At 43.9% G+C, this 72,089-nt stretch overlaps 1 protein-coding gene across 1 annotated transcript; it reads right to left on the bottom strand.

Moving 5' to 3' along the window:
* Positions 1 to 34,884: 34,884 nt before the first annotated feature.
* LY96 (lymphocyte antigen 96) lies at positions 34,885 to 48,919 on the bottom strand. Its single transcript, XM_066579042.1, has 5 exons — positions 48,846 to 48,919; positions 47,974 to 48,060; positions 42,000 to 42,128; positions 36,617 to 36,672; positions 34,885 to 35,177 (listed from the first exon to the last, which is right to left on the bottom strand). Exons 1-5 carry the CDS (start codon positions 48,850 to 48,852, stop codon positions 35,079 to 35,081), a joined length of 378 nt encoding a protein of 125 aa, XP_066435139.1. The 5' UTR covers positions 48,853 to 48,919; the 3' UTR covers positions 34,885 to 35,078.
* Positions 48,920 to 72,089: the final 23,170 nt, after the last annotated feature.

The following is a 72,089-nucleotide window of genomic DNA, read 5'->3' as shown; positions in this document are numbered from 1 at the left end:
TACTTAGCAGGGACATTATACCGGTAATTATTCTGTATCTCCAGTTACTAGAGATGAACGAGCACACTCGCTAAGGGCAATTACTCGAGCGAGCATTGTCCTTAGCGAGTACCTGCCCGCTTGGAAGAAAAGGTTCGGGTGCCGGCGCAGGTGTACGGTGAGCAGAGGGGAGCGGGGGGGGGGGGGGGGGGGGGGAGAGGGAGAGAGACATATCCCCTCCGTTCCGCTCTGCTCCCCCCCCCACCGCTCCCCACCCCCCGCCGGCACCCGAACCTTTTCTTCCGAGCGGGCAGGTACTAGCTAAGGACAATGCTCGCTCGAGCAATTGTCCTTAGCGAGTATGCTCGCTCATCTCTACTAGTTTCCATGAAGGTTATAGGTTTTTGATGTACATTGTTATTTGTGCCTGCATGAGCGTAAATTAGATGTCCTAAAAAGACCAACTCTTGCAGCGGTGCAGGGCTTATACTTATGCAAGCCTGCATGAGCACCAATATTATGTCCAAACAGGATGGTAAATTACCAGGAATGGAAACATGACGAACACGGATATGTAAATTATATTAATACAAACAGGGCTAACAGAACATGGCATAATGTGAACAACAAGGAATCTGTCTGTGGTCTTCACAGGAACAGAGAGTCCAGCCTACAAGCGGAGTATTCTCCCTGATAGAGGTGGCCCCACATCTGGAACTTAGGGTGACCCTGTCTCTCCCTAGGTGGCAGCAGGGAGCAGTAGCAAATATGTTACACATTATAAAACTCCAAAACAGCAAGCAAGTTATTACAACAGCTAATAGTAATTCACAGACTGAGTTATATAGGTAGATAAGCAAGATAGCAACAAGACCTCAAACACCTTAAGACAGGAGTCTATAGACAGCAAAACACAAGAGTTCAGACCAGACATCAGATAGCAGACAGACAAGATAAGATACAGGCATCCGACAATCCTTCAGGTAAAGTTGAGACAGGATAAAGTACAGGCTTCCAATAACCCACTGGACTGATTTCAGACAAGACAGGCTTTAGGACACAATTTGGACATGGTATAAACTTAACCAATGAGAGGTATGGATAGAAGTGGATCCAGGCAAGAGACAGAGAGAGGTCTAAACAGCATGCATGTTCAAATCCAAATTATATCAGGACAATAACTGGTGCCCCCTGAGAGGAGGGGCTGGAATATACATGCACAGACCCATGGTGATTGGCTGGCTAGACTAATCCACCCACAGCCAACCAAATTAACCAACACTTACAGAGTTGTGTTCCTGTCAACTTCTGTTTAAATCATCCTGTATTACATAAATGCTGCAAACAGGTTTCTTTGAGCACTGGAGCAGGGACACATTGCTTGCAAGAAGTAATGCCATTGCATGACAAAAATTGTTTTCCATAAGATGCTTCAGTGTTGTAGGCAACTCTTACTCAATATGACAAAAAAGAGAGCTTAAGAACAGGTGAAGCTAAGGTGAGACTCAGCCATGACTTATTTGGGAAAATGAAGCTTAGACAGGAAAAGATCAAGAGGATGGAGAAAAGTGCCTTGATGGATATAGGGTAGTCCCAATTTGCCCACCAGTATACAAATTGATACCAGCAGTCCGCCGTAATTATGACTGCTTAGTATGATAATGCTCAGGCTGGGCTAGGGACCTGGGAAACAACTTTTGAAGACATTTTCCAGGGCTACACTAATGATGACCCATCTTCAGCGTAGCTAATTGATAGTTTATGGGCAGGAGTTACAGCTTCACTTGAATGGGATTGAGCTGCCCTCAAGCCATGTGACCGATGAACGTGATGATACATGCATGAGATAATGCCACAGTGCTCACCCAATGCTATGATCTCTTCAATCAGCTGATCAGTGGGGATCCTGGGTAGCAGAACCCAACCATTAAATATTGATGACCAATGCTGAAGTTGGGCCAGCAATGTGTAGTCCCAGAAAACCCCTTTAAAATGTTTAACACAATCATATGTCATCCCTGAGTGGGGACAGTTTAGTTGGGAACATTTAGGGTGGATAATGACTATATAAATAGCTTCAATGACCTCTTTTGTTAGATTCTGGATTCTCCTGATGTGGTTTTGCATGCTGATCATATGTTTAATGGTGGTTAATAAAGAATGTTAATATGTAATGGTGTATAGCGAAAATATTACTGTTTGTATTTATACATTTACTAAAGGGGCTACTACAGCCCTCATTTTTGTCACGTCCATTCAGACCTGTCAGCAGCAACAAATATAAAAATAAAGTGTAGGAGCAGGCTGCAGGACTTGGAAAGCAGAGGGGACAACAGAGTTGTTAGACATGCAAAACTATATAAAGGGTAGTGAAGTAATCAGAAAGACGTCCTATGTTCTTCCCCTGGAACTGTCCTGACATAAGAATGGAGCACCCGCCTCAAAAGTGGCAACCCCACGTCTGGAACCTGACCAGATTCCCTATTCATTCCTACATGTAATATAGAGGCAAGGGAAAGAACAAGGGTATGGCAAGAGAGAAAAGGACTAATGAAACCAAGGATGGAGTATGTAAGAAGCCAAGAAGTCAAAAGTACACTACCGTTCAAAAGTTTGGGGTCACCCAAACAATTTTGTGTTTTCCATGAAAAGTCACACTTATTCACCACCATGCGTTGTGAAATGAATAGAAAATAGAGTCAAGACATTGACAAGGTTAGAAATAATGATTTGTATTTGAAATAACATTGTTTTTACATCAAACTTTGCTTTCGTCAAAGAATCCTCCTTTTGCAGCAATTACAGCATTGCACACCTTTGACATTCTAGCTGTTAATTTGTTGAGGTAAGCTTGAGAAATTGCACCCCATGCTTCTAGAAGCATCTCCCACAAGTTGGATTGGTTGGATGGGCACTTCTGGCGTACCATACGGTCAAGCTGCTCCCACAACAGCTCAATGGGGTTCAGATCTGGTGACTGCGCTGGCCACTCCATTACCGATAGAATACCAGCTGCCTGCTTCTGCTGTAAATAGTACTTGCACAATTTGGAGGTGTATTTAGGGTCATTGTCCTGTTGTAGGATGAAATTGGTTCCAATCAAGCGCTGTCCACTGGGTATGGCATGGCGTTGCAAAATGGAGTGATAGCCTTCCTTATTCAGAATCCCTTTTACCCTGTACAAATCTCCCACCTTACCAGCACCAAAGCAACCCCAGACCATCACATTACCTCCACCATGCTTAACAGATGGCGTCAGGCATTCTTCCAGCATCTTTTCATTTGTTCTGCGTCTCACAAACGTTCTTCTTTGTGATCCAAACACCTCAAACTTGGATTCATCCGTCCACAACACTTTTTTCCAGTCTTCCTCTGTCCAATGTCTGTGTTCTTTTGCCCATCTTAATCTTTTTCTTTTATTGGCCAGTCTTAGATATGGCTTTTTCTTTGCCACTCTGCCCTGAAGCCCAAAATCCCGCAGCCGCCTCTTCACTGTAGATGTTGACACTGGTGTTTTGCGGGTACTATTTAATGAAGATGGCAGTTGGGTACCTGTGAGGCGTCTGTTTCTCAAACTAGAGACTCTAATGTGCTTATCTTCTTGCTTAGTTGTGCAACGCGGCCTCCCACTTCTTTTTCTACTCTGGTTAGAGTCTGTTTGTGCTGTCCTCTGAAGGGAGTAGTACACACCGTTGTAGGAAATCTTCAATTTCTTAGCAATTTCTCGCATGGAATAGCCTTCATTTCTAAGAACAAGAATAGACTGTCGAGTTTCAGATGAAAGTTCTCTTTTTCTGGCCATTTTGAGCGTTTAATTGACCCCACAAATGTGATGCTCCAGAAACTCAATCTGCTCACAGGAAGGTCAGTTTTGTAGCTTCTGTAACGAGCTAGACTGTTTTCAGATGTGTGAACATGATTGCACAAGGGTTTTCTAATCATCAATTAGCCTTCTGAGCCAATGAGCAAACACATTGTACCATTAGAACACTGGAGTGATAGTTGCTGGAAATGGGCCTCTATACACCTTTGTAGATATTGCACAAAAAAACAGACATTTGCAGCTAGAATAGTCATTTACCACATTAGCAATGTATAGAGTGCATTTGTTTAAAGTTAGGACTAGTTTAAAGTTATCTTCATTGAAAAGTGCAGTGCTTTTCCTTCAAAAATAAGGACATTTCAATGTGACCCCAAACTTTTGAACGGTAGTGTACATTATCAGAAGTATAACAAAGTTCATAGCAAAGTCACACTAACGCATGCAAGACTAGAATAGAAGTGTAAAACAAGAGAACACAAGAGTATAATCGGCATCCTCTGTTAAGAAGAACTGGAATAAATGCCCTTAAGAAGTTACTGATAGGCTAGGTGAGACAATAGACAGCCCAGCCAGCCAATCAGTTCAAGTATAAAAGGGAGATGTTTCTGCCTCGATGTCCAACACAAAATGACACATGGGCTGGCAGGTGCATCAAGTGGTCCGGCGCTGACGTTGTGACGTCACACTGGATCCGTGCCTCAACCCAGAAGCTGGCAGTGCCGTCACAATTTTCCATGTCTTGCAGTGTGCCATGTGAATATTTGGCAAAAAGAAGGGGACATAGTGTATAAAGGAGCTATCCGTCTCACGGAAATCAAGCAGAAGGGGCTCTGTGTTCAATACTGTAACATTATGCTGTTAAGACGTCAACAAGATTCATCCAAGTTGTGATATAAGGAGCTTTTCAGTAAATAAGTCTGAGACGGAATGGCCGGAGGTTGAACTTTGAAGTGATAGATCTCTTTTCTACTGAACAAGAGCACATCAGTTTGGGGCCACAAAGGACTATAATGCATAAATGCTTCTTGAGTTGGCCAAAGTTTAAATAAAAATGACTTCTAAAGATTTTCACATGCTTCACAGTGAGAGACAATCGGAAGGCGCCTTCACACTTGCAAGAAAATTGCACATTTTTCGAGCGAGAGTGAGTGAAAACTGGAATTATGAAACCAGTGATTTTCATTGGTCTCATTCCCATTTGCAATGTTTTCACTTATACAATATGCTGTGAAAAAAAAAAACGCACCATGCGCTATCTTTCTGCGCTTTGTGATTTTTTCTTTCTTTTTATCTCCCATGTTTCCCTATGGAAATTCCTTTTTATCACATCGCAAAAGGAAAAAGAGGAAAAAGCATTGCTGATGCTCAAAAGTTGCGGACGCTCCGCGGTATTCCGCATGCATTAGCAAGAACAGAACATTCTCATGTCCGCTCACATGAGCGGACAGCAATTGCGATTTTCACTTGCGGAAAAAAAAAATCGCAGCATGTTCTATTTTTGCACGGATTCTGTACGGACGACTTCCATTGAAGTCAATGGAAGCCGTCTAACTTGCGGCCCTTCCATAATTAACATTGCGGAAAGGTTGCAGATTCCGTGTCATCGCCTAGATGCAGGAAAAGCTGGGACTTAAAAAAAAGAAAACTGTATTGCGCAAGTCCGACAGTGAGCAGCCGGGACCATCCGCAATACAGAGAAATACAGGCACGTGTGGTCGCCAGCTGGGCATGGCATCAGATTTCGTGGCGGGCATCCGCATACAGAATTTGACCCATTCGTGTGCAGCCGGCCTTACAGGGATATAGAACAGATAAAATATTACGTACAACATAAGCAGTGATTTAATATCCTTCCCAATGTATCATTGGGGAACCGCGAAGATCTCATAGGCATAAAACATAACAACAAGCCGACAATTTTGAGCTTTAAATATTGGTCCACCGCACAGAAACAACTCCCATCATTGTGCATAGTGGGTGGATACATGATGTCACAGTGGGGACGGGGTGAGCGCTACAAATGTATATTCAGTATTACATAACCATGAGGCATTATTGCTATTATTAGCCACAGCAACATATTTCCATTGCCGGTTACATGATAGCAATAAGTGGAGAAGTAAGGAGAGGAGAACAGAGATATTAATCTTGTATTCCCGCAGAGGAATGGCTAGCGCAGCGGCTGACGTCAGCCGGGAGTCCAGTGTCAGCCGTATCCTGCCAGTTCTGTCTCAGCACATTTTCTTCCCCGCCCTTTCACCTGCACATTCTGCCATGCTTTTAAAAGTGCTTTAATTAACCCTTCCTGAATCTCTCGCGGCAGTAGAAATAGACTAATACTCAACTCAGGGAGCAGGCTCAACTTTCCAAGGTTAAGCAATGCTGCAATCATCTGCTCCCATCTGTCAGGATAAATCTGCTGAGTGCTGAGTGGCCGCCTCTATAAGCCATCTAAAGAGTCAGGTATGCAGCTGTACGGCAAAGTGCGAGCTCCACCGAGGATCTACTGTACAGATTGGAAATGCACACAGATACTGTTACTTGGTGAAAAATGTTTTCCTGTGAACGTCCCATTTCATTTCTGCCTAGACTATACAGTGCAGATAAATCACCGCTGCATGTGCTGATGCCATTGGATGCACAAGCAAAACACAGACGTAGGCTTTTATTAATGGAGCCAGCAATATTTCATATCAGACGTGGTGCTGAAAATGGAGTGGGCCATGTAAATATAATGATACCTGGACATAATGAGAGGATTTTACTCTATGACACGAGCATAGCGATCTTTGGTTGGCCGTGTCACAGTGTTTGACCGAAAATCGCGTGAATGGGCATGCAAATCTGCCGTCTGTGTGCCCGTTCAGATGGCCAGTCAAGTATACACGGAGCCTGGAATGCCATCAGGCGGAGGAGAACAGTTCAGTTCTGCCTGCCCTTCAAGTCCCCTCGCCGGCTTTCGGCAAGAAGAGGGGGCGGGACAGGGCGGGAGCTAGTGTGCTAAGCTCCCACCCCCTCTCCACCGCTTGTCAGCTGTTAGCAATGGGAGGGGGCAGGAAAGGGCTGGGGCTTAGCAACTAGCTCCCGCCCCCTCCCATTGCAAACAGCCGGCAAAGGGCGTAGAGAAGGAAGGAAGGTGGTGGGAGTTTAGCATTTTTTTTTTAATCTCCAGAGGGGACAACAACTTGCGATGCTTTGATCGCTCTTGCAGTATGATGTAATGCCATAGCATTGCATCATACTGTGATTGGGCAGGCTGTCTATCAAGCCACCCATGGGCTGCCCTGACATTTGCACACCTTCCTGCGATCTTATCGTGGGGGGCCATATGGGACATTAGTGGGATTTAAATGCCACTGTCAGAACTAAGGGTTAACAGCTCCGATGAGTGGTGCGGCTTATTGGAGCTGTTGCCGCCGCCTGTCGGCTGTAATAAACAGCCAACACCCGCGATGTATGAAGGGAGACCGTCGCGTAATCTCTTTTCATACATACCCCTAAGCTGGAGGACGTAAATGTATGCCCTGCATCGTTAAGGGGTTAAAAGAATATCCCAATCCTTATAATGCAGGAGTTTTTTTAAAACAGTTGTCAATGTGGCACCAGGTGGTGGTGATTTAGCAAGAACTCAACTTTCTTTGCTGTGGAAAGAGCTCATAAAGAATCTTCTCAAACAGTTGATCTCAGTCATCCTTCAAAAAATTATCTCAGAAACATGTATCCTTACACCTTTTCTGGAACCCCCACCAGTCGCAAATTATTTCTCTTAAGTCTATTTTCCAGAACCTGCATAGGAACAATTTTTTTCTTCCAATTCATTGATGTGTGTCTCTGCTTTATACAATCTTTCAATAACTTTCTGAAAATCATGTTATGAATCCAACATCTTCTTTCGGGCTACCAACCTGAGGAGAAAGGGAAGCTGAAATAAACTGCTTGATAGTTTTCGCAGAGGCAGCTAAAGCAGATGAAGCGTATGCAATAAGGCCATGCTTACCTTTCTCAATTACAAAATGAGATAATGTATTGAAAATCCCATCAGAAGAGGAAAATACATCTATAGATGTTTCATGAGAATTTCTTACAAAGGTTAATGGAGAAATTGAATGAGCAAATTCCACTAACCCGTTGAGCGCATTGTGACATTTCTCAGTAAAGTGATCAGAATGATCAAAATGTTCTGTGCATTACCTATTGCTCAATATTCAATATCGCCTTTAATGCCGCACAGGCAGCATCACGGAACAAAGTATTCATAGTAGCATTTACAGATGTCTGCGCTTGAGCGCCATTATGAAGCGCACGTGTACTGACCTCTTTTTTCCTGCTCATCATCCCAACTCTGTTTAAATAACGGGCAGGCCTCACAACAAATTCGCCTCAGCTATCACTTTTCATCTGCTACTCTACTCTTCTGCTCTCCTGGTGTGTCTCCACTGCTCTTCTTCTTGAAGTCAACTGGTTGCGCAAGTTGCTGCGATCACAATTCACAGATTGCAAAAAACGTAACTTTGGTAGATTTTTAGTGATCTGCAGGTCACGGCAAACTGAGATCCAATGTAACTCCACTGACTTCAATGAGAGTGCAAGTTCACAGAGTTGCACAGTCATCTTTGCATCCCATGTAGCCTTAGCATTAATGAGAACCACATAATCAAAATCGATGTACGTTATTTTGAAGGAAATGTCCTCAAATACAGAGTAATGCAAAATGTTAGGCATAGATTGTCAAATAATTTCGTTCTGATAACTTATGAAGGGAGAAGAAGCTAATAAGACCTCCGTAGGGAATAACATTCCAATGATATACTACTGCAAATGCACAATTACTGTTCATTTACTGAATGTATCACAGTGGAAAGAGAAACGTAAAATTTGGCATGTGCAAAAGCTTGAGCGCTCAATCAGTTAATACTTAATAACGATCTGTTTAGGGAAAAATAATCACAGCTTCCAAATGCTTCTTGCAGTTAGTTAAAGCCTCATTCACATGGCTTTGTATGACAGCACACGGTTCTGTATTACTCAGCCACAAGCACTTAGTGTAATTCTAATTACCAAAAGCAAAAATCCCCATAGGTAATATATCCCCTAAAATCTAATATAAACACTTTATTATTCAAAGAAGACAAAGTCAACATCGAATGATATTTAAAATAAAGGGGCAAATGGTGGTAGCAATGAAATGTGACCGGCAGTCATCAACCAGTATCATGTGTGTAATTGTGCATATACACACTACAACATAAACCTGGATGGCCAACGTCCAAAAGCCTATGTGGAAATTAATACGTCAGCAGCACCAAAACCCTATGAAAATCTAACCTATCGCCACCCTGCCATTTTTCGCCTTGCGGCATCCTCAGGGGAAGAAAACAACCAGGGCTATAGTGAGCCGAGTGCTGCACTGATAACTCTGATAGCCGCACCTGCTCTGCACTGCAAATAAAGGAAATGGAACAATACCTCTACAGTGCCACCTATTGGAAAGCAGCATTCTTTCTAGTCCAAGTTAGACTCTATATACAAGCCTTGTAACAATGACCGGGAATTAAACAAGGCTTATATAGTCTAACTTTGACTAGAAGGAATGCTGCCTTCCAATAGGTGGCACTGTTGAGGTATTATTCCATCTCCCTTATTTGCATATTACCCAGAGGAGCATGAATGGCCTTTTGAGTCTCCTCACTCACCGTCTAAGGAGAAAAGATATTACTCTGGCAATTAGAATTGAGTTTATATAACTCAGAGTATTGCTAATATATACACTTAGTGTGCTGATGTATCTTACCTCTATACACCTGTATTTTCAATTTTAATGGTTTTAGCCTTTAGGTCCAGTGCAGCATTTTCCAAGTGTCTTATGCCATTAGCACTGCATTTTTTTAATCCCGTATAGAACATATACGCAGGTATAGATGAAAATACATTGTAACTGTAAGAATATTATACAGTTCAATCAGATCATCACAACCATCATAAGGTCTACAATAATTCATGGAGTGGAATTTTGTGGACTGTGTGAGATCGCAAAGTCTGGCGCCAGTTATATACATTGGTTTGGAGCCAAAGTATGAAAGTTCAGCAATAATCACTCTTTGTTTAGTCTTCAGTTCAAGAGTCTTTCATCTTTATTAACACTAGAGTGTAAATATACAATGCAGATGTTTGAGACTGTGTTAACCCGTGTCCCGGAAATAGACTGATAACTGGAAGATTTGAGTCTTGTGGGATGATTTTTGGAGGTAAAAATATTAAGATGAATGAATACTGTCCCAAGATATAAGATTTTGTTCTTGGAAATACACTACCATACCAAAAAATGTCATCATTGGACGGTTGAGCGATGGAAGAACATCCAATAGAGTGACGAATCAGGCTGCTCCATCTCCAAATCATCTGGTTTTGGTAGATGCCGGGGAAATGCCTTTTGCCTGAGTGTTTTGTGCCAACAGTTATGTACGGCGGAGGCAGAGGCGTAACTTGAAGCTCCTGGGCGCCAATGCAAAATCTGTAACAGGGCCCCCAACTAGAATGCTTTATTCATAGTACTGGGCTCCCTATATGGAAGAAGAGAGGTCCTATGGGCCCCCTAAGGCTCCTGGGCCCGGGTGCAACCGCATCCCCTGCATCCCCTATAGTTTTGCCAGTGGGCGGAGGTATCGATTTGGTCTGGGGATGTTTTACCTGGCTTGGTCGCAATCCATTGGTTGGTTGTTGTGGCAAGAACATGACCACAGAGGTGTACCTTGAAATTCTAGAAAATAATGTGATGCTGACAATGTGGCAAAACTCTGCAAATGGTCAGCAATACTTCTAACGAGACAACATGCTTGGTCACAAATCCAACACTGTTTTACGTTAGTTTGAGGATATGATGCTCTACGGTTAGTCTATCCTGACCTGAACCCTACTGAACATTTTTAGGACGAACTGGAACATCGGGTCAGGGAATACGAACAGCGTCCATGTTCTGTGAGAGATATGCAGGATGAATGGAGAGAAAAAACAGATGAAGTGTATCAGAAGTTAGTATAAAGTACGCCCCCTATGTCATTAGGGCCGAAGGAGCCTCCACTTAGCATTAATATATTGAAATAAATGCTGCTTTTGATTCTTGCTCAGGTGCCCTTTGGTAGAATAGTGTATTGTCCGGTATGGCTTATGAGAAATGGTGTCCAAGATGGTGGCATCTAGGAGATTATAACATATCTTTAATATCATGACCACAAGAACCAGGATTGCCAACCGTCCAGAAATTCCTGAATAGTCTTTAAAAATAAGGCATTTTTTCCAGTATCAATTACAAAAGAAACAGATGTGTCTGTGATTACTTGGACAGATTATATAATTATAACTGTAATTATCATCATTTTACAGTCTAGAGTAAATGCTGGTAATGAGTTCATATCAGTATCTGAATTATAGAAAGTAAGATTGTTACTTTATACTGCTCTGTCTGGTCATCCCACAAAACGACCATCAAAAGTAAAATATAGGGAGAAGTCCAGGGCACCAGAGGTTTTCAAAAATAAAATACAGTTTTTGTTAATCTCGTCCTTTAAAAATGCACATCAAGGCTCTCTACAGCTGCTCAGGGCCTCTGTTAAGCAGGCCTAAGGTCAATAGAAGTCTGGTACCTTGGCCTTTTCTCTATATTTTAGTAGCTGACCTGTAATTATGTATAACTTACAACTAGAGATGAGCGAGCACGCTCGGTAAGGTCAGTTGCTCGAGCGAGCATCGCTCATCTCAAGTAACTGCCTCTCCTCCGAGCGTGCTCGGGGATGCAGCGGGTGGTGGCGGGGGGGGGGGGGGGGGGGGGTGAGTGAAAGAGCTCTCTCTCAAAATTTGCTAAAAAGGTGTCTTTTTTGTCCAGCTGTGTTCTTCATACCCCGTTCCGCTGTATAAAAGCCGGGCCCTTGGAGCGGGGAACAGCTGGATGCAGAAGACAAGTGGGAACACCTTGCTTGACTTCTGCATCCTCCGATCGCAGCGCTCGACTGTATAACAGCCGGGTGCTCCAAGCAGGGAACAGCTGGATGCAGAAGACAAGTGGCCCTGCTTATCTTCTGCATTCTCTGCTTGGAGCGCAAGGTGGTCGCTCAACGTTTGAACAATCATCTTCCTCTGTAAATGACACAACGATTATCGCTCAAAAGACATCTTTTGAGCGATAATCGTTGTGTCTAAATGGGCCTTTAGCTATGAAGCTGGGAAGCTAGACAAAGGCAAAAGTAACAATATATCTGGTTTTCTCTCCATCCTTTTCTGACCTACATTTAACACAGACAATCGTGATTGACAAGAAGCACAAAGAAATGGACAATGTTGAGGACCATAGATGCAGTGGATGGCGAAGGAAATTTAGTGCAGCAGATGAAAGACTCCGCTACAGTGCCTGCAAGCGCCCATCAACCATGTCCCTGCTTCCCTTCCAGCTTGGTACTGAACCAAACGGGGTGCGGCCTACCACCACGGCCGTCAGCCGCTCTTTCAGTGGTCATATGACACTCCATTCACTAAGGGGGAGGGCAGGCAGTGCCTCTCCCTCTATGGCCCCCGTAAAGCCCTGATCTCAACATCATTGAGTTAGTCTAGGATTACATAAAGAGACAGAAGGATTTAAGCAAGCCTACATCCACAGATCTGTGGTTACATGTTTGGAACAACCGTCTTGCCAAGTTCCTTCAAAAACGGTGTGCAAGACTACCTAGAAGAATTAATGCTGTTTTGAAGGCAAAGGGTGGTCACACCAAATATTAATTTGATTCGGATTTCTCTTTTGCTCAGTCACTTTGCATCATTTTTCGAAACCTACCTAAAACTTTTGAACAGCAATGTATATTATGTCAAAAATTTATTATGGCCTCCTAAAGTGGAACAATGTGACCCTCAGGATAAAAAGTAATTTTAGATATCAGGGTTCGTCAAATAGACATTGATCCAATCTAAAAACTACTGGCAATTTCTTTTCTGAACTGGCCTAAACTGTGCATTATAATTATGCAGGAAACGGGAGAATGATCAGGCTGGGAAAGACGGAGATAAGAGGATTTCTGAGTCTACTGAATGGACCATTTTCATTTATACAGTATCACAGATCAGTGTTTGAAGTGGCATTTCTTGGAACTCGTAGTTCCCACAGAATACAGCAGCAGAATAGTCTCTTTTACTGTAGGGATGGGGAAGTTTTATAGGAGTTCCTTAGCAGAAGACATTTTTTTTCAGGAATGGGGAATTACTTCTGTAAGTGAAAGCACAGTTTCCACACTATGATATATACTGTATAGGTGTAGTGTCCCAGAGCAACATTCTGGACCCCTCCATAATTGTCATACATGTTCTATCTCATGTGGATGCACTGTGCAAAACTGTCATGTCTATTCTCTGTATGTATGTTGCAGAGCTGCAGCGTCTGAAGGGTTAACTCACCTAAAATCATTGCCTGTCAGCTCGGCTGCTGAATGTATCTTTCCTACTGTGTCATGTGGGACAAGTGAGGTTATAAATGTGAGTGTCTGAGGGTAGGAAAGGTTATTGATGATCATCCATCTACCAATGCTGTTGGAGGACCCACAGTGATGCAGGGGTTCCTTGCATTGAAAATAGAGAAGAAGGAGAGGCTCCCCATGTTGGAGCTGAGGATCTTCCCTCTTTCCCGATCTGCTGGAGAAACCGCAGGGTGACATCTCTGGTTTCCTTGTGTCTAATGTGGAGGAGAAGAAGAGACATCCCTAACACATGTGAAAAGCATGTGAGAACGAGTGAGTTACTAAATCCCCTAGAGTAAGAGCAACCCCAAATTAATTCTGTATAAAGCAACCGCCCATACTAGGTACCCGTTCACACTACAGGCTTTATTTTTCCTGTTTGGCCGTCCGCCAATAGGATCACCACACAGAGGTACGTGATTGTGACACCCACGCGGAGAATGTGCAGGGTGCATCTAGGCTAAGCCTTTTCTTCTAAGTAATTTTGTCTTGCCAGAGAGTATGTGGAGAGGATCTTGTCTTTTGTGCCTCCTCCGGAGTATATATAATGTCCAGGACCGGTGACATATAGATAACGTGGACCATATGGCCGTATTGTTCCTGTGTGTTTTACCTCCCAACCTTTGAGCTTCTGCCTGTAACTGCTGCCGTGAATGTACCTGTAATTACCTGTTTATTCAAGTCGATCTGAGTAAAGTTTATCGGGTCTCAACGGTCCTGAGAACCCGAGGTACGACACTCAAGTCTCTGTGTTTATTACTCCGCCGTATAGAATAACAGTGTGGGAACGGTGGCGTCACGACGTGATATACATATATACTTCCAGAAATATTCCCCTTAGTTCCACCACTCGGCTACGCCATGACAGAGACCTCCAGCCATACACAAGTCCAGTGGTTCATGTCCCCGTGTCACTACAATATTTGGCGTCTCTAATAGGTCGCCACATAGGTATCATAGATTCGAAGTATGTCCTATATGGCATTCTGTGATGGCTGGATTGTCGCAGCTGATGGAAAGAAGGACAAACTCCCCTCCTTCCATGCCAAGAGCCTCTGGGAGCTGCTATGAGGGCATGAACCATTGGTTGTGTTTGACATTGCAGAGTGGTAGACCCTGAGGCCAACAGTGAGGGACATTGTGGACGTCATTGTAACCAGTCGCGGGTGGTGGTGCGCCATAGATTCAGGATGGCGCGGCAATGACAGATGGAGGCAGAGGCTATAAGTTTTTTTGTTTGTGAAACCCATGCTTTTCAATAGTTTCCTTCACATTAGCGATGTATTTACTGATGCTATGTTGCGAGAAAAGAAAAATTGTGGCATGCTCTATCTTTCTGTGATGTGCAATTATTTTTTTTATCATTCATGTTTCCCTACGGAGCCTCCTTGTTTATCGCATCGCAAATCACGAACTTGCGATTTTCATGTGAAGCGATGCGTTTTTAACATTATTGACTTTCGTGATAAAAAATTGTGCAATTTTATTGCGGGAAGCAGCAATGCGATGCAAGATTATTCTCAAGAAAAAGCATTGCTGACGCTACAAAATAGCGGGAATTGCAATTGTGTAGTGGCGATATTGCTGTCACCCGTGTGAGAGAGGCCTTAACGTGACATACTAAACTGGTAATGTAAGCTCTCTCACTTAAAGCAATGATACCCTTAAAGCAACAGTACTTCTCATCACTTGGTGTCTTCTGCCAACATATACGTCAGTACCTCATTTGTTCCTCCTGGGAGGAGTAAGGCACATGGTATTTTCATTACTTCTTTACTTAAAGGGGTTGTCCCGAGTCAAAAGTGACATTTTTTTTTAAATCAAACATTACAATGTACACGTGTAAAGTAGGATTAAAGAAGGTTTCTACTCACCATTCTAGCGTTTCATCAATTTATAAAACTTCTTCCAAAGATGGCCGCCGGTCCTTTCCCAGGGATGCACCGCAGTTTTCTCCCATGGTGCACCGCGGGTCTTCTCCCATGGTGCACCGTGGGCTTTGTGCGGTCCATTGCCGATTCCAGCCTCCTGATTGGCTGGAATCGGCACACGTGACGGGGCGGAGCTACGTGATGGCGCGTAGAAGGGGTGGAGCCAGAACGCCGCTCGTGCCCGGACCGACCAGAAGGGAGAAGACCCTTCTGCTCAAGCGCGTCTAATCGGGCGATTAGACGCTGAAATTAGACGGAGCCATGGAGACGGGGACGCCAGCAACGGAGTGGGTAAGTGAATAACTTCTGTAGGGCTCATATTTAATGCACGATGTATATTACAAAGTGCATTAATATGGCCATACAGAAGTGTATAACCCCACTTGCTTTCACGAGACAACCCCTTTAACTATCAGCATCTTTTAGTCACTTATTACTACTGCGGTGTAACCTCTAAATACACCATAATCTCTTTGGCCACAGACTGGAAAATGCCGCTTGGAAGTTCAGCCATGAGAGACAACAAATATGGCTGCAGGATGTTCTGAATATATCGCTGAGCTGTTATCGTCCCTCGTAACCACTTTCTGTCTATTGTATCACTAGAAGTGACCCATTTGGTATGCGATAGCCCCTCAGACCATCACACCAGCAGGGGGCAGTGTGCTGCTCTATAGCAAAGGCAGGATTGAGGCGCTCACCCCCAGGTCTCCAGACACGAACACGGCCGTTGTCAGCGCCCAAACTAATCCTGGAGTTGTTGCTGAAGACAAGTCCAGTTTCGTTGTTCATGACACTACTGCAAACAGAGGTGAGGGTGGGTGTCAAAGGCAGTACATGTAATAGACGCCATGAGACCAAGCCCTGGAAATGGCTCTGACAGACACAGGGGTGTAACAATGGCGACACCTGTCTCTAGATGGTGGACAATGAAACTTGCTGGAGCTGCTGATGCTTGTCGGATGATCAGATGCTCCTCTCTACTGGTGGTCTGTCGGGGGGGTCCTGAGCCCGGTCACCTTGTGTGCTCTCACACATCCACTGGTCCCAACACCTCCTAACAGTATGGTCAGAACGGCAGGCAATGTGTCACTACGACCATCCAGCTTCTGACATCCCAATAATGCGCCCCCCTCTGGTAACGGGGTGAAATCTCTTCTCTACGTTGTAGAGGCGTCTAGTGGCCAACAAGCTCTACACAAGCGGAAGAAGAGGTCACTACACACAAGGAGCTTCCGAGAGCCTCTTATAGGCCAAGGGTGGGACCCTTTTTAGGGTCTCCGGTGACAAGACTTTATCTAATCACACCGCAACTGTCATCATTTGCATATATGCCTAAAATAGAACTGCATGCTGAATTTTGCAGCAAAACACCAACTTCTTCTAGGTGCTTGATTTTTTTGACAAAGTGTATGACTTAAATCCTGCATTTCCCCTGTGAATTGCATATATCTGTTTCTCTGTCCTCTTAGGACTGCTGGGTGGAGCTGCTGTGCACTTAGCCTGTTCTTAGAGAACTACAGAGATTCTTGCTTACTAAAGCCCCATTTACATGCAACAATCGCTCAAAAGCCATCGCTCCCATCTTTTACTCTTCGGCTGAACAATGATTTTTAGGTGAGCATAAAATCCGTTGTTCAGCCAGAGAGCTGATAGCAGGGACCACATGCGGTGTTCTCCATGGGGAGCGCTGATTGCATTGTATTTAGCTTGCAGCCCCGCGGCAGAACAAAGGAGCTGTATGCAGAGAAGATACTACCTGCTGTTCTTTGCATACAGCTCCAGAGGCTCATTTACATGCAAATTGGATAATTACCTCATGTGATCTAGACTCTATGCTTCTCTTAATACATCCCAGAATTGTGCTTGCCTTTTTGGCTGTTGCATCACCTTGTTGACTCATGTTCAGTCTATGATCTATTAGTGTTTTTCACACGCGCTGCTTAGCCCAATTCCTCCCATTCTGTATGTGCTTACTTCATTTTTCTTGCCCAGATGTAGGACTTTGCATTTCTCCTTGTTAAATACCATTCTGTTAGTCGCTGCCCACTGTTCAAGCTTTTCTAGATCTTTTTGAATACTCTCTCTCTTCCCTAGTTTTAGCTATTCCTCCTAGCTTTGTGTCGTCGGCACATTTGATCAGTTTCCCATTAATTCCCTTCTCCAGATCATTTAAAAATGTTGAACAACACTGGGCCTAGGACAGAACGTTGTGCTGAGCAGTCAGCATGTTTTCTGAAATTCACGCATATAGAGGGTGGACAAAAATATGGAAACACCTTAGAAATGCATGGGATTTTAACCATTAGCAGTGAGCTGCTCTTTTGACCTCTGCTTGGCTGGGAGCTTTCCTGACAAATTTGTGTTTACTTCACCTCTTGCCCTGCTCTGGGTGGTTTTGGGAGCCAGCTGGTAACAGCAGCTGAGTGGCTCAAACCCCAGACCAATGGAACCTTGTTACTCAGTCAGATGTTCACTTCATACATGTCATTTTACCTCCACTTAAAATTGGCCTTATTGAGATATGATTTATAATCCCATGTAACATAAGGCATGCATTTCGTACGGTGTTTCCAGATTTTTGTCCACCGCCTGTATATGTTATATACGATTTGTGTGCATACATACATTTTTTTTGTTTGCTATAAGAAAGTACTTCTCTTACTTCTACATTGTTCTTCGAGTGCTCTAATAAGTGTACTTGAAAGAAGGAGAATAAGATTGTGTCATAAATCCTATACATTCTCCCGCCTCCTCCGCTCTTATATCCGTGACTTCACCTCAGTTCATCCTTCTCTGGGGAGCAAATGCAACCAGAGGAAACTTTGGAGAATATGTAGCAGCTTAGCACATGTTGTTCAGAGGCATGAGATGAAAACACGGCGATATAACTGGGGATCTCGGCTGAGAGCAAATAGGGACATAAGGAATGATGGATGGGAACATAATGAGAGCAGGAGAGAACATTCAGTGATTGGTAAAAGCTGGGCACAGGAAATAAAGACGCATTTGTAGAGCGACTCGGTATTAGAAAATGCTTCCCATAGCAGTTGCTTGCAAATGTTTCCGATGAATAATGATCATATAAATTGTGATAATTGTAATGCTTTTATCGCTTTGTCCTTCTTGGAATTTTTTTACATGCTTCGTCTGCTTACACCTGCCCTTCCCCCATCAGCCATGGTTTCATCACAATCTGTTGATTTCAGTTCCCCTGCGGGGTATAGCAGCTGTGCTGCATCATCATGCTCTTTGTGGATATATTTTGCACCTATTTACAGTCAAGTTGTGCCTTACTGACTGTCTGTGGACACGAGTCCATCAGCGGAGCACTTGCTCACTAGACCCTCTTTACTCCTCTGCATTAAGGGCTCCCTTTCACCGGCGTCAGCCTCAGTTATACAATTCCGTTTCTCTGTTCTGTTTGAGTAGCAGAGAGGCAGAAAGAAAAACAGAATTAAATGATTCCATTCTGTTCCCCCACTGGGTTATTCCTTGCAAAGGTACCCCTAGCACTTAAATTCTGGCCAGTCTGACATCCGCCCGGACTTGGATGACCCCCTGCCACATAAAGGGTCTGATCCTTCCTTTTTCTTTGGAAAAGAGGATATTAGGATTGCAAGACCTTTGTGCAGTTTCTTAGCAGTTTTTCACATGCATTGTTCCAGCCATATCTAGGCTTCTATCCACAAAAAGACTGGTCTTAAGAAGTGCGAAAACAGGCTCAGTCAGACAGAAAGTGTCCATCTTCGCCAACAACTTGCTCTCTCAGAGTTGGTCTTCCAGTTCTGTTGGATGAAGTTCATCAGTTCAGATCACTCTGTAACTCTAAAGTGAACAATCATACATTTTCAATTTTCCTCAAAATCTGCAGGTCTAACTGTGGATTTTGATGCAGAAGTGCAGGCAAGTTTTAGGCCTCATGTCCACGGGGAAAATCAGGCCCGCTACGGATTCTCCATGGAGAATCTGTAGCGGGTCCCTCCTGCCCCGCGGACATGAGCGCTTAAAATAAGAATAAACTCACCTCTCACACGCTCCGGATCTTCCCTTCGCCACGGCTTCATCTTCTCTCCGTCGCGGCCGGGTCTTCTTTCTGTGGCCCGGCGGATGTGCACGGCACGTCGGTTGCGTGCCGCGCGCATGCGCCGGGCCGAAGAAAAAAGATCCGGCCGCGACGGAGAGAAGATGAAGCCGCAGCGAAGGGAAGATCCGGAGCAGGTGAGTATATTCTTATTTTAGGTCTCCCGTGGATCCGGACAGCTTCCATAGGCTTCAATAGAAGCCTGCAGGAGCCGTCCCTGCGGGAGACCCGCACGAAAATGGAGCATGGTCCAGATTTTTTCATGCTCCATTTTTTTTTAAATCCCTTTTATTGACGATCCGCGGGTATTTATCTACCCCGCGGGTGGTCAATGCATCCCTATGGGGTGCGGATCCGCGGGCAGGAGAAGAGTTAAAATCCGCTGCGGATTTTAATTCTTCTTTTGCCCGTGGACATGAGGCCTTAAGCCATTTTCAATTCTGTATCAAAATCCGCAGGTAGCTTGCCATTCACTGAAGTCTCCCGCCTGTGTAAAAGCAGACAGCGATAGTCGCTGGGACAGCTGTCGGGCACCTGACCGTTGTCCCGTGTAAAGGTACCTTCTTTGCTAAATTAAATATCTGGAAATACATATATCAACAGTCCCATCAAAAGCTGTCCTGCCCGCTTTTTGCCTTAATTGAACAACATGGAAAGGGATTTCCTGAATGTTCAAAATTTCTGCTATCTAGCTTTGAGAGGGTTTAAGGGCAACTTCGGGGGACTTTTTTTTCATTCATTATGTAACTATTCCCACAGGAAATATCAGGATGCTATAATAAAAGTTTTATTCTTAACTTTATATAAGTGCTGGAAGAAATATTGGATTTTGGAAATGGATCCACCCGAGGCGGTTTCCTTCCATGCTACTTGGATTCTAGGATAGAATCACAGGAGATATAGAAACAGTGAAGAGAAGAAGGAAACTTAAAGGGGTTGTCTCGCGACGAAGCGGGTTTTGTTTTTTTTCCATAGACCCCCCGTTCGGCGCAGGACAAACCCAAGGGATGTGTTAAAAAAAATATATATATATATTACTCACCCGAATCCCCGCTCTGCGACTTCTTCCTTCTTCCTATTTCTTCCTTCACCAAGATGGCCGCCGGGATCTTCACCCACGATGCACCGCGGGTCTTCTCCCATGGTGCACCGTGGGCTCTGTGCGGTCCATTGCCGATTCCAGCCTCCTGATTGGCTGGAATCGGCACACGTGACGGGACGGAGCTACGATGACCAGCTCTCCAGCACGAGCGGCCCCATTCACCAGGCAGAAGACCACACAGCGCAAGCGCGTCTAAAAACGCCAGAAGAAAGCGAAATTAGACGGAGCCATGGAGACGTGGACGCTAGCAACGGAGCAGGTAAGTGAATAACTTCTGTATGGCTCATATTTAATGCACGATGTATATTACAAAGTGCATTAATATGGCCATACAGAAGTGTATAACCCCACTTGCTTTCGCGAGACAACCCCTTTAAGACACGGAGGGGTAACTGGCAGACCACACCCTAAGGACCTTATGCAGTGACAGGATAGAGTCATTCCGCAGTGCCCCATGTGGACCAGGCTGATATAGAGATGCCACCCAGGTTCCACTTCCTGATTGGCCTGCCACAACACTTATCAGCCTATGACTGCTTTAAGGCTGGTCTCACATGACCGGATTTGGACTGCGCAATCCGTGATTGTCACCCGCGCGGATGATCTGCAGTATTCTGCCTCCATTAACAAGAACAGAGCATTCGCATGTCCATTCACACGAGCGGACAGTGATTGCAATTTCTGCTTGTGGAAATAAAATCGCAGCATGCTCTATTCTTGTGCGGATTCCGCATGGATGCCTTCCATTGAAATCAATGGAAGCTGTTCGACCCGTGGCCCATCTGCAATGTATAACGCCAGGGGCTCCGAGCGGGGAACAGCTGGATGCAGAAGACAAGCGACCCCGCTTGTCTACTGCATCTCCCGCTCAGAGCACAAGGAGATCGCTCAATGTTTGAGTGATCACCTTGCACTGTAAAAAAGCACACAACGATTATCGCTCAAAAGATTTCTTTAGCGATAATCATTGTGTCTAAACCAGCCTTAATAATCAAAGGTAGCATTATTGACATATGTTAATACTTTGTGGGGCCTTCTTTGGCCCTAATGACATTGGATACTCTCTGTGACATAAATTCTACTAATGTCTAAATGACCTCAGCTGTTATTTCCCTCCATTCATCCTGCAAATAACTTACAAGTTCTCTTAAAGGAGATGGACACTGTTCATATTTCCTGACCTGACATTTCAGATCATCCCAAGTTCATCCCAAATGTTCAGTAGCGTTCAGGTCAGGATTCTGTGCAGTCCAGTCCAATCATGGAACATTCATATCCTCAAACCATTGTGGTATTTGTGACAAGGCGCGTTGTCTTGTTTGACATATTGCTGACCATTCCCAGAGTATTATCACTTTGTTGGCAGCACATTATTGTCTAGCACCTCAGTGTTCATGGTTCTTGCCACTTCAATCAACAGACCAAGACCATGCCAGGTAAAACATCCCCTGACCATAACCGAACCTCCGCCGTACTTAACTCATGGCACAATGCACTCACTCATAAGGCATTCCCAGACTCCTCCACACCCAGGTACGTCCCTCTGATGTGAAGATAGAGTAGTGTGATGTATTACTCCATAGAACATCCTTCCATTGCTCAACTGTCCAATGACGCCATTCCTCGCACCATTGTAGACAGGCTAATGCATCTTGCTTCATGATGGAAGGCTTCTGTATCCAATAGCGTGTTGTTCCCATCACTAACTATGGTCGACACCTTTAAGGGTCTGCATCTTATGTAGCATCACTTAAGACACATGACATGCTAGTAAGACACGATCCATTCTACTGATAAGTGTCCAAATACTTTTGGCAGGATAGCTACTATGACATACTCCTTATACCTTGAGTCTCATTGGATATTTCTGCTGTTTCATTGTCCACACTGTTTTCTGTTACCTTTTTTATTCCGGGTCAAAATCAATAAAAATTGTTCAAGCATAAAACATGAGTTACTGAACTTGACAGATGACACTACATTCCCAGCCTATAAAGAAGTAAGAACAAGATGGACTTTTATGGGAAATCTGAGGCTGAGGCGCATACTTTCTTCTACTTCCAAGGTGGGGGTGAAGGTGGTCCTATGCATTTTTTCCATTTTTAAACTTTAGAGGGTATACAAAATTGAGTGCTTCTAAGTGCTCCCAGAAGGCTTGACTTGCAATTTCTCACATTAGTAAATTGGACAAGTGTTGCAATAAAAGAGCCTCTTCTTCAATATTGTTGCAAAATTCAGCAGATTTGCCATGCAGATGGACAATGAATATAACTAAAAAACAGCTGGATAGAGTTTCAAGAACTTGATATTGGAGTAAAACAAAGCTTTTTCAGTACCGGTGATAGTCTTTATTCCCCTTCTCACCATATGTTTGTTAACAGGAAACACTGTAGAAGTGCAATGCTGCGATTACAAAGGTACGGCAGTTGTGATGTGGCAATCGTCCACGACTAGTGTGATAAATACCCTATATAGACGTTAAATTTAAAAAATTACAGCTATCAGAATCCACGGAGCAAATATGTAAAAAATCTGCTGCAATTCTAAGGAAAAAGTGACACTGTATTTTCTAGCTTCAATTGGGAATAAATGAAATGACTGCGCTCAGACACGAAATCAAGGAGGGAGGTGATAAACTCGCCCGGCAGAAGGGAGGGAGATTGGCGGATGCCAAGGAAATCTCTCATCTCTGGATGTCCAGGAAGACCTTGTATACTATTACATAGGATCTGCATCCAGTGTGTAGATTTGGAAGGTTCTCAACCAGATGACCCACTACATAAAATCCAGGAGAAGTGCAACACGTTTCGGCTATCAGCTGTAGCCCTTTTTAAGCACATATAGAATAAAGATTATAACACAGCCAAATATATAGAGAAAACTTCCTTTGTCCGAAGGGTGCATGTGACAGTCATTGTGCCATCCACGCTGGGGGATGACGCTCCTGACCTCCCGGGATGACGTGTGTAGACCCGCGTCAGAGATCGCCCGACTGTGTGAGGAATGCAAGGTGTGTTCTACATGACTTAATCTGGGGACTGGCGTCAGGGAATTGACAATAGGTGGAACGCAGGGTGCGTTCCACATGGAACACGTGACTATAATTAAGTAACCTAGCTTCAATTATATGTGACAAGTAAACGAAAAGATTTTTACATAATAGGTCTCAATTTGTATATTACTATGTATACATTATGCATATGGTTTTGTGAACGGCTACCATATTACACAGTACAATATGAATATTAGTTATATACTGTAGGTAACAATTCTTTTTGTTATCAGCTGTTACATCCGTGCAGAGCTTACCCTACGAGGCCTACAAGACATAAACCTAATGTCTAACCGGACGGATATACACACGCAATATACTAAAGTGGGTAACACTAAATATATATAACTAAACCAAAAGTGGACAAAAAAGGAAAATATGACCCTCACATACAGATGGAAGAGAACTCTGCCTATGAATGGAGGGAAGCTCTGATGAGAGCAGCCTAACGTCAGGAACCTGGGGTGACCCTGACTTTCCCTAGTTGGTGAAAGGTAATGTGGCAAGTGTTTGATGAAATATAAACCACAGATGCACAGGGATAAGATGGAACCCCGTCCCAGATATAGCTATCACTAGACAGACTTGACAAATATGCGGATCAGTATCAGGAACCGCCAACTATAGCAGATACCACTGCGCTCAAACAGAAAGTCAGACCAACTGAGGCAGGAGTATAACCAGTACCCTCTGAGAGGAGGGGTTAGAATAAATATACACTGACCAATGGTGATTGGCTGGCTGGAATGTTCCACCTCCCAGCCCACCAATCCGCCCATAATAGCAGGAGATGTGTTGCTGTCAGTGCCCAGCACCATAATGGCAGGGAGCATGTGCTAGTATGACGACATAGCAAGCCGGGCTGATGGCATGATGTCACTTCAGACCTGGTTCTCACGCTGCTGCTGGTGCTATGACATCAGCTTTGTAAGTAATTCCCAAGCATTGTTCAATGGTTTATTGGTCATTGAACCATGTCCATACTGTTAGCTGCTGAAGATAAGCAGAAACAAGTTTACTTTTATGTTGTTTTGCACGGGATAGAAGACAAGTACTTGTACTCTGCTATCTTTGTCAGTCCCATTGAAATGTATGGAGTGGCAGTGAGCATGTGTGACCATTACTCCATTTATCCAGGGATATTCGGGCCCCCTGTTCTGGGGTTCCAACTCCTGGACTCCCGCCAATCAAGTACTTATCCTCTATGCTGTGTAATTACCTAGTTTAAAAAAGTGAGCAATGCTGAGTCAATCCACATTAAACTCCCAGGTGCAGCAAACAATATGAAGAACTGTCCAGTCTCCCCAAAGGCAATATATTGAATAAACAATTGTTTCACTTCACTGCAAATCCAAATACAAATCAATCAGGATCAATCTCTTCTTTCTGATCCACAAGCAAAGTTGACAGTTAAACCACCTGATTCAGTATTAAGGTACCGTATATACTCGAGTATTAACTGATCCGAGTATAAGCCTAGAGAATAAGTTTCCCCACAAAAAACCGGGAAAACTTATTGACTCGAGTATAAGCCGAGCTATACTCAAGTACATACTAGGTAAAAAAAGAAAACCTCCATCCTCACCTCCCAGCCAGTGTTTGTGCGACAAGCTGCTTAAATCCTCCTTGCTGTCATCCCCCGCCGTCCTCTCTGCTTGGCTCTGTCAGTGCTGTGTAAGTAAGCACTGTGATTGGATTGAGCGCCAGTCAATCACAGTTGGCGCTCGATCCAATCACAGCGCTTGATTACACAGCACTGACGACAGGGGATTTGAAAGCCGTTCAGAGAGAATTCAAAAGCTGCTGGATTGGCTGTGAATGATCGAGCACCGGCTGTGATTGGCCGGTGCTCGATCCATTCGCAGCTCTTACTTACACAGCGCTGACGGCGGGGGATGACAGAACCGAGCAAAGAGAATGGCGAAGGATGACAGCGGAGAGAATTTAAGCAGCCTGCCGCACCGCTGCCGCAGACACAGATGCCGGCTGAGAGGTGAGTATGTAGGGGTTTTTTTGTTTTTTTTTTAAGCCTTCGCTGACTCGAGTATAAGCTGAGGGGGGCTTTTTCAGTACAAAAAAATATGCTGAAAAACTAGGCTTATACTCGAGTATATACAGTAGTTTACAGGGAGGAACAATCATTCAGATAGTCGCTCCGAAAAGTCATTGAATCCTACGAATAACAGTCATTTGTTTGCTTTTATACAGAGCAATGATTGGTCATGAGTTGTATGCTTAGATATTATTCATCGAGTGGATCTCCATGTAAGTTCACTCGCAAGTTGTTCAAATACAAATGACTGTGACTTTACATCACACGACTTTTGATCAACCAGGGACTATTTTTTTGGTAAGCTGAAATGAAACAACTAGCCACCTATCGCTCGTCACCCTGTCTGTGGCCATATTTATACTAAACAACTATCATTTGAATTCGCTCTTTTGAGCAATTATTCAATCAATAGTTGCCCAATGTAAAAGTACCAATAAGGTGTAGTCAGAAGAAATCAGGAACCGCCAACTATACCAGATGCCACTTCAGGTATCATCCATGTGTAGTGGCCCAGTACATGCTTTCCTGGCCCCCTCCATAATGTCATACATGTCATGTTTCCGCTGTGCAAATCTGTCTAGTCATTCTGTTATGGGTATTGCACAGCTGCGGCGTGTGATGGGTTAAATGTTTGCAAAGCCTGACAATTGCCTGTGAATGCATCAACGTATGTCCTGTTACGCGGTATGAGTGAGAGTATAAATAGGAGTGTCTGAGAGCAGGAAGAGGTCCATGTCTTCTGGGCTGCTGATAAAAAGTGCCGGCTGCAGGAGGGTACCTTTAACCCTGGTGTAGTGAAGAATGGAAGAGGAGGAGAGGTTCCCTGGAGTGCCTGATCTAGAATGAGAGAGGAGTGAGCCCCAGTTGGAGAGAGGGCATGAGAGGGAAGTAAGTGGTGTTTTCCCAAGGCCCAATGCAGAGGTACTCTTATCAATTGTTCACACCCAAACGTCCTGAAGTCTGGGATCGCCATGTAGAGGTATTCCTAATCCAGTTTGTCTAAATGCCTGCACTTGGAAGATTGTCTACTTTGCCTTGTACTGCTGAAGTTTGTTTAAGTAAAGTTGTTCCAGGCACTGACTGTTCCCAGAGATCTGAGGTACGTTATATCTGTCTGCGGCTCATTTATTCTCCGCGAAAGGTCATTCTGGTGTGTATCGGAACGGTGGCATCATTCGTGACAACTACTATCCCTGTTGTACCATTTATTGGGCATCCCTCTCCTAGGGGTGTCTGGAAAAGAGCCCAGCACTGCCCTGGCCATAGCTATGTGTGTCTCTCTGGAAGGGAGAGTTGTAAGTTCCGCCATGACCACTCTACCCCCCCCAGCTCTTCAACGTATGCCCTGTGTCTGGGGTCACCCTGATGGAACACTACACATGTCTTTTGTTACACAAATTATTTACAAATGCAGAAAATTCTTGACTGTTGCTACTCTCACTAGGAATGACTATCCTGTTAACCCCTTAGTGACAAAGCCTGTTTGCACATATTAACGGAACCAAATTGTGGAAATCTGACGTGTCACTTTAACATAGAATGAATAACTCTGTAAAGGTTTTGCATATCCAAGTGATTCTGACATTGTTTTTCGTCACATATTGTACTTCATTTAGGTGGTAAAAATGGACCTATAGAATTTGTGTATATTTATTAAAAGTGTCAAAATTGGGAACAATTCACTGAGGGGGTCATGAGTATTTTGACCCCACAGTTTCTTTTCAGAAATTAATGCAATTTAGAGGAGAAAAAATAAAATTTCATATTTTTGCAAATATGTCATTTTAAAGACATATTTGTTTTCCATAGTGCACATGAAAATTTGGATTTACACCCCAAAATGGATACCTGTGTTTGTTCTGTGTTCAGAAATAGAGATGAGCGAACGTGTTCTTCCGAGCTTGATATTCGTGCGAATATTAGGGTGTTCGGTATGTTCGTTATCCGTAACGAACACCATGCGGTGTCCGGGTTACTTAAACTTTCTTCCCTGAGACGTTAGCGCTTTTTTTTGGCCAATATAAAGACAGGGAAGGCATAACAACTTCCCCCTGCAACGTTTAAGCCCTATACCACCCCCCTGCTGTGAGTGGCTGGGGAGATCAGGTGTCCGCCTGATATGAAAGTCTGCCCCTCCCGCGGTTCGCTATGGATGCATTCTATATGCGCTCAATGGGGCCAGCGGCAGCAGCGCTGACCCCATTGAGAACATATAGAAGACAAATCCTTCTTCTCTGGCACAAGGAAAGGAAGTTAGGGAGGGCGCCAAACACTTTTCAAAAAGTAGTTGGTGACTTATATTAACTCACCTGGTGCTAGACATGACACCCTAGGGTGAGCATGTCAGCACCTAGTATCCAGGCAGGCATATAGCATTTTTCTTTCTTATTGTCACAAACGAATCCACCGAATTGTCCTCCAATGGAGAGCTGCAGGTATCACCCAGAGAAATCCGTACCTCATAAGAGGTCGGATCACACAAAGATAGGAAAAACAGAAAAAATGGTGTTCCTGCGCTACTTTACACGAAAAACCAAGACCGGTTCTTTTTTTCTTTTCAAAGAATTGCAGCGGTCAGTGATGATTCATATTAAGGACATTTATTTGAACATAACAAATTAAGGTCAAAAGCCTTATATAAAATGAGTATAATAAATAAATATACTTGCAGCATAAAAAATACAATGCGACGCGTTTCGACGTTCTAGACGTCTTTCTCAACCGCCGGCCCCATTGACCACAGGTGAAACCCCTAGATGTGACAGCATCCAAGGAATCCCCTGCTGCAGCAAGGGATAGTAGGCAGCGCTCTTTCTGAGCGGATAAACGCTGCTAGCAGCATTTTTTCCGCTGTGACGCCCGCTTCGGTCACGCAAATTTATTAACGCATAACTGATGCATTTAAAAATGTGTGCGTAAAAACGCCCGTGTGACTGAGGCCTCAAGATGTAGAAACTGCCCATGCCGTAGGCACTAATGCAATCTCATACCATTAGAGATGCAGGCATTTGAGCTGTGCGCTAATAACAAGCTGGATAGTCCCTCTCCTCTTGAGTCCGCAGCACCCGGCATCCGTGGTTTCCAAAAAGAATTTCAAATTTTGATTTCTCCGACCACAGAACAGTTTTCCATTTTACCTGAATCCATTTTAAATGAGCTTTGGCCCAGAGAAGGGGCTGGTGTTTCTGAATTATATTGACATATGGCATATTCTTTGCATGATACAGATTTAACTTGTATTTGTGGTTTGCACAGCAAACTATGTTCACAAACAATGATTGATTTCTAGAAGTATGCCTGAGCCCATGTAGTGATTTGCTTTACAGAATCATCCCCGTTTCTAATGGAGTGACGCCTGAGGGCTCGTAGTTCTCAAGCATCCAATATTGACCGTCGGCCTTCTCCCTTGTACACATGAATTTCTCCAGACTCTCTGAATCTTCTGATGATATTATGTACTGTAGATGGTGGGATATTTAAAGTCTTTGCAATTTTTCATTGAAGAACATTTTTCTGAAATTGTTCCACAATTTTTAGATGCAGTTTTTCACAGATTGGTGAACCTCTGACTGTCTTTGCTTCTGAGAGAGCTATTTTTAATTTGTACCACTTACTTTTCCATCCTTTTGTTACCCCTGTCCCCACTTTTATGAGACGTGTTGCTGCCATTAATTTCTAAATGAGCTAATTTTTTAAAATAAAACTGAAAAATATCTGACCTTCTGATATGTTCTGTATTCTACTATGAATAAATATGGTTATTTGAGATTTCAAAATCATTGTATTCTTAGATTCTTTACATTTCTTTACATTTTACACAGTGTCAGCTTTTATGGGGGAGTTGTGGAAAAACACTGTCACCTGACTGAAATTATATTTGTATTTCGGAATGGCCAAGGCAGAGTCCAGACCCCAACCCTATCAAGCTCCTGCGGCATGACCTGAAGAGGGCTATGCATGCAAGGCATTCCAGAAATATTGCTGAAATGAAACACATTTAAAGGAATCGATGATTCAAAATCCCTCCTCTGGACTCAAATTCTCGGGATATACTTGTTGAATACCCTGAAGGACGGCACTCATTGGGTATTTAAAATATGGGTTTCATGAGATGGTCCTCAGCTCGACACTCTCTGCTTAAAGTGGTTTTGTCATTAAAAAAATCTATACTCACCTATTCCTCCCCAGGCAGACTCCTTACCGCATCTTCTCCCTGCTGATCTTCTCCAGTCCCCCAGGTCACCTCACAGCAAGCCAGCCGGATCCTCCTCTTCTTGTAATGAAGCGTGGATTCCTCGCACTGTGATGTAGTGTTCACTGGCTATGAAGGAATGCTGATCTATTGCAGAGACAGAGTACATGCACAGTTTCTGCTAGTGACATAGCGTAAATTGGCCAGCTGGAAGGAGACTCTCTGTAAATGGATGCTTTGTCACAGGAAGTAGAGCGATCAGCCAGCTGGAGGTGAGGTGACCACACCCCCAGGACTTCAGGAGAAGATCATGGGGGAGAAGATGAGGTAAGCAGACTGCCTGGGGAGGAATAGGTGCATATAGAATTTCTTTTACCGACATAACCACTTTAAAGGCGTTCCAAGAGCCTGTACCCTTCGCCTCATGCATATGTGAAGGCACAAACTGAATGTATTACATTGTGAACCAAGACCACGATTTCTTTCTTTATATTTTCTTTTTTTCTTGTTTTCCTTAATCCTACTTATTGGTTATCACTGGAGATGAGCGAGCACGCTTGTTTAAGGCTGGTGCTCGAGCGAGCATCGGCCTTTTCGAGTAACTGATTACTCGTCCGAGCACCATGTGGGGGGCAGCGGGGGGTAGAGTGAGAGAGATCTCTCTCTCTCTCTCTTCCCGTCCCCCCCTTCCCCCCGCATGATGCTCAAATGAGTAATCAGTTACTCGAAAAGACCGATGTTTGCTCATCTCTAGTTATCACCCCATGTTCAGAGTTTCACATTTCAGATTTCTACTACATGGTACACTTATTGCATGTGAAATATTCTGTATCATTAATAACGTGCAAAACAATAAAGATGATTTGGAATTAAAATCCCTCCTCTGTGTTGTGCAAATCTTATTCACAGCTATGGGGGACATTTAATGAAAGTGATTGCTGCTAAAGGGGACCCACGGGTTATTCAGTTTAGGGTTCACTTGCCTTTTTTCTCCCTGCACTGTGGATGTTTAATCAATGTGCTCAATAAAAGCCATGAACCGCACAACTGTTTGTGTGCTATTGGATTAGTTAGATGGCCTTTGTCTATCATTGTGACTTAGACAACAATCTGGCCACATTTTATTAGTAATCACTGGAGAAATCCTTATATTTGGAGGGGTTCACTTTCCTTGCAGCTTTGTGTATAGACAGATACATCATGTAGAAGTAATGGGCTTTTATTTATCTCACTTTGTCAATCACTGGAAGTTTTAAATGTGCTTCATATTCTCCACTCACTTGCGGGTAGGATCTCAGGATTGTGTGCGCTACTTTTACACATACAGATAGATATACCACCATATAAATATATATAGAAATAACAGTCAGAACTTCAATGCAATCTATTATTCACTTTTATCAGTCAGTTCAGGCCCGGGAATAAGCTGGAAGCAATGTCCTTCAATCAGATTGAGGCAGAAAATCCTAAAAAATGATCTGCCCCATAATCTCCCATTTGGAGCGCCTCCAGAAACATTTACATACATATGTATGGATTATATCTAGAACAATCTGCTTTACGTTTATTAAAAAGTCCTTTATTAATCCAAATTAACCCCTTCACGTTTAAAGAGTCACTTTTGGTCCTACTTCCTGACACAAATAGCTATGTAGAAGATCTCTTTGAATGTTGGGAAGGAAGCAGCATGCCACTTTATAAATAGATCAACAGTTTTGGTAATTTGTCATCAGAAAATATAGGGCTCTGGGTGTATGTATATTGTAGAGATGTATACCGCCATCTGGTGGAAGTACTGTAAAATGTCAGAAACAGAAAATGATTGTTTTTATTTAAATCAGACTTTCCATGTAAATTGAGAAATGTAAATTTAGTTTTCTGGAGGCTTGCTCCAAAATTGTGACTTTTTAAATGCCAGTTTTCTGTTGGTAAATCCCCGTGTGTCCATGTTAGGGAGCATCCACACAGGCATACTATCTGTCCGTATTACAGCCATATTTTCTATGGATGTAATATGGACAGCGTACAACAACTTTGATTTGCATTGCTGTATTCAGATATGCATATTTACAAATGAAAAAAAAATTGCGGCATGTCCTATTTTGTAGCACAAAGGCCCAGTCGGGGTCAAAACGTTGTTTTGTACTTTTTTACAAATGGAGAACCAATAAAGGAGGCACCTGATGGTGCTATGAGTTCTTTTAAATCCCCGTGTGCTGCTCTACAAGTGATTTTCCTGGACGTTATTTTGGAGGATCCAAGAAGTCCTGGATCCATTGGAGCGTGCGCTCCCTGTGGCTCTCCCAGCGGTGCTGGGTTGTGCGTTTGCTGTGCTGCTGGATCTCCTTTTCTTGCTATTTTGTAGCACAGACCGAAATTGCCCATTGAAATCTATAGGGTTGTGTAAAACTGCAGTTAATTCAAAGTTGCGTGCACACTCACTGCATTTTTTGCACATGTTGCAAGGAAACAGTAGGAAAAAAGTGACACTAAGTGGGCCAGCCTGCTTTTCTAATACGGATGCAATGCAGATGTCCAAAAAACGCACCAAAAACGCAAGAAGGACCAATTAATGTCCCTTTTTTCCCCTCTGTAAAAAATACAGAGAATATAAATGCAACTGCGTGTTTTCTGCAATACCATAGACTTTAATGGGCGATTTTGGTCCAAAATAGGACAAACCGTGTTTTTTAAGCCCGTAATAAACGAACATCTGAATACGCAAATATGCCTGTGTGAAGCCGCCCTTACATTACATATTTCATGTGCAAATAACTATGCAGCGAATACGCACGTATCACATATTTATGCCCTCCCATTGACTCTAATGGGTTATTTCAGACCAAAATAGGACATGTTGCGTTGAAAAACAAGGATCTAAATACCCCAATGCAAATCAATGGGGTTTCGGCACTGTGAATGTACGCACGTAATGCGTTGTGCAAACATGCCTGTGAAAATAAGCCTTTCGACTTATTTCACATCCCATTATATGACTGCAGCACTTCTTCCATCTTCCATGCAGAAAGCTACATGGGGACAGAAACTAGAAGAGAACCTGGACGGCACCATAGGGGTGAATGTGTGAAATGGGGACTTTTCTATCCAGTGTAAGGGCAAAAACACATGGGGCCTGCACCAATACACTCGCCGATACACAGCGTATTAGCGCATAAACCGGATTAGTTTTTTTTTTGACTATTCAAACACCGCGCTAGTGCACACAGGTTTGAAAAAAAAAGGGGAAAGACAGGTCCTGCCCAAGTCCTATAATTTCTTGCACGTAGTAATAACGCGTGGGAATCCTGATAGTGGAAACGAAACCATTGAAATCAGTGGTTTTGTTTTGTTACGTTATGCGGTCCATCTGTTTAACCCCTAAAAGACTGACAGGAACAGAAAATGTCTGAGACGCAGACGGAAAAGGTCTCACATATTCACCTCATTGGCTCCGTCCTGGTTTCTGTCCTTATGCATTTTTCTACATAGAGGAAGGAGACCCGGATGGTACTAGTGCATAATGTGAAGCCAGCCTTCATGGGACACTTAAAGGGGTTTTGTCATTAAAAGAAAAATTATCTAAATGTACCTATTCCGTCCCTGTCTGTCTCCTTATCACATCTTCTCCTGGTTGAGCTTCTCCACTGCCCCAGGTCAGCTCACTGCAGGCTGGGCCCAGCTTGTTATGAAGGCAGCTCATCACAAACTCCTTCCTGCTGGGTCAGTGAAGGTCACATCCCTGTGCTGTAGCTGAAGGAATTGTAATCTATTTCAGAGACAGCTCGCATGAGCAATCTCTGAAGAAGATAGGCAGTCCTCCTGCTGGCCTGTGAGCTGTGATGTAACGTACATTGGCAGACTGCCAACCTAATGTACATAACCTCACAGGAAGGGGAAGAATCAGGCAAGTGGAGGTGAAGTGAGCCCCCGGACTGCAGGAGACAGGAGAAGATAGGTGAGGTGAAGATCTGGTAAGTAGACTGATGGGGGAGGAATAGATAAGTAGAGCATTTTTCTTTTTTAGTGACAGAACCCCTTTAATATTGTTGTTGCACAGAAGTCATGGATGGGGCTCCAGGAAGGACATGATCTTCCATCCGAAGTTGTTTTGCTACACGTTACAGATGTAATTGAGGCGATTCTTTCCCCATTGGTATCACCTCGAAGAAGTTTATCCTTCTTTTTTTTTTTTATAAACTTTTACTAAGCAAAAAGGCAGATACGCTTCTTCAGATTTAGCGAAAATACATAAATCAAGACAATATAAAGTGTATACGTACATCTCTACTCAAATGTTACAACATCGTTATCATTCTTAATCATTTTAAAGCACCGTTAATTCCACGGCGCGGACCATACAAATCAAAGGGTGTGAGTGAAGAACATGAGGCAATAAAACTTTGTCAAAGTGACAAACTGACACAGAAAGAGAAAGGACTCTGCCCACGAGGGGTTAAGGCATCTCGATTATTGCCTGAATCCTTGCTGGAAACAGTGAATTTGGGCAATAATTGTCCCGTGTACATGCAGCCGCCGACAACGCACTTGAAATCACTCACCTGTCGGAGTCACTTGGTTTTTAGCTGAACTGAAAACGAAGCAACTTTTGGGCCGTCTAAACAGGAGACCCTCAATGTTCGAGCGACTCCTGTTTAAGGACTCTGCCCACGGACAGATATTTGTTGCGGAATCCGTGGCAGGCGTCCACACAGCGGATCCACAGCAAGACATTTTGATCTCGAAACCAAATCGCAGCATACTCCATTTTTCTGCGGATCCAGCACTGACGGCTTCCATTGAAAGCAGGAGTTTGAAAAAAGAAAAACTCCTACTGCGCATGTGCGCTGGCTGGAGTGCCGGAACACTTCCACCATGCAGAAGAAAGAAGATCCGGCCAGGATGCAGAAGACCCGCACAGTCCCGCAACAAGTAAAATAATGTCCTTGGCTGCGGGCAGGGTGGGGTTCCGCTGCAGGCTCCTGCCCATGGAATCCAACCGGCCCGTGGACATGAGGCCCTACAGTGAATGGATGTGTGTGGTCGGAAGAATCCCTGGCCGCTCCACCTCCATTCAGTTGAATGACTGTCACACTTATATAAAGCAGATGAGCGATAGTCAATCATTACCCTTATAACCCACAAGACTGGAATTGGAATTCCCAAAATGCGTCAGCTGGCTGGACCTCCAGGAGGTATATGGAACGTGTGGCGCCCAGAGGTGGAAACCTGCTGCATGCTCGAAGATCTGCGCTGAGTTTTTCCTCCATGTGTGAACGTGGTTCTTGCTATTGACAAGTCAGTCTAGTAATGATTCTGAAGACATCTTCTTCTACGTGATTCCAGGCGTTGTTCTACGGATTTCAGCTTCTTATAACATTACTGTATATTTCACATTCGCTGTTAAAAGAATACATGAGAGCAGTTCTTGTTCACCCACAAACAGACGAAACTTGATGGTGTATCGGTCCTGCAAACAGAAGAGGACACAGAACATTGTCACTACACAAAGGACCAACTAGTAACAACCACCCATCTGCTTTTCTCCTTGCTTGCATGTATTCCATGAGCTATGTAATACAGGTCCAGCGGTAGGCCGGCTTCACACGCGTGATATGCAGAGAATTTTACCCATTGGTTTCAATGGGTTCATTCAGATTTTTAGGTATTTTGGTCGCGCAAATAAAAGGTAGATCCTGTTCTATTTTTCTGCATATTTTCCTATCAAGGTTCTCCATAGAAGTCGATGGGGGGGGGGGGGTGCGCAAATTTGTTCGCAATATGCAAAGAGCTGTATGAGACGCTGCGGAATTCCATTGGGAAAAGACGACATCTGGAAGTAATTAGTCATTTCCATCAGTGAGTTTATTTACTGCACGCAAATGAGCATGCCTTGCGGGGCAAAAAGTACAGTAAATAAAATACGCAAAAAAAGCATTGCTCATTCCGCAAATATGCTTACGCTGGCGTGAAGCTGGCTTATGTAATATGTACAGGTTCAGTGTTCATCAACAATACAGCCACATTTTCAGGTGAAGCCAATAGAAGTCAATCTGCGGTATATTCCATCACATGCCATATCATATGAAAAGACAAGATCACAAAGCTAACAGCAGCGAGAAGCAGCTATAGAGACCCGCCATTAGTGGTAGCATAAGAGATGACCGCTGGGACTACACTGTCATTCACTTCCCTGTGAGCGTCTATGACTACAGGTCGCCAACATGGGGTTACATCTTTGTCTATCCTCTTCTTTGATTCTGCTGGAGAGCCCCTCATCTATCTATATATATAAAATAGGATGTGTGTATGTGCCACCATAACTCAAGAGCACCTGAAGCAATCTCAACCAAACCTGGTACATATATAACTCATCCCATGGGGACAAATTTAGTGTGGGGGGGGGGTGCCGGAATTGCACCTGAGTAGATGTTTTTTATTTCACAGTCTTATCTAACACAGACGACCTCCTGCTCATCATACACTAATCTATTACACAGTCGACCTCCTCCTCCTCAAATGCTAATATATTACACTGACTTCCTGCTCCCCAGATAATATCTCACACCGACAACCTCCTCCTCTGCTCCAACTACCACATAGCTTCCCACCAGCACTAAGCCACTATGTACCACACAGAAATAAGCCCAGCACCCACTTCTTATGAAAGCTGGCCAAAAGGAAATCTGTGTTGCCCATAGCAACCAATCACAGCACAGCTTTCATTTTACTTGCTGCCAACCTTTCTGGGACTAGCCTAAAGCCTAACAGGTTGGCTGTTCAAGTGAGTCCACATTCTGTGTCCGTGACACTTTTATTGCCTTGTTTTCACCTTTCATGGTAGGACAACCTGGTACATGTAAACATACCCAAAAAGTATAGTTAATAAGTACAATAACACCACAATACCTTGTTAAGCTGAAGATTCCGTAACTTATGATCGTATACATTAATTTTCAGTGTCTCTGTTAAGAAATCAACAATTAGTAGAAATGTCCAGAAGAACAATAATGCGACATTTATTACTACTCAGGGCTCAGTCACACGGGCACATCCAGGCGCCGATGCGCCCGTCTTCCTGCAGGATAAGATGGACGCACTGCAGGTACGGACGACTCTTCGCACCGCCGGCAGAAAGAACACATGACCGGCTCCATTGCCGGTCATGTGTTCTTTCTTCCGGCGTTGCGGAGAGTCGTACGCACTGCAGGTACAGCCGTCTTCTGCGTCAGGAAGGCGGGCACATCGGCACCCGGAATTGCCCGTGTGACTGAGCCCTCAAACTCAACAGTACAGTCATAGTGATTTCAGATTTGTTAATGCAAATGAACTGGCAGCAATGTAACATTAATGTACCATGTAGAGCCAGAGTTGATATCCACTCTTTTAAAGGTGGAAATGAGGGTGTGGTGTTCTATGTACCATAATCTAAGTGAGAGAAGGAGTATATGTGCATTTAGATGTACCGCTTACACTGGGGAACAAAAACATTTTCTCATGGTGCCTGGAATTTTAGACCTTATTCTGGGTATTTTTGTGCCCCGGATTCCGGAAATACCATCCATTTTGTTCTAGGAGCTCTAGTTTTTGAGATATTCCTGATGTGACTGTCTATTTTTGTTATATTTACTGTATTTTCCCGCCAGCATTCGGCTACTATTAGTACATATGGTACATATCGCCACCGCTGCACATCAACCTTGGTTTGATAAAACAATGTGTAAAAACATTGAAGAGAAATAGAATGTGTTTCGGCTACAGATGTAGAAGATTTCCTGCGATGAGCATGGAGACGCTAAGAGCGGGTAAATTTGATGGACCATCAATCCGGGAACTCATGAAACAGCAGCATTTCCAAGATTGACCAGGAAATAAGGACCATGGAAGAACAGTACTGCGGACGATGGGATACACATATGATGGCGGACTACTGGTGAAACGTCCAGCGTGAATGTCCAGGAATATGCCATCGCAGGAAACCACAGAAATGTAGTTTCATCAACATGTCTCAATGAAAAAACTAGCCCTGACCTACCATCAAGGCCACAGGCGCTACCACTTCTATCTTAGCATATGGATACTCTCCTAGTTTAAGGCAGTTGAGAACTTATGGAGCTACAGTGAAGAAAGCCGTACTTCTACTATGAGCACCGTTATATCAGCTTGGATACGGTAGCTCTTGATATGGTGCTTTCTAGTACATTGTAGAAGTTATATCCTAACAACATCCCTACAGTGTAAGACATCAGTGATATACTGAATGTTTACCTGCTTTATCTAAGCTACACTCCACTAGAAGTATATCGCTCTTGTCTACAAGAAAGCTCTCACATTCTTGCCGACTAGGCTTAATTTTTGAGTTACATATGCTCTGTAGCTCATTATCTTAGCATATGGATACTCTCCTAGCTACAGGCAATTGAGAACTTATGGAGCAATAGTGAAGAAAGCTGCACTAATATTACGAGCACCAATATATCAATTGTGACAAGGTGGCTCCTGATAAGGCGCTTTCTAGCACATTGAAGGAACTATGTCCTAATAACATTCTCACAGTACAAGACATCAATGATATACTGAGTGTCTATCTGCTTAATTCAAGCAACACTCTACTTAAAGTATACCAATCGTATCGACAAGAGAGCTCTTACACTCTTGCCAACTAGGACTAACCTAAGAGTTACATATGATCTATGATTTACTGCTTTAACACTGGAACAGATATTAAATATCATACAGATGGTACTAATCTAATAAAATCTCCTGATGATCCGTTCTACGAGCGGTGAAACGCGTCGAGATTGTGAAGCAAATATAAAGTACTACTGATCAAGCATAAACACGCTTGAATCTAACTGATCAAAAGATCCGAAAGTATCATATACTAAGTAGGTGATCACTTACAGGATCACCAACTAATACCTGAAAATAAACGTGGTTGCCCAATGCCCAAGTCCTAAAGTGGCTACCATCTGTTTCTTCTTTTTTCCTTGATAAGAGCATAGGAGACAAAATACTGGGGCAGTCGTGAATAGACTAATATCAGCACCACTGCCAACCACTTATGTCTCATATCTTCCTAAACTGCTCTATAACCCCGAAGCAAAGGGACGTTAGACCAAATCCCCATACAAAATCTATCTCTAACAGGAAATAGAACTGAAGAGATGGGACGCATCTGACATTACCCAACCCAATCTCAGTTCAAATCACCAATAACGAGATATGATAACAGGGAAGGATATCTAGGAAAGGAACCAACATATCTAGATTCGAGTTCCTGCGAAACGATCCTACCACTTTGCCCTTATCTCTATTAGACTCACTCTGTGAGTCGATTATTCCCCCTCCGAATAGGATGGAAAAGAGGGAATAACCATAGAGAAGAAGTGGTAGTAGTCTCTCCACTTTGAGACTTGTACACCTCTTGGAATATAGAGGTTTGTGTGTAGTGCCCTATTTGTGTTCTATGGTTTTAAATATACCTAATAAAAGAAATTGATTTTAGATTTATTTTCGTCTAACTGTGAAGGGCTGTATGTCTGTGCGTATATGCGTATAATAGTGTGTGTCTGTGCATATATGTGTATAATAGTGTGCGTCTGTGCATATATGTGTATAATAGTGTGCGTCTGTGCGTATATACATATAATAGTGTGTGTTCGTATATATGTATAATAGTGTGCGTCTGTGCGTATATATGTATAATAGTGTGCGTCTGTGCATATATGTGTACAATAGTGTGCATCTGTGCGTTTATATGTCTAATAATGTGCGTCTGTGAGTATATACGTATAATAGTGTGCGTCTGTGTCTATATGTGTATAATAGTGTGCGTCTGTGTGTATATACATATAATAGTGTGCGCCTGTGTGTATAATAGTGTGCGTCTGTGCATATATGTGTATAATAGTGTGTGTCTGTGCATATGTGTGTATAATAGTGTGCGTCTGTGTGTATATACATATAATAGTGTGCGTTTGTGCGTATATGTGTATAATAGTGTGCGTCTGTGCGTATAATAGTGTGCGTCTGTACGAATATGTGTATAATAGTGTGTGTCTGTGTGTACATACATATAATAGTGTGCGTATGTGCGTATACACGTAAAATAGTGTGCATCTGTGCTTATATACGTGTAATAATGTGTGTCTGTGTGTATATACGTAATATCCAAAGGCAAAGAAGTTGTCAGCAGCACAATATGAGTACCATATGGTTTGAACAGGTATCCTGCACGCCCACTGGGTTTGGGATCCAAGCCAAGCCGCTCTTTAGTACAAATGTTGATGAAGTAGTGGAAACAGCAGATCAAGGTGCAAAGCAATGAAGTTTCTTTATTTCTTTCCTCCCAGACAGAAAAACACGACGTTTCGACTACAAGAGTCTTTGTCAAGTATATACTTCATCAACATGTGTGTATATACGTATAATAGTGTGCGTTTGTTTGTATATGTATGTGTGTGTATATATATATATATACATATATATATTTATTTATTTATAACAGTGTGCGCCACTGGCTTCTATGGGGGACCCTATTACCAATTGGGCCACTATGGGGTTCACTTTTACTATACAGTCTTATAATTAGAATCGGCCGTTTGAAGGCAACCAAAAGGCTGATGTGGCCCTTGGTGAAAATGAGTTTGACACCCCTGCTCTAAAGTAAGTATGACTTCATAAAATTTTCCGTGCTAACAACACACAAACACCTGTACCAAGTTAACTCGGGCAAAGCCGGGTATATCAGCTAGTACAATATGTGTACATGTATACATTTATGTGGACATATGCCATAAAAATGTATGTAATTTACAGAATCTATGATCCCAAAAACCTCCGAAAAGTTCTAACATCTCAGTCATCAAAAAATGTGTTTCCCAGAGTTATCGCTCAAGAAATCGTTAAAACTAGCAAAAGTGAAAGATAATCGTTCGGTTTAAACGTGAGCGAACGACAAACAAAAATCGTTCACTTTTTATTCGTTGTACAGTTTCAGTAGGACTAAAAATCCTCATTGGCTCATTCACTTCTCGTTACGTTTAACCACTCCGGCTCTTTGCTTCACATTAGAATGTGGAACACTGAATGAGAAGTGAAAGATTCTCAACGATGATCTGACTGCCTAAACAGGCTGCGTGAGCACGAACGAGTGCCAAAGAGTTAGCGGTGACATCACTCGCTCGTTTAATTGTCCGAACGAGAATCGGCTCATCTAAAAGGAACCTTAGACCCTGTTCACATTAGCATCATGTCTTCCATTTCTTCATAGAGCCATATCAGCTACATTGGATCATTATCAAATTAATTTCAGCAAATTCTTTGGCATTGGGCCCCGAATCTTCAAGTTACGCCTCTGATAGGCACAGAAGGCCTGCACCTATAGGCAGTCCTGGGGGAGGGAGTGGCATCTGCAGAAGGGAGGGTGATCAATGAGTGGAACAGGTTACCACGGGAGGTGGTGAGTTCTCCTCCAATGGAAGTGTTCAAACGAAGGCTGGACAGACATCTGTCTGGGATGATTTAGTGATCTTGCATTGAGCAGGGGGCCGGACCCGATGACCCTGGAGGTCCTTCCAATTCTACCATTCTATGATACTGAATAGTGTGTGTTCATATGGAAATTCTACACGTTCCCATGTTAACTGAACACTTAAAGTGCTTTTTATGTGAAAGGAGGACACTCAGGGAGGGACTAATGGGAGGCTGCAGAGGCTGTTAGATGCTGTGAGGAATGTTCTGCTTTACGTGACAATCATCTAAAACGTATATAATTTAAGGAGTATTTTCCACCACTTCTGACATGTCTGTTTAGTAATTACTTATACTACCCTTTAAATAACAATTCTGCATTGTCCCTCTGTTATTCCTCCTGGAAATATATGAATAAATTGATAACTCTGTGTTACAATTCCTCTTGTCAAAGGGGCATGTCCCTATTAAGGCTAATACTGTCAATTCTGATTGGACATTGTAAGTCTATGTAGAGACACCCCCCAACTAGTAACAGTCAGTTGTCAATTTATTCATATATTTTATAGGAGGAATAACAGAGGAATGGCACGACTCAGAGTTGAAAGAAAACATACTCCAAAATATTTATTTCATGAGGAATGGAAGTATTTACTAAAAGCAGAAGTGACAAGTCCACTTTAAGAAGTGGTCTACTTGACGGGCAAAGCCTAATATACAATCTGTACCTTTAGGCTCTTGAGATGTAAATTTTCATTGTTGAGATGGAGAATATTACTGTATATGTACTGTGTAGGTCCCCATGTTTACTGCTTACCTCCTTTCAGCACACCACAGAAATCATATTCATCATCAGCTCCAGAACACAACACAAAACTGCGATTTGAGAATGACAGAGATCCCTTCCAAGCTTCCGCAGTCCCATATAAGCGGTCAATGTTCTTTCCTATGCCACAATAAAGATATTGTATTACCACTTGAGAGGACATAAGCAGAGCTGCAATACCAGGTACGGCCCATAGACAAGAGTGTCGCTGGAAAAAAGTAGAGCATTTTGTTCTGATCTGAGACACACACTTTAACCTTTTCATTGTCAGGGGTTTTTTACCCACTGAGGAAACAGCCATTTTTTGTTTTTTGATTTTTTGTTTCTTTTTCCCCTACTTTCCTAATTGAAAAAAACCCATAACTTTGTAATCTTTCCATTGACGTCTCACAGTGCTGGTTTTTCTGCGGAACAAGTTGTGTTCTTCAATGATACTATTTAGCTTACCATATAATGTAATGAAAAGCTTTTAAAGGGGTTGTCCCGCGGCAGCAAGTGGGTCTATACACTTCTGCATGGCCATAATAATGCACTTTGTAATGTACATTGTGCATTAATTATGAGCCATACAGAAGTTATAAAAAGTTTTATACTTACCTGCTCCGTTGCTAGCGTCCTCGTCTCCATGGTGCCGACTAATTTTCGCCCTCCGATGGCCAAATTAGCCGCGCTTGCGCAGTCCGGGTCTTCTCCTCTTCTCTATGGGGCTCCGTGTAGCTCCGTGTAGCTCCGCCCCGTCACGTGCCGATTCCAGCCAATCAGGAGGCTGGAATCGGCAATGGACCGCACAGAAGCCCTGCGGTCCATGAAGACAGAGGATCCCGGCGGCCATCTTCAGCAGGTGAGTATGAAGACGCCGGACCGCCGGGATTCAGGTAAGCGCTGTGCGGGTGGTTTTTTTAACCCCTGCATCGGGGTTGTCTCGCGCCGAACGGGGGGGGGGTTTAAAAAAAAAAAACCCGTTTCGGCGCAGGACATCTCCTTTAACATTTTCTAAGTGGAGTGAAAAAGAAAAAAAAGCAATTTTGCTATTTTTGGGGAGTCTTGTTTTTACAGCGTACACATTGCAACAGTTGCATAATAACTAGAAATGAGCAAGCATACTCGTTAAGGCGAGTTACTCGAGAGAGCATCACCTTTTTCGAGTACCTGCTGGCTCGTCCCTGAAGATTCGGGGGGGGGGTCTGCGGGGGGTGGCGCGGGGCAGTGGAGGGGAGCGGGGTGGAGAGTGAGAGAGATATCTCTCTCTCTCCCTCCCGATCCCCTCCGCAACCCCCCGCTCACCCCCACGCCCCTCCCCCCCCCCCCCCCGAATCTTCAGGAACGATCCAGCAGGTACTCGAAAAAGGCGCGTCTCTCTCGATTAAATCGCCTTAACGACAATGCTCGCTCATCTCTAATAATAACTTTATCCTGTAGGTCATAATGGTTTTGACAATATCAAATATATTTGGGGTTTTTTTGCAGTACTATGTTAAAAATTGTAATTTTTTAAAAATTATTTTCTGTCGCCATCTTCTAACCGCCATAAAAACAATTCTTTCAGTGCAGCGCTATGTGAAGGTGTTTTTCTTGCTAGATGACTTGTGATTTATATGAGCACCATTTTGGGGCACATACAACTTTTTGATCACTTTTTATTACATTTTTTTAAAAGATGGGATAAACAAAAAAGTGTAATTGTGTTATTTTTTTATGATGGCACTCACAATACGGGAAAAATAATGCACTATTTTAATAGATTGATGTTGTTTTCTGGTTTTGATTTACTTTTTATAAATCAGGGAAAAGGTTTTTTTTAACATTTAATATTTTTTTTTGCAATTATTAAAAATTGTTTCCCCGTATTTTTTACTTTTTTGACTCCTTTGAGGGGACATGAACTTGCGAACCTTCGATTGCCTATACAATATACTGCAGTACTTTAGTATCGCAGTATACTGTATTTCTTCAGGCATCCTAGTAAGACATATCTTCACAAAGTCCAGGCTGCCATAACATGAATGTCACGCCGCAATCTCATTGCAGGGAAATTATTTGGGACATATAATTGACTGTCGGGACATTTAAATGCCGCTGTTAGAATTGACAACACCATTAAAATGGTTAACAGCCGCGATGGGAGTTATCTGTCAAAGTCAGCAAACACTCACCATACATGGAGCAGATTTGGCGCTCAAGCCTGATCTATACAACTACACCTAACCCTCTTTCATTCAGGCTAAATTAAGATATGGATAGCTACACCCAAGTCTCAGCCCCTTCATTCTCAGACTCAGACCTCTATCACATGGCTGTAGGCTTTTTTACGTGCGCCCACCCGCGCCATGAAAACCAGTAAATGGGCGCACAAATCTAACGTTTTGCGCCCATTCAGATGGCATGGGCCCCGGTGCATATACGCCGAGGCCGCAATGCCGTTGCCTCCTCTTCCCTCCACCTCACCTACTCTCTCTTTTCCTCTGGTTGTTTGCAATTTAAGTGGGCAGGATGGGGGTGAAGCTAAGCTCACTTCCCATCACTTGTACACAGCCAGCAATGGGAGAGGGCAGAGTGGGGCGTAGCTTAGCTCCATCCCCATCCCGCCCCCTCCCATTGCAAACAGTCGGAGGGGAGGAGAAGGGACTAGAGAAGAGGAAGAAAGTTTAGCAGTCACGCTGCAAAACTCCCTCCCACCTCCCTTCTCCGGCCGCTGTCATTGGCTCCCATAGAGCCCATACAGCAGCCGACATATTCCAGACGGAAAGATAGTTTCAGGACTATCTTTTCGGTACAGTGTGAAAGTACCCGGCGCTATATTTGCCCGGCCGGGTGCTTTTACACTGCAGTTATACAGCTATGTCATCTAATGAATTGGAAGCCAATGCAGCATATCGTAGTGTATATAGGCCGGCCGTGAAAAAATTAATTGCTTTGTTATTAGGATTTTTTTGCTGTTTGTACATTTATAATTTGCACTTTTTAAAAAAATATTACATGTAGCCTCTTTTTTCTCTATTTGCTCTATATCGTATATGATTATTGTGATTAGTGATGAGCGAGCATACTCGCTAAGGGCAATTGCTCGAGCGAGCATTGCCCTTAGCGAGTACCTGCCCACTCGAGAGAAAAGGTTCGGGTGCCGGCTCGGGTGACAGATGAGATGCGGCAGTGAGCAGGGGGAGCAGGGGGGAAGAGAGGGAGAGAGAGATCTTCCCTCCGTTCCTCCCTGCTCTCCCTGCCCGCCGCCGTCAGCCGAACCTTTTTGCTCGAGCTTAAAGATGAAAAGATTTTAAAAAACATAGCAAGAGAAGACCTTTAAGACCATTCTCACATAGCCTGATTTCAATGGGGATTCGCAGACTAGTGCTTGAATGAGATGTTTCTATCGCTGTGATTTTCGTGCTCTATTAGCGCTTGTTAACGCACCTTATTACCCATCACAATGATGGGGTGCGTTAAAAAACACTGTCAAACACTTTCCAAAATGCCACAGTTTCGGCCCCGTGTCACCCGAAGGGCTTATTCACATGACCATATATCGGCTGGACGATATACGCGACCATGTGATTCCAGTTGGAAAACTCCATGCAGATGTTGTCTTTGGTCAGATTTAAATCTAGGGCGCCATCTCTGCAAGACAACAGAGCTAAACACTAAGCTACCTTGCTTTTTCCTTCTCAAGGGGAGAAGGAGAAGCAACACAAAGAGAACATACAAACTCCATGCAGAAGTTGTCCATAGTCAAATTTGAACCTAGAACTCCAGCATTGCAAGGTAATTGTGCTAACCACTCAACTACCATGCTCCTGCAGCATTTGTTTCTTCTCCAGAGGGAACATAAAGAGAACATATACACTCTATGCAGATGTAGTCCTTGGTCAGATTTGAACCTAGGACTCAAAGTCTTCCTACTCCAGGAGAGGAGGAAAACAAGAAGATATAGATACATGGAGAGAAGGTACAGACTCCATGCAGATGTTGCTTGGTCAGATTTGAACCGAGGAACCCAGCACTGCAAGGCAACAGTGGTAACCACTGCGGAGGGGGAGGAGTTCTCGTTCTTCTACCTCTCATCCTACTCCTTCTCTTCCTCCTTCTTCTTTTGCAAGAGGAAGATGGAGCAAGAAAGAAGAAGCAGCATGATGCCTAAGTGGTTAGCACAGTTGCTTTGCAGTGGCCCTAGGTTCCAATCTGACCATGGATAGCATCTGCAAGGGGGTTGTATTATCTTTATGTTTCTTTTTGTTCTTTTCCTCCAGAGAAGCAGAAAGGTGCATGGTGGTTTAGTGGTTAGCACCATTGCTTCGCAATGCTGAAGTCCTAGGTTCAACTCTGACCAAGGACAAAATCTATATGTTCTCTTTATGTTTGTTCTTCTTCTCCTCTAAAGAAGGAGCATGTTAGTTTAGTGGTTGTCTCTGGTGTCTTGCAGTAATGTGGTTCTAGGTTCAAATCTAACCAAAGTTACCATCTGCATGGAGTTTTCTTTAGTCAGATCTGAATCCAATACTTCAGCAAGGCAACGGTGCTAACCACCAAACTACATCCATTGTTTTTATTTAATACTAGCTGACCCGTCGCGCGTTGCTGCGAAGACAGACAGACATACATACATTCGTTTTTATATATCTAGATAACAACCAATCACAGCGCAGCTTTCATGTTACCTCAGTGGTATAATATATAACACCCAAGCACAGCGCAGCTTTCATGTTACCTCAGCAGTAAGAGAAATAACAACCAATCACAGCGCAACTTTTATTCTACCTCAGCAATATAAAAAATAGCAACCAATCACAGCGCAGCATTCATTTTACCTCAGCGGTATAATATATAGCAACCAATCACAGCGCAGCATTCATCACAGCACAGTTTTCATGTTGCCTCAGCAGTATAATATATAGCAACCAATCACAGCACAGCTTTCATGTTACCTCAGCAGTATAAGAAATAGCAACCAATCACAGCACAGCTTTCATTTTACCTCAGCATTCTCAATATCCAGCAATTGTCTTGCGAAACGTTCGGCGGATGCATCATTTTGTAGTTGAACACGCATCCCGTTGCTCGTAATGCCTTTTGCTTTCGTGCTTGAGATGAAAATCAAACGATCTTTGTCTGGGGGGCATAACTGTCGACAATGCTCACACGCGCGCCACCTATTGTAGGATAGATGTACTATGCCAGTAATCTTCCCGGGAGTGTACTCAACAATTTCCCAAAGTTTCATGGCGATTGGCTGAATGGTGTAGTAATGCATAACGGACAAACAGACAGACAGACATACATTCATTTTTATATATATACATGACATCGGGAAGTGAGAGAATTAGATTCCGTACATAAAATTTGGACGCTAATTCTTTTGTGCTTAGAATTGAATAATCGAGTTGGGACCCATTAACTTTTCCTATTTATGACATTATCAATGCTCGTGCCAAATTTCAAGTTTCTATGACATTGGAAAGTGAGAGAATTAGATTCCGTACGTAAAATTTGGACGCTAATTCTTTTGTGCTTAGAATTAAATAATCGAGTTGGGACCCATTAACTTTTCCCATTTATGACATAATCAATGCTCGTGCCAAATTTCAAGTTTCTATGACATCGGGAAGTGAGAGAATTAGTGGCAATGATGGAAATCGAACGATCTACGTGGGGGGAACGTAACTGTCGATGACGCTCGCACGCGCGCCATTTATCATAGCATAAATGTACTATGCCAGTAATCTTCCCAGGAGTGTACTCAACAACTTGCCAAAGTTTTATGGCGATCGGATGAATGGTGTAGTAGCGCATAAAGGACAAACAGACAGACAGACACACACACGCATACATTCTGCCCTATTTATTTGAAGACACAATCTCAAGATCAGTCTACCTTACATTGATCAGATACTGCACTTATCTCCTCTCCTGTGCATTGGAGATGAATTTGTTTCCCTTTATACAATTAGAATATGATAGAATGAAATGTACATACTTGGAATCGTTATCAAAGAAAGGTTCAGAGTTTTGCTCTTGCTCAGCTCACAAGGTTCCATCTTAGCTACTGGCGTAAAACTGTCATCTGAAGGAGAAACACAGACATTATAGAGGGTGTTTTTAGCAATACGTACAGATTTGTATCCACAGATCAATAAACTATAAAAAAAAATGCAATTAATTACTGAACCTCTTAGAACTAAAATAATAGTATGAATCCACAATAAATATGAATTCATGGACCTTCTGTTTGTAAATATGCGGTTAATCCATTTCATAATCTATGTTCACATCATTTGTATTAGAGGCTCCAAATGTGGAGCCATGCGGAGGTGACGTGGCATCCAAAACTTATTCCAGCTAATTAGTACTCCTTCACTTCTGAGCCCTTCTATGTAGCAAAACAGCAGTTTGCACCGACATGAGGGGCATTGACATACTTGGGAGAAACCGGGTAGCAATTTATGGGGTGCGTTTTTGTAGTGGCCCAGAACATATATTCTTGGCCCCTCCATAAATGTCATGCATGTGATGTCTTGTGCAGATGCACTGTGCAAAACTGTCTTGTCATTTGGTATGTGCATTACACAGCTGCAGTGGACGAAGAGTTAACTCCTTCCCGCTCCTGATTGTCTGACTGATAGCTGTCTGTCTCTACTCCATAAATAGAGGTATTGCATCTACTGCACACAACCAACCGTGCACCTCGCCTCATACCTAACAGAACATCCAGTGTATTCCAGTGATCAGTGGTGGAAGAAGAGACATCATGGGTGGTGTTCTCTAAGGGAACCGAGTCATAGAGCTAAAGAATACAGCACACTGAATAGTATACATTCTTAAACTGTAAGAAAGGAAAATGCTACTTACCACACATCTCATAAAATAAGTCAAATTTTGGTGTATTACATAATAAATGTTTCTTGTTGGTTTCCGCAGTCACAACTCCAAGGAGGAATAGCAGAGCGTTCAACATCTCAGAAACAATAAGAAAACCCTGCAAAAACAACATTAGCTTTACTGTTTGACCCAGACATGCAAAAGGTGACAAAAGTTCAAGTTCCTCTTTTGGTAAATGTGCAGTTCTCTTTTTCATATTGCTCCACCCATAATTCACAGATCTAATGATTTCATCACTTATTTTGGGTTTTCCAGTATAAACATTTCAGTTCTAAAATCAACCAGCAACAGAATAAGGTTATCAGCAGGACCCGCACCCCTATTGTTTCCATCAATTGATTACTATGTAACCGTGGTTCTGTAATGTTTGTACTTTTGTCTTTCTGTATCCCCCCTGTCTATGTAAGCGCTGCGGAATATATTGGCGCTATACAAATAAAGTTTTTTATTATTATTATTATCCACAGATATCCACATGGAGCTACTGCTGTTCCTTGGGTGTTTCCTCATACAAGGACTTATAAACACATCTCCTATCTACAATGGGTTCTGGTGCATCTTTTCTCCACCGGAACTAGAGGTGGAGACATGGGTTGGCAGGGTACAGTAGTAGGAAAGGTCCAGGCTGACACCTGCACACACCCCTCTGGCATGTACGCTTACCGTCGGACTACAATCTTTGCTCCTAGCTCCTGTTTCGCAGTTCCCGGCTGCAGCATACCATCTCCGCTCCTGACGACCCTGTTACTCTCCCCCTGCCGGGGTGCCTTCTCCACTCACCACCCCCCTGTGTCTTTCCTTGCTGGTCTCCCATTATTCCCTTGCTGGCTGCAACTCTCCCCGGAGGTCTCCCCTCTCCCCTGTTGCCTCTGGCGCTTTGACTCTCCCTGGCAGCCTCCCATGCATGCTGCAATGTGTAATGCTGTCCTCCATTCTTGATAAAGCCGGCCCTCCTCTCACATGGCTGCATGGATGGAGGCGCCAGCCACTGTCACTCCTCCATGCGGCGCTCTGCTGCCTCTTTGCTCATAACGCCGCTGCTCAGGACCCTGCTGTGCTGCCTCCTCCTTTCGGATAGGTTTTGTATTGAAGCCGCTCCTCCGTCCCTATCGTGCTTATGGTTCCTGTGGCTTGTAGCTAAGCTGCTCCTCCGCTTACATGGTGGAAATGCTGCTCCTGTACTACTCCTGTAACCCTAAACTAAACCCTCCAGCCACAGCAAACCGCCACTCTAGTCAATCAGGAGCTTGGGGGTGTCACAAGGGTGTCTATATTCTATTACTATGTCTCCACCCATACGTCTTGTGGAGACAAGATGCACCAGTACCTCTGCAATGTTTGTCATTGTAAGGCTGTTTTTACACCATGTTCCACACTTCAAAGTATCTCAGTGGAATGTAGCCACAGGTTTCCATAGAGGGGGTGCACAACATCATACCCCTTTTTTTGTTTTTACTCCACAGAAAAGCACAGCAGGTTGCTCTTACCTATACAATGGGCCACCATGGGTGTACTTTTTTTTGCATTTTGGCCAATAGGCACAGTATGACACTGGCGTGGCATATGTCGGAGATATACATCGGGTTCTACACCCATTGTACACCTCCAATGTTTAGTCACATGGTGTGAACGTACCCCAAGCTCTACACTCCATATGCTATTCTAGAATCTTTTTGAATTATTAGGCTTTTGAATTTTTACATTCTCAAAGCTCGTACTAAATTTCTGTTCGTCATATTTGAACTATAGAATAATGCAGTTGGCTGCACCGCTTCAGCTACCAAAATAAAAAAATTTTCATGACATAAAGAGCTATTTTTGGATTACAGGCCGCATATGGCGATGGCTTTAGTTGGGTGATTTTCTTTATATGTATTTATTTTTATTTTGTTTAGAATTTTTTCGTTTTGCTTATTACTGTAAACTTTTTTACATAAAGGATCTCTGGGGATCATTCACATCCGTTTTTTGATTTACAAAATGGGGAATGCAAAAAAAAAAAACTTGAGCACCTACGCAGCGCTCCATAAATTATTGCAGCAATTAAAAAAACAACTGGATGAAAACGCACCATCTAAGGCCGGCTTCACACGGCCGTGACGGGCTCCGTCACAGCACCCACCCCACCCCCCCCCCAGAGACCCCAATACTTACCTGCGGATCCGGCATCCTGGGTCCCCCATGACGCTTCGGCGCGCATGCGTCACATGACGCGCCGGCTGCGTCATATGACGCGGCTGCGGTAGGCGGGGAAGCGGTTTCATGCTATCTGCTGTGTGCTACAGCGGAAGATACCGTGACGGACGGCTTCCATTGACTGCACTGGGAGCTGTCCGCCCGTACACCCGTGGCAAATAGAGCATGCCGCGGGTGAGGATGGGTGATTTTACGGGATGGAATTCCGCACCGTAAGCATTGTGCTATTAGGTTCAATAGAACCTAATAGCTGCGGGCAACGCAGCAGATTTATCCGTCCGTGGGAAGGAGCCCTAAGTGTCATTCCCTTGCTCAGCAGTTTCTTGCTCTCGATCTGCTGTTGCTTCATCCTCATTTTCTTCACTATTTAGCAACACATAACATAAATATGACAGCAGCAATTCCAATAACAGGTATATTAGAGAACACTGACTGCACAAGTATGAATATAATCCTGCTTTCTTTTATAGACTGACGATATTGTGTGTGGTATAGACTAACTGTATACGGTTGTGTGTGGTACTGCAGCTCAGGTCCATTAAAATGAATGGAAGCTGAGCTGCAATACCAAACACAGCCCATGGACAAGGGTGGCGCTGTGTTTTCTAACCCTGGACAAACTCTTTAACTCTCAGTCTTATTTGTGAACAATATTTACCCAAAAGAATGCTGAGGATGATAAAACTAAGTACTGAAAAAACAGCGTGCGACATATACAATCCTAATATCATGCATATATGTCCAATTTAATTTGACTGCATTCATTAAATTGAATGACAGTTTACAGAATTTAGTTAAAAGCAAACAAAAAATGTAAATTAACAAAAGACAGATGTTTCATCAATTCTTATGCATATCCCAAAAGACTGCAATACCAATTCATATCAGCAGGTGTCACTGTACTTCTATTTCCCCTGTAGAGCTCAAATGCAGTTCTTTTTACAATCGTGTATTCTGTGTTTATAAGCACCAAAATAGATCATTGGCGTAGCTGCATATAAGCCCGTGTGTTTTTGCCCTAGGTTTGTAGTTATTCTCGGATATTAAAAATTAACTTTCCTGCCTTGTGCACTTGTTTGGTTTGCAATAATGTGACATTGTTTCCATATCCTACATGTTTTTTATTTAAGATGCTTTACTAACAAGTACACACCATGTTTCCCTGAAAATTAGCCCTACCCTGATTTTTCAGGCTTTTTGGGAGGCTTAAAATATAAGCCCTACCCTGAAAATAAACCCCTGCTGCATTACATAAAAAAAAGAAATACATTATCTAGCAGGCTCGGTCCAGGTTCCTCCCGATGTTCTCCGGAGATCCGTCGCGGTTCCTGCAGTCCTTGGCCACTCATACAATATTACTTCCTGGGTCCGGTATTCATAACTCCGGCCAACACAAAGCGATGGCTCTGATTGGTTCTTTGAGTGCTGCTCAGCTAATCAATGCAGCGTTCAATAACTAATCACAGCCATCACATTGGATCATCGAGCACTGCATTGATTGACTGAGCAGCACTGGATGAACCAAGGCAATGGTTGTGATTGGTTGATTGAGTACTGCATTGTTTGGCTGAGCAGTGCTCGAAAAGCGAATCAGAGCAATCGCATTGTGCAGGCGGGACTTATGAAGCAGCCGAGGCTCAGTCAATTTATAAATCCCACCTACACAATGCGATGGCTCTGATTGGTTTCTTCGAGCGCTGCTTAGCCAATCGGTGCAGCTCTCGATGAACCAATCACAGCTATCGATTGCATTGGTCATCGAGCACTGCATTAATTGGCTGAGCAGCGCTCAAAGAACCAATCACAGCCATTGCTTTGTGGAGAGCGCTTTTGTGGGCAGCTGAGACCTGGACTGAGTCTGCTACATAAGCAAAATAAGACTTCAATGAAAATAAGACCTAGTGCCTCTTTTGGGGCAAAAATTAATATTAGACAGGGTCTTATTTTCGAGAACAGATGGTAGTAGCTGGAAGAAAGGCTAAACAATGAGCAGAGTGATCATTAGCAAAGAAAAAGTAAGCCATCATAGAAGAGAGCGGTCATTTACCACAGCTAAGCCATAGAACATGGTATGGCAGCAAGTGTGTGTGTCTATGCACGGAATTTAGGAAAAATGTTGGCAAAAAGAGCACAAAGCACCTCAAACAGAATTTTATGACAATACATTACAACTAGAGATGAGCGAGTATACTCGCTAAGGCACATTACTGGAGCGAGTAGTGCCTTAGCTGAGTATCTCCCCGCTCGTCTCTAAAGATTCGGGGGGCGGCGGGGGAGAGCGGGGAGGAACAGAGGGGAGATCTCTCTCTCCCTCTCTCCCCCCCCCCCCCCATGCTCCCCGCCGCAACTCACCTGTCACCTGCGCCGGCCCCCGAATCTTTAGAGACGAGCGGGGAGATACTCGGCTAAGGCACTACTCGCTCGAGTAATATGCCTTAGCGAGTATACTCGCTCATCTCTAGTTACAACATATATTAAAGAGTCTTCCTTCTTATCTGGTGTCATGTTTCTATATAATTGTTGTTCATATGGGATGTCCTTGATAATTGTGGTCTTCACCTATAGAAACCCATTTTCTTCCAAACATTGTACTATTATGAATATTAATGGGGTACAGTGCTCTTTCATCCAAAACAAGACCTAAGATAGAACATCTGGGAAATAACAATCTACTGATAAGATATAGAGGAAGGGCGTGGCGGGAATAAGGCCTTATACTGGGATACAGGCACTTGGCAAGTCCATATGCGCTCATAGGAGACTAACGCTTTTTGTTTAACCCCTTTGGCCGGAGCTCATGCCTATTTGCATGCACACTTGGCACATGGGGCATTACATATTTGCCTGCACAGCTGTATTTTTTACTATACGTTTTGCGCACACAAAACAAAACCCGCAGCCCCGGTCCTGTACATTAAAATGGCTTATTACCCTAATTAGTTTCAAATGTTCTATTTCCCCACTCAAATGCACAGGAAAATAGGACATGTTGCATATCTTTTTGACGTGCACACGCAAAATACACGCTGGGAATTAACCCTTTGAAATCAATGGGATCTATTCACTATGCGTTGCAGACAATAATTTTATATGCGCAAATGCGTCTGTGTGAATTCGGCAAAGACTTGGCTAACAGATGAACAGCCAGGATCCTGCTCTAATAGCCAGGATTGGAGAGCCCTCAGATCCTTACAGCTTAACCCTTATATGCCACAATCAGTAGCAACTGCAGCATGTAAGCAGATGACAGAGGATCCTTCTGTCACCCATCAGCACCCCACAGTGTGATTACAAGGTACCCATGGCAGACGAAAGCTTGAAAATAATTGTCATAGGCTTAGTAGAGTGCACTATATAAGTAGTGTACTATCAAGTCCCCTTGAGGCACTAAAAAAAAGTATTAAAAAGTTCAACAAACTTTAATTTAAAGAAAAAAATCCACTAAAAATGATACATATTTCCTCACAAAAATAAATTTTAAATTAATGAAATACAAAAAAAAATTTAAAAGCGACACATAATAGGTATTGCCCCGTTTGTAACGACCCAGACAATTAAAATATTTTTTTATTTATCGCACATAGGGTATGCCATAAAAATAATTGTAAAAAGTAACGTCAAAATTGCTATTTTGCAAAAAAAAACAAGCCCTCGTATAGCTCCGCTGCCAGAAGAATAAAAATACTAGGGGTCTCAGAATGTGGCGATGCAGAGTCAATTGTTTTACCTTAAAGAGACGTGTTTTTATTGCGCCAAAGCAGTAAAAACAAAAAATATCAACATAAACGTGGGATCACAATAATAGTGCTGAGGTTAGAGATGAGCGAGCACCAAAATGCTCGGGTGCTCGTTACTTGGGACGAAATTATCTCGATGCTCGAGGGTTCGTTTCGAGTAACGAACCCCATTGAAGTCAATGGGCGACTCGAGCATTTTTGTATATCGCCGATGCTCGCTAAGGTTTCCATTTGTGAAAATCAGGGCAATTCAAGAAAGTGATGGGAACGACACAGCAACGGATAGGGCAGGCGAGGGGCTACATGTTGGGCTGCATCTCAAGTTCCCAGGTCCCACTATTAAGCCACAATAGCAGCAAGAGTGGGCCCCCCCCCCCTCGCAACAATTTTTACTTCTGAAAAGCCCTCATTAGCAATGCATACCTTAGCTAAGCACCACACTACCTCCAACAAAGCACAATCACTGCCTGCATGACACTCCGCTGCCACTTCTCCTGGGTTACATGCTGCCCAACCCCCCCCCCCCCCCCCTGCACGACGCAGTGTCCACAGCGCACACCAAAGTGTCCCTGCGCAGCCTTCAGCTGCACTCATGCCACACCACCCTCATGTCTATTTATAAGTGCGTCTGCCAGAGGAACCGCGGGCACACACTGCACAGGGTTGGCACGGCTAGGCAGCGACCCTCTTTAAAAGGGGCGGGGTGATAGCCCACAATGCTGTACAGAAGCAATGAGAAATATAATCCTGTGCCACCGCCATCAGGAGCTGCACACGTGGGCATAGCAATGGGGAACCTATGTGCCACACACTATTCATTCTGTCAAGGTGTCTGCATGCCCCAGTCAGACCGCGTTTTTTTATAAATAGTCACAGGCAGGTACAACTCTGCAATGAGAATTCTGTGTGCACCCACAGCATGGGTGGCTCCCTGGAACCCACCGGCTGTACATTAATGTATCCCATTGCAGTGCCCATCACAGCTGAGGTAACGTCCGATTAAATGCAGGTGGGCTTCGGCCCACACTGCATGCCCCAGTCAGACTGGGGTTCTTTAGAAGTGGACACATGCAGTTGCAACTCCGTGTGGACCCACAGCATGGGTGGGTGCCAGGAAGCCACCGGCGGTACATAAATATATCCCATTGCATTGCCCATCACAGCTGAGGTAATGTCATGTTTAATGCAAGTGGGCTTCGGCCCACACTGCATGCCCCAGTCAGACTGGGGTTCTTTAGAAGTGGACACATGCAGTTACAACTCCGTGTGGACCCACGGCATGGGTGGCTCCCTGGAACCCACCGGCGGTACATAAATATATCCCATTGCAGTGCACAACACAGCTGATGTAACGTCAGCTGTAATGCAGGTGGGCAAAAAATTAATTGGATTACACTGTAGGCGAGGGCCCCCCAAAAATTGGTGTACCAACAGTACTAATGTACCTCAGAAAAATTGCCCATGCCCAACCAAGAGGGCAGGTGAAACCCATTAATCGCTTTGGTTAATGTGGCTTAATTGGTAACTAGGCCTGGAGGCAGCCCAGTTAAAATAAAAATTGGTTCAGGTGAAAGTTTCAACGCTTTAATGAGCATTGAAACGTATAAAAATTGTTTACAAAAATTATATGAGTGAGCCTTGTGGGCCTAAGAAAAATTGCCCGTTCGGCGTGATTACGTGAGGTTTCAGAAGGAGGAGCAGGAGGAGGAGAATGAATAGAATACACAGATTGATGAAGCGAAAAGGTCCCCGTTTTTGATGGTGATAGAGAACGATGCTTCCATCCGCGGGTGCAGCCTACGTATTGCTTAGGTATCGCTGCTGTCCGCTGGTGAAGAAGAGAAGTCTGGTGAAATCCAGGCTTTGTTCATCTTGATGAGTGTAAGCCTGTCGGCACTGTCGGTTGACAGGCGGGTACGCTTATCCGTGATGATTCCCCCAGCCGCACTAAACACCCTCTCTGACAAGATGCTAGCCGCAGGACAAGCAAGCACCTCCAGGGCATACAGCGCGAGTTCAGGCCACGTGTCCAGCTTCGACACCCAGTAGTTGTAGGGGGCAGAGGCATCACTGAGGACGGTCGTGCGATCAGCTACGTACTCCCTCACCATCCTCTTACAGTGCTCCCGCCAACTCAGTCTTGACTGGGGAGCGGTGACACAGTCTTGCTGGGGAGCCATAAAGCTGGCAAAGGCCTTGGAGAATGTTCCCCTGCCTGCGCTGTACATGCTGCCTGATCTCTGCGTCTCCCCTGCTACCTGGCCCTCGGAACTGCGCCTTCTGCTACTAGCGCTGTTGGATGGGAAGTTTACCATCAGTTTGTCCACCAGCGCCCTGTGGTATAGCATCATTCTGGAACCCCTTTCCTCTTTGGGAATGAGAGTGGAAAGGTTCTCCTTATACCGTGGGTCGAGCAGTGTGTACACCCAGTAATCCGTAGTGGCCAGAATGCATGTAATGCGAGGGTCACGAGAAAGGCATCCTAACATGAAGTCAGCCATGTGTGCCAGGGTACCTGTACGCAACACATGGCTGTCCTCACTAGGAAGATCACTTTCAGGATCCTCCTCCTCCTCTGGCCATACACGCTGAAAGGATGACAGGCAAGCAGCATGTGTACCCTCAGCAGTGGGCCAAGCTGTCTCTTTCCCCTCCTCCTCATGCTCCTCCACCTCCTCCTCCTCCTCCTCCTCAACACGCTGAGATATAGACATGAGGGTGCTCTGACTATCCAGCGACATACTGTCTTCCCACGCCTCCATTTCCGAGTGCAAAGCGTCTGCCTTTATGCTTTGCAGGGAACTTCTCAAGAGGCATAGCAAAGGAATGGTGACGCTAATGATTGCAGCATCCCCGCTCACCATCTGGGTAGACTCCTCAAAGTTTCCAAGGACCTGGCAGATGTCTGCCAACCAGGCCCACTCTCTGTAAAGAATTGAGGAGGCTGACTCCCACTACGCCGCCCATGTTGGAGTTGGTATTCCACTATAGCTCTACGCTGCTCATAGAGCCTGGCCAACATGTGGAGCGTAGAGATCCACCGTGTGGGCACGTCGCACAGCAGTCGGTGCACTGGCAGATTAAACCGATGTTGCAGGGTCCACAGGGTGGCAGCGTCCGTCTTGGAGTTGCGCAAATGTGCGCTGACCCGGCGCACCTTTCCGAGCAGGTATGACAAGTGTGGGTAGCTTTTCAGAAAGCGCTGAACCACCAAATTAAAGACATGGGCCAGGCATGGCACGTGCGTGAGGCTGCCGAGCTGCAGAGCCTCCACCAGGTTACGGCCGTTGTCACACACGACCATACCCGGTTGGAGGCTCAGCGGCGCAAGCCAGCGGTCGGTCTGCTCTGTCAGACCCTGCAGCAGTTCGTGGGCCATGTGCCTCTTCTCTCCTAAGCTGAGTAGTTTCAGCACGGCCTGCTGACGCTTGCCCACCGCTGTGCTGCCACGCCGCGCGACACCGACTGCTGGCGACGTGCTGCTGCTGCTGACACATCTTGATTGCGAGACAGAGGTTGCGTTGGAGGAGGAGGAGGGTGGTTTAGTGGAGGAAGCATACACCGCCGCAAATACTAGCACCGAGCTGGGGTACCCAATTCTAGGGGTGGGTAGGACGTGAGCGGTCCCAGGCTCTGACTCTGTCCCAGCCTCCACTAAATTCACCCAATGTGCCGTCAGGGAGATATAGTGGCCCTGCCTGCCTGTGCTTGTCCACGTGTCTGTTGTTAAGTGGACCTTGGCAGTAACCGCGTTGGTGAGGGCGCGTACAATGTTGCGGGAGACGTGGTCGTGCAGGGCTGGGACGGCACATCTGGAAAAGTAGTGGCAACTGGGAACCGAGTAGCGCGGGGCCGCCGCCGCCATCATGCTTTTGAAAGCCTCCGTTTCCACAAGCCTATACGGCAGCATCTCCAGGCTGATCAATTTGGCAATGTGCACGTTTAATGCTTGAGCGTGCGGGTGCGTGGCGGCGTACTTGTGCTTGCGCTCAAACAGTGGCGCTAGCGACATCTGGATGCTGCGCTGAGAGACATTGCTGGATGGGGCCGAGGACAGCGGAGGTGAGGGTGTGGGTGCAGGCCAGGAGATGGTAGTGCCTGTGTCCTCAGAGGGGGGTTGGATCTCAGTGGCAGGTTGGGGCACAGGGGGAGAGGCAGTGGTGCAAACCGGAGGTGGTGAACGGCCTTCGTCCCACCTTGTGGGGTGCTTGGCCATCATATGCCTGCGCATGGTGGTGGTGGTGGCTCCCCAGCTGATCTTGGCGCGACAAAGGTTGCACACCACTATTCGTCGGTCGTCAGGCGTCTCTGTGAAAAATTGCCACACCGTAGAGCACCTTGCCCTCTGCAGGGTGGCATGGCGCGAGGGGGCGCTTTGGGAACCAGTTGGTGGATTATTCGGTCTGGCCCTGCCTCTAGCCCTGGCCACCGCACTGGCTCGGTCTCTGCCCACACCCTGACTTGGGCCTCCACGTCCTCGCCCGCGTCCATGTCCTCTAGGCCTACACCTACCCCTCAGCATGCTGTATTACCAGTAGTGCAGAAACAGAACGCTGTAATTAAATGTGCCACTTATTGGCCTGTGGTTGGAGGCTGACTTCGCTTACGGAACGCACAGCAGAGCCAGGAAATAATTTTGCGCAAGCCTGCTGTAATACTTAGCTGGCTGCGTATGAATTAGGAGGACAACTTCACCCAGCACAGACCCCGTACACTGAGGACAGTCACAGGCAGCTCAAATAGATTTTTTTTCCCAAATGTTTTTGGAAAGGCCCACTGCCTATATTCAATAAATATATGTCTTCTGTCCCTGCCTCACCACCACTACTGGCCCTGGAGTATGTATAATTACTGCAGGGCGCAATGCTCTGCACGGCCGATATACAAAAAAAAAAAAGTGCAACACTGCAAAAAGCAGCCTCCACACTACTGCACACGGTTAGATGTGGCCCTAAGAAGGACCGTTGGGGTTCTTGAAGCCTAAAATACTCCTAACACTCTCCCTATAGCAGCTTCGGCACCAACAGCACTTTCCCTAAACTATGTCAGAATGCATCTGTGGCGAGCCGCGGGAGGGGCCGATTTATATACTCGGGTAACACCTGATCTCGCCAGCCACTCACTGCAGGGGGGTGGTATAGGGCTGGAACGTCACAGGGGGAAGTTGTAATGCCTTCCCTGTCTTTCTATTGGCCAGAAAAGCGCGCTAACGTCTCAGAGATGAAAGTGAAAGTAACTCGAACATCGCGTGGTACTCGTCACGAGTAACGAGCATCTCGAACACGCTAATACTCGAACGAGTATCAACCTCGGACGAGTACGTTCGCTCATCTCTAGCTGAGGTAGATCAAAAAGTGATCAAGTTATTATTACTGAATGGTGAATGCTGTAAAAACAAAACCCACCCACAACGGGATCAGGATAACTATATCACATATATTCAGAGCAGTGCTAAGGAATCTCAGCACATCATAAGTCCAAAATATTGTTTTACATAACATCACAATAACCATTATCCTCATTGTACTAATTGTAATGTCAAGAGGCAACATCCCTCAGATCCCATACGACATTACCAACCAGCGGAGGAGGTACAGCCTGACTCACATTTTGCACGTCCCTCCCCTAGAATGTAACTTTATATGTGTGATTGTAATCTTGATATATGTAAGTAATTACAATTTGAGGGGAAAAGGATTTATTGCGGAAAACTGACCCCTTCATGGGGTCTTGGCTGCAAGATGTGATACGGGTAGGCAAAGAGGTTCTAGTATCCTGTTGTACCGCCTCTAGCTTAGATACAAGAAGTGATACGGGCGGGCATGGAGGCATATAGATTCGGTATGGTATATGTACATATTTGCTGTAACTGAGCTTCTAGATCCTGCAAACTCGTAGACTGTTGAAGTTGGCATCCTAGATGGTGCCATACTTGTTCTATTGACGATAAATCTAGTGATCAAGCAGGCCACGGAAGTGTGGCAATGTTGTGGGGGCTTCCTGTGACCCCCTTGTGTGCAGCCGAGCATAATCCTGATGGAAAATTCCTCTTAGAAGCCGCCATGAGAGGAACACATATGGTTGCAGGATGTCCTGAACATATCGCTGAGCTGTCATTGTCCCTCGTACCACTACTAAGGATGTCCAACTGTTGTATATAATGGGCGCCCCCAGATCATCACACCAGCATTGAGGGCAGTGTGCAGCTCCACAGCAAAGGCAGGATTGAGTCGCTCACCCAGGGTCTCCAGGCATGAATATGGTTGTCATCAGTGCCCAAACTAAACATGTCCAGTTTCATCGCTCACAACTAGAGATGAGTGAGCATACTCGATAAGGCAAACTACTCAAGCGAGTAGTGCCTTATTCGAGTACCTGCCCACTCGTCTCTAAAGATTTGGCTGCCGGCATGGTTGACAGGTGAGTTGCGGCGGTGAGCAGGGGGGAGCAGGGGGGGAGAGAGGGAGAGAGAGATCTCCCCTCCGTTCCTCCACGCTCTCCCCCGCCGCTCCCCGCCCCCTGCCGGCACCCGAATCTTAAGAGGCAAGTGGGCAGGTACTACGAGTAGTTTGCCTAATCGAGTATGCTCGCTCATCTCTACTCACAACACCACTGAAAATGAAGGCAATAGTGGGTCTCAAAGACAGAACATGTAATGGGTGCCATGAAACAAAATATCCTTCAGCCAAGTGCCTGAAAATGGTTCCAACAGACACCAGAGCCTGTAACGATTGTGCCACCTCTCTCTAGATGGTAATGAAACAGTTGGAGTTGCTGGTGCTTGTCGGACCATCCTTTACTAATGGCCTGTCATTCTGAGCCCAGTTGCCTTTTGTATATGTCCTCACACATCCGCTGGTCCCAACACCTCCTAACAGTCTGGTCAGAATGGCCCAGGTGGCGGGCAATTCGGCAATATGACCATCTAACTTCTTGCATTCTAATAATGCACCCCCTCTCAAACTGTTAACTGGCCAAAATGTATTTGATTGCGTCGTAGAGGCGTCTAGTGCTCAACAAACTCTACACGAGTGGAAAAAGAAGCCGATACACACAAGGAGCCTTCAAGAGCCTCTTATAGGCCAAGAGTGGAACCACTTTTAGGGCCTCAGGTGGCAAGACTGTTCATCTAATCACCCACAACTCTAATCATTTACATATCTGCCTGAGATGGAACTGCATACTTGGTTTTGCAGGAAAACAACAACTTCAATGGGTTTGATTTTTTTTTTTTAAGTGTATAAAAAGGAGACGTACAGAAATAATTTGTTGAGACGGGAGAGTTTTCATGCCCCTCAGTTTTTTAAAGGAATACTGAAGGGGCAATTTATTAGATTGCAAGGCATTTGTAGTAATGATGCGAACTGCTGGATATATATATAGAGGAAATGGTAAATACCTTTGTGGCTCAAGGTAATGCTGACGATATAGTGAGGAGGAGGAAGCATGATTCCATCTGAATTATTGCTTAATGAGAGGAAGAAAAAAGCAGCTGATAGGACATCTTTCATATCTATGTATGACGGACATTCTTCCATGGTTCGGCAAACAATTGGGAAATGTTGGATGATATTGAAGTCGATCAACAAATATTTTTTTTTAATTCCAAGAAACCTAGATTCAGATATAAAAAGAAGGTAAATTGTAGACCTTCTTCACATTAACGATTTGATATGTGTACATGTGTTTCCTAGTAAAGCTTTTAAAAACTAGTAAGATAGTAAAATACTCAAAAACATGGTCCATTTTCCTTACTGTGCTTTCAGAATTGGGTTAAGGACGTCCTCATTTCTTCGGTATAACAAGCTGCACCCTCCATGCTCCTCCTAATATAATAGGATTAGAGATGAGCGAGCGTACATGCTAAGGCAAACCACTCGAGCGAGTAGTGCCTTATGCGAGTACTTGCCCGCTCGTCTCTAAAGATTCGGGTGCCGTCGGGGGAGCGGTGAGTTGCAGGAGTGAGCAGGGAGGAGCAGGGGGGAGAGAGTGAGAGAGAGATCTCCGCCCCCCTTCCCGTTCCTCCCCGCTCATTATCTGTATTATCAGCATATATAAGTGATGGTCATGGATCTATCAGTGTTATAATCACTAGAAATGGCTACACAATTAAATTCTATGGAAATAATGACATTATCGCTCATTGTACAAGGTTTTTGGGGTCTCAGGGGGGAGCATTTAGAGACTATTTGTAGTGGCCCAGCGGGTCCTACAGAACACTCACGATTCACTTGTCTTGTCTCATCTGTCTAGATGCCGTCCATCGATCCAGAAGGTGCCGTCTGTGGGAGAGATCCTTTGTCTCCCCTTCTGCTCTAAGCATAGAGCTCAATTCTGATGTCAGCTGGTCTCTCATTGGCTGACAGTCAGGTTTAATCTTACTGGTGCAGAGTCCAAGGGCAAGGAAGCAGCTCTATTAGTCCCTATGCGGGAGGAGGAGTGCAGAAAGGGTGGGAAGGAAAGAGAGATGTTATAAATAGAAGAGGCAACCCCTGGGCAGAAGGACCGCACCCCGGAAGGACAGACAATATGTCCATGCGCTGATAAAGGCATTAATAAATACATAGGCCCCCGTCCAGAAGTGATATTATATGTGGACAGTATGCCCCTGCCTGCACTCATTGATTCTGGGTCACAAATCACCACTATCCGCCAGAGTGACTTTGAGAAATACTGGTCCCTGGAAGTTCTCAGCTGTCCACCTAAACAATTAATTAATGTTGTGGCGAGCAATCATCTACCCGTACCTATAGTGGGGTTCTGGGAACCGACCGTTATAGCTGGGAAGGCAGAGTTAAGTCGGCAAGGAATACTGGTGGTAGATGTGCCAGACCAAAATGCACCAATCATCATGCTGGGCATGAATATACTAAAGAACTGCTATGTAGAGATGTTGGAAGCACTGCAGAGTAATATGCCTGAGTGTCCTAGGCCCAGAGAGCTGTATTAAAGACCACCATAAAAGCCTTATCAGCTCTGAATCAGTTTGTCAAACCGCAGGACAATGTGGAAAGAATGCACGTGAAGGACATCAGACCGGTTATAGTCCCACCAGAGTCTGAATTTGTCTTCTGGTGCCAGACACGTCCAGGCTTACATGGCCGTGCTTATAAGGTGATAGTAGAGTCCATCCCCATACAGGGCGCACCATATTTACTGGCTGCCCGGAGCCTGGTTACAGTGACCAATAGGAAGGTGCTGGTCCACCTCATTAATATTGGGAATATCCCTGCACAGCTGAATCAATATACTGCTGTGACACAAGTGTCCCTGCTTGAGCCCACTGATGTATTTGACAGTGAGACTGACAGTGTGTTACAGGGGGCTCAGTCTGTACAGGCAGGTTCTACTCAGGCGGTATTATTGCATCTTGTGACCACCAGCAGAATGGGTTTAAAGCTAGTGATGGGATGTATACGGCCGGTGCACGCCCACACGCTGCTGATTGGCTTTGTGCAGCAAGGTCCTAGCAGCGTGGAGATTTACTTAATGCTGGGATGGAGGCTTAGGGTTAGGGGTTGTTTCTGTGTTAGGGTTACTTTATTAGGTATAAATCCTTTCATGTTACAGCGTCCCAGCTCTGACATGGAAGGGTTAGCAGCTAATAATGTAACCCTAACACAGAAACAACCCCTAACCCTAATCCTCCATCCCAGCATTAAGTAAATCCCCACGCTTGTAAACCAAAGTAGTGTGCCTATTTTCTATACATGCACATCTTGCTTTGTCTTTTTCGTGTATTGTACTGTGACGTGCTAAAAATTCATGAGTTTGCCATGTCTAAATGTGGCAATGAGCACAGATCAACAAGACTGAAGCTTATTTACCTGGTCTTTTGTGTGATTGTTCTCAGTAAGAGAAACCAAGTAATCTTGTAGATATGATACCTTTTAATGGCTAACAATAATACATGATGGTACAGCGAGCTTTTGAACCTACTTAAGGTTCTTCTTCAGACCTGGTCTTTTCACACAGACCAATTTACACAGTATGGAGTGCAGACCTTCTTTAGTCCCACATCCTGGTCATCACTATCAGCAGCACATCTCCTGTTTACACAGGGGAAATGTGCTGCAGACAATGATGATTTTTTTAGGCCACATGAAAGATGTAATCACTTGACAAACAAGCATTCACTTATTCATCGCGTTATTGTCGGCACCTACACGCAGCCTGATGATCAGGCAAACAAAGGTTTCGATTATCTGACCATGTAAAAAGCCTTTAATGGTGCTCATTTCGTCCACCTCCCCCTAGCTGACCAATCAGCCAGTGTGAAAGTATTTTTATTTAGGCCCCTCCTCTCAGGGGGTGCTGGTTATTCACCTTCACGGTAGAGTTCTGGTCCTGGCATCAGCAAACTTTCACATAAGTCCCCGGAGCCTTTACTTATTTAACTGGTTTAGTGATATCTGCTTACTAGTGCTGCTTTGTCAATTATTACTTACATCTGTCAATTGTCACCTCACCTATCATCACCTAGGGACAGTCTAAATAGCTCCCAGGTTCTGGATGTCGGCTGCCCTTGTCAGGGTGCTTGATCCACGTTAGGCAGGTCTGTCACGCCAGTTTGGTTAGTGTTAGCGTTCCCCTTCCTGTTTGTGTTATCGCTATTAACCTGTTTTATATGTCTGCGTTCTTTTTAGAATATATGTTTAAACTAAACACAAGGGACTGTAGTAAATGTCCAAGTCGGACATAGAAGTGGCATCTGTGAGGGGCGCCATATTTGCATCCTGCATAGATGTAACACCCAGCATTCTACTGGACAATGGAAGCTGTATATGGACCTCCCTTTGGTTGCATATAAGCCAGTTCCTGCCAGAAGCAGGGGAAGAAGTGACAGCTTGGAAGTGCTGCACAGGCTGTAAGCTAAGGTCCAGTGAGGACCAGCAAAAGGCCCAGAGTCGGACAGGGATGACAACCCTCAACTCAGACCCAGGTGGGGTGCGGACAGTATGGACTTTATGTTAGACTGTTGTATGCAGTGTCTACATTTATGCTGATGAATAAATGCTGGCATGCAGCAGGTTAAGAGAATCAAGTTAAGCGTCCTGACAGTTTCTGCATGGTTGGTGGCCATTCCAGTCCGAGAGGTTGGCGATCCAGTGGCAAGTGAACCCCTGCTTTGCTACTCTATCTATCTATCTATCTATCTATCTATCTATCTATCTATCTATCTATCTATCTATCTATCTATCTATCTATCATCCATCTCACATCTATCTATCTCATATCTATCTATCTATCTATCTCATATCTATCTATCTATCTATCTATCTATCTATCTATCTATCTATCTATCTATCTATCTATCTATCTATCTATCTATCTATCTATCTATCTATCTATCCAGGGGCGTAACTATAGGGGATGCAGGGGATGCGGTTGCACCCGGGCCCAGGAGCCTTAGGGGGCCCATAAGGCCTCTCTTCTCCATATAGGAAGCCCAGTACTATGAATAAACCATTATAGTTGGGGGGTCCCGTTCCAGGTTTTGCATTGGGGCCCAGGAGCTTCAAGTTACGCCTCTGTATCTATTTATCTATCTATCTATCTCATATCTATCTATCTATCTATCTATCTATCTATCTTCTATCTATCTATCTATCTATCTCATATCTATCTATCTATCTCATATCTATCTATCTATCTATCTATCTCATATCTATCTATCTATCTATCTCATATCTATTTATCTATCTATCTAGCTATCTAGCTATCTATCTATCATCCATCTCACATCTATCTATCTCATATCTATCTATCTATCTATCTATCTATCTATCTATCTCATATCTATCTATCTATCTATCTATCTATCTATCTATCTATCTATCTATCTATCTATCTATCTATCTATCTATCCAGGGGCGTAACTATAGGGGATGCAGGGGATGCGGTTGCACCCGGGCCCAGGAGCCTTAGGGGGCCCATAAGGCCTCTCTTCTCCATATAGGAAGCCCAGTACTATGAATAAACCATTATAGTTGGGGGGTCCCGTTCCAGGTTTTGCATTGGGGCCCAGGAGCTTCAAGTTACGCCTCTGTATCTATTTATCTATCTATCTATCTCATATCTATCTATCTATCTATCTATCTCATATCTATCTATCTATCTTCTATCTATCTATCTATCTATCTATCTATCTATCTATCTATCTCATATCTATCTATCTATCTCATATCTATCTATCTATCTATCTCATATCTATTTATCTATCTATCTAGCTATCTAGCTATCTAGCTAGCTAGCTATCATCCATATAAGCAGTGAAACCTTTTAGAAATGACCACTTAAAATTGCCCCCTGAGACCAATGCCCAATACACATAGATTTTCAATTACCATATATCCTATCACCATTTTCAGTAGCAAACCTATAATTAACCCTGCCATGACTGTAGTCTTAATTTAGAACGAATGGCTATAGACGTTGAACACTGGGATTCCACAGCCCGACTTCCCTGTAATAGTTAATAGAATAGGATGGAGAATATTGGATCATATGACCTAGAATGAAATCCCTAATATAGTCATTCAGTGTAAATGAAAAATCCCTTCACTCTGGGATTAGGAATGCCATAGACCGAGGTCTACATGAAATTATTTTATTGCTACAACGCGTTTCGGCGTTGCACAACGCCTTTTTAAGCATATAACACTTACATAGAAACAATCATTTATAAGCATGTACAAAATTTAAAAACTGCTTACATCTGCTTCTGTGGCACCGGTCTGGTGAAGGTGACGTCATTCTGGGGGATGGACTACTGTTACACATGAATAAAAGCCACGTGATTCGGATTGTGGAACGCTACATGCGTTCCACCTGTCACTCTCCTTCATACCCAGGACAAGGTAAGTCCCACATTTAATCACATGGTTTATGTAGTGGAACGCTACGTGCGTTCCACCTTACATATTAATTCACAAAAAGATCTAATTACTATTATTCGTGTGTTCTTCATGTCATTTCTTAACCACATCGGATTCACAAAACATCCTTTTCAAATTATCTAAAATAACCATTTGAGATATCATCTCATAATAATTACTACAAATTTGTCTATAGAACCTTTTAAAACAACCGTGAGTTCACTAACGATTCTCAATAAAGGGCTTTAACTCTTTCCAATCAACTGTCTGACGTCTTTCTACATTCTGATTCAAAGCTTGTACAGCTCCAATGTCAGAAGACGTCCGACAGGGTATTCTTACCATCTATTGCTTTAGAGCCTCTCTGGCACACACACACTGGCTTTAGCCAGCAGATAGCACTGGTGTATAACAGCAAAAAGAGAAAGCCTTTTAGGAAACCTTGAATCCAAAATTGGATTGGAAAGCGTTAAAATAACTCATATTAAATATAAAAACATTTCTCAAAGAACAACTCTTATAAAATACCTAAAATATATGTTAAGAAATACAAATATATATCTTATTCACATGGATGACAGTTAAGGAAAAAGAAAGCAAAAAAAAAAACCCACTCATATTTCTTATCTGTTCCACCTTAGATCTTCTCTAAAACTTCATTCATACCCCGCGGTGGTAATGTTTTAAGCCGATGAATCCAAAACATCTCTTTCCTCCGTAGTTGGCTAAGGGATTTAGATGGGACAAGTTCTAATGGAGTAACCCTAAGGCACCCGGTTTTGCTTCCATGGACTTCTGTGAAGTGACGCGATACGCTATGCTTAATGAACTTATTTTTAATATTATCCACTGGGTATATCCCTTAAAATATAACTTTTATTAATCAATAAATATAAAATGATTGGGCCTCACAAAAAACAGACAAACTGGGACTAACAAACACAGAGCAAGAATTTTAAACCCTGGAAAAGGACCAGAGAAAATACATGCAATTGACACCTCTATTACAATGCAGAAGTATCCTGCAACGTGAGACACTCTAATGCACTCTTTTTCAGTCACCATTGGGGATGGATGTCACCCAATAAAGATTAGAGGACCATATTAGGATGCGTCCTTCACAAAAAGATGAAAGGAGGATGATCGTTCCATCAAGGTAAGTGGTTTACGGAACACCTCCAATGGTGACGTATATTCGGGCTCCTATTGTGTCTCATCAACAAGGATCAAAATTATTAGAGGTGAAATGACAAGAGGCCACCAGGCCTATGTCTTCTTAGTACACAAACCCTCTTAAATAAGAGATAAAATCTGGTTCTTGACCAGGTAACTGCCCTATCTGGATAATAGCACCGGGCTAAAGATGCTGAAACAGTAGGACACCAGCAGCAGCCTATGATAGGTCCTTGTCCGTGATGAAAAAAGAACTGTATATAGTTTCGTTTAGAATGGACAAACCACAAGCAAAGCTTCTGCTGATGCCCCCCGAGAAAAAATACACAAGTGGCTGATAGATTATCAACCACAGGTTATCAATCAATGAAGAATCAAATTCTGCTAGAAATAACCAGAGAACCACCATTAAGGTACTGATGCGTTCTCATGCAGAATATAGCTTCAATGACCATTCAGGACGAAATTCAGAAAAACCTTCTGAGAGAATTATTAATGACAGGAGCTGCTGTTCTCACTCTTTTCTTCCAACTTTTTGCTCTGTCTCCTACCGGATTAGGGTTTACCTTTTTGTTAGAAGCTTTCTCCACATATCGTGGGGTTGCTGGTTTTCTGTGGATATTGTTCCCAGTTTGTCATTTCTATCCCAAAACTCCCCTTTTTTAGGGGTTTAATCAATTTTTGGGTTATTTGGGACGCGTTATCTTCTATTTTAGTGTCCCGTTTTAATCTGGTTAGGTTTATCTAGAGGAGCTAATTCCTCCTTTTCTCATCTAGGAGGACTTAACTACTTAGGGAAGTTCAGGGTTTCATATTCATTGCCTGATAACAGCATTATTTTCAGTGTATGGCACCTTTGTATCATAGATTAGAGAAACGTTATAACTACCAAGGACAATTTCGTGTTTGATGACACCATCATAGATTACGGTTCCTGATGAGTCTGTGTATGACAGAAACGCGTTGAACCAGTACGAACCATTTCTGCATTAATAATTCTCTCAGAAGGTTTTTCTGAATCTCGTCCTGAATGGTTATTGAAGCTATATTCTGCATGAGAACGCATCAGTACCTTAATGGTGGTTCTCTGGTTATTTCTAGCAGAATTTGATTCTTCATTGATTGATAACCTGTGGTTGATAATCTATCAGCCACTTGTGTATTTTTTCTCGGGGGGCATCAGCAGAAGCTTTGCTTGTGGTTTGTCCATTCTAAACGAAACTATATACAGTTCTTTTTTCATCACGGACAAGGACCTATCATAGGCTGCTGCTGGTGTCCTACTGTTTCAGCATCTTTAGCCCGGTGCTATTATCCAGATAGGGCAGTTACCTGGTCAAGAACCAGATTTTATCTCTTATTTAAGAGGGTTTGTGTACTAAGAAGACATAGGCCTGGTGGCCTCTTGTCATTTCACCTCTAATAATTTTGATCCTTGTTGATGAGACACAATAGGAGCCCGAATATACGTCACCATTGGAGGTGTTCCGTAAACCACTTACCTTGATGGAACGATCATCCTCCTTTCATCTTTTTGTGAAGGACGCATCCTAATATGGTCCTCTAATCTTTATTGGGTGACATCCATCCCCAATGGTGACTGAAAAAGAGTGCATTAGAGTGTCTCACGTTGCAGGATACTTCTGCATTGTAATAGAGGTGTCAATTGCATGTATTTTCTCTGGTCCTTTTCCAGGGTTTAAAATTCTTGCTCTGTGTTTGTTAGTTCCAGTTTGTCTGTTTTTTGTGAGGCCCAATCATTTTATATTTATTGATTAATAAAAGTTATATTTTAAGGGATATACCCAGTGGATATTTTGAGAAAGCCTTTCTTCTATATCCCTCTGCCTCTGTGAATTATATTTTTAATATTAAACCTATGTTTAGCTATGCGTGTCCTCAATGTATTAGTTGTTCTCCCCACATATTTAGAGCCACAAGGGCACTCTATTAAATATATAATGAATAGAGATGAGCGAGTATACTCGCTAAGGCACATTACTCGAGCGAGTAGTGCCTTAGCCGAGTATCTCCCCGCTCGTCTCTAAAGATGCGGCTGCCGGCGTGGGTGACAGGTGAGTTGCGGCATTGAGCAGGGGGGAGCAGGGAGGAGAGAGGGAGAGAGGGATCTTCCCTCCGTTCCTCCGCGCTCTCCCCCGCCGCTCCCCGCCCGCCGCTGGCACCCGAATCTTTAGACACGAGCGGGCAGATACACGACTAAGGCACTACTCACTCGAGTAGTTAGCCTTAGCGAGTATACTCGTTTATCTCTAATAATGAACTGACTTTCACAGCTTCATTTGTGATTGGTTTTTATTTTCACTACATCTTCCTTCTCTCCCATCTCGATCTCAGTTCTTCCTTGTTCCAGATGTTGGTAACATTTACACTTCTCCGTGAGACATTTATAAATTCCCAATTTTCGATTATTCTCAGATTTTCTCTTTTTCTTCTTGTCCTCTGGTCGGGATGGGGTTATTATGTTTTGTATATTCTTATTTTTCTGAAAGATCAGTCTTGGGTTCTCTTCTAGTGATTTATGCAACACCGGATCGCTTTTTAGAATGGACCAATTGCTTTGTAATATTTTTCTAATCTCTTTATGCTGATTACTATATTTAGTGATGAACGTTGTCCTACAATTATCGTGTTCCATCTTGGAATCAGTGACTTGCCCTGCTCAGGTCCTGGATAGCAGGTGAACTACTTGTCTATGAAGGTGTGTGAGTCAGAGATGGGCTCAGCTCCTCTCTTTGTGCTGATCCTCTCCTAAGTGTGCTGATCCCCCTGATCAGTAATGCTGTAGAGCCCCCTACTCTACTTTTCCTACTGCTACTACTGTAGTCCCCTATTACCAGACAGCATCAGTCTGTTACTACTTGTATCCAGTATGGAAAATAGAGAAAGCTGTAAAATTATAACAATTTTTAAATTTATTTGGAAAAGCAAACAAACAGATCCAGAGAGTTAAAAGATGATGTATAGATTGTGTGCGCCACCTAGTGGTCAGAAAGTGGTAATTTCTAATGACTGTTTCTGAAATAGAGAATTCCTGCAGAATGTGAATCAGGGTTAGTCCATGTTGTGGGAATCTCTATACCAATATGTATAATGAATGTAAGCCTTGGTATAAAATTGATAGAGTCCTATAGTAAAGATCAAAATGGGCATGTTATTAAAGTGCTGGATTTTGACATCTAGGACAGAAAGGTCTGGTGTCTGTTTCCCCT

The sequence above is a fragment of the Eleutherodactylus coqui genome, chromosome 9 (genome assembly GCF_035609145.1).
Source record: "Eleutherodactylus coqui strain aEleCoq1 chromosome 9, aEleCoq1.hap1, whole genome shotgun sequence".
In the NCBI taxonomy this organism is placed as follows: domain Eukaryota; kingdom Metazoa; phylum Chordata; class Amphibia; order Anura; family Eleutherodactylidae; genus Eleutherodactylus; species Eleutherodactylus coqui.
This window is presented reverse-complemented; position numbering and strand designations above follow the sequence as displayed.

What these genes read in the sequence shown, in the direction of transcription:
- LY96 (XM_066579042.1), bottom strand. An exon ending in CTGTGGTGTGCTGAAAGGAG is followed by an intron (nt 36,673 to 41,999) that starts GTAAGCAGTAAA and finishes ATTTCTTAACAG; the next exon opens with AGACACTGAAAATTAATGTA. An exon ending in GGAATCTTCAGCTTAACAAG is followed by an intron (nt 35,178 to 36,616) that starts GTATTGTGGTGT and finishes TTCTGTTTGCAG; the next exon opens with GACCGATACACCATCAAGTT.